Source organism: Medicago sativa, chromosome 8, assembly GCF_051527215.1.
Source record: "Medicago sativa cultivar Bolivia chromosome 8, Bolivia_mono, whole genome shotgun sequence".
NCBI lineage: Eukaryota > Viridiplantae > Streptophyta > Magnoliopsida > Fabales > Fabaceae > Medicago > Medicago sativa.
The window spans coordinates 56,687,501-56,757,065 of NC_140756.1; the positions used below are offsets into that span (position 1 = coordinate 56,687,501).

The window sequence follows — 69,565 nt, forward strand, 5'->3', positions numbered from 1 at the left end:
CTTGCTCTCTAACAGTGATAAACAAATAGATGTCATCCGACGATCATAATTAATGCAGCAGCCTCATTCTCCAAAAGTTTGAAGTCATTTTCTTTACTCAACACTCTAAATTCAGTGTTTCTTCCCTAACCCTGTGTTGTTCATTGTCTTAATTTAGGTGGTCAATTTCTTTTTTGTGATTCATGCAATTTTCAGATTGTCTAAGGATCTGCCTGTCTAGATTTCATTTGATCTTTCTTGATTCTTATTGTTCCATCTTCAACAGATCTGCAGCCTTCATCCTTTTCTTCATTTAATTTCCAGCAGCTCTTTGTCCATCCTCTCAGTTGACTCATTCAGATAAACATTTTCCGTTTATTTAACCTCAAAATTCTTCCTTAACATGCCAAGTTCTTGGTCATAGTCACATAATTCTTGTAATCAAGGGAGAATTGCGAATTGGTACGTGAGTACCGAATTCGGGTACTTCGGCGTATTGGTACGCACAAACCAGCGAACCAAGCGTACCAAAGCATGGTTACCGCTGATTGGTTGAAAAAAAGGTTTAGACTCCAAAGTAAATATAAAATGAATCACCATGAGTTGAGGACTGAGTGAGAAGAACATGAACAAAGAGTGGAGAGTGAGAAACTTGGTAGAAGAAATTAGGTAAAAAAATACTTTTTTTTTATAGCTCACTATATTTATTTAGGTATTATTACTACTACGAACCGGAGCGTACCGAAGTTGTATACCCCTATACGTACCGAATCCTTCTCCTGTCGCGTACCGCAAACCCGTACCCGTACCGCGTACCGGAACGAACCGCGAATTATGTGACTATGTTCTTGGTTAAGGTCATCGTTCAAATGGCTGACATTGCCAAGATGTTCATGAAGTGATCTTTTTTCAAAGACATTCTAAGTAAGAAAGCTCTCTAAAACCAAATTGAGGTTGCTTAGAGCTACTTAGAGCTACTACCTCATGGAACATTATACTGTTCTCATCTTCAGCAGCGGACATTGCATCTTTGAGGTCCGAAACACTTCTAAGAAATGATTTTTTTTTGCTCCTCAAGCATCGTACCATTTTCTTCTTGAAACACTTGATTTGTTCGGCGCAAATCTATCATCTCAGCCTGCTGAGCCGCCAAAGTGGACTTTGATATATTTTCTTTTTCCACTCCATTTACCTCTTCAATCCTCAGTTTCCTGTTCTCCTCTAGAAGTTCAACTTTATCTTTCTGAAAGATTAAGTTTTGCTCCCTCATGCTCTCGAACTCTTGCTCCATGATCTTTTTCTCCGACTTAAGTTCTTCTCCCTCAGCTTGATGCCACTGAAGTGAATCTAGGAGGACGAAGTTCTCTACAAGCAACTGCTGATTCTCCTATTGGCTTTTGCAAAACTATCTCGGTTTGAGCATTTACAGCTCTGTCAAGTTCTTCAGCTCCAACTCTTATTATGATGGAAATAAAACCTTCTAGTGAGTTTTGATCCTAGGGAAATTACAACAACAAATAACCAAGTTTTATTTCATTAGATGGAAATAAAACCTTATTATGTCCAATATATTTGGTAAAAATATTTCCAGAACTAATTTGATGACAGTACTAAACTAATTGAGTTTTGATCTTTTGTGGAAGATTCATTTTTAGTTTTTATTTTTTTAACGGAAAATTTTATTAATAATATTAATACACCAATTTGAATACAGGACGTTATCAAATGGGCTGCTAATACAAGAAACAAATACTGCCATAGCACTAAACTCTCAATAATAATAAATTAACACAACAAGCTCCTAAGTAAAACTTCAACATATACCCCAAAATCAACCACCATAAAACTTCAACACAATGCTACCCACGATGACAATATCAACCACCATGCCGCAGCGAGCCAACACCAAAGAACCTCCCACAAATACCCCAAAACAACACCACATGTCCTTACAAGTTACAACACAATTCTACATATTCGAGTTCAAACTCCAGATTCCAAATTACCTATTCAAACAATCTATGGGATTAAAATATCCCACCCCCACATAACCCTTTTCTTCACCCAAATCACCAACCGCCTTATCCATATACTTAATCCCACAACACCAATAGATCGAAATTAACTGACTTGTTACTATCAACCCTCAACACCACTGCCTCGGCACACACCCTATGGTCCTCGTCGTAACCACTTAAACACCCCAAATCAAACAACTCTCTCACTACTCCTCATCCTTCCTAGTCCTACATTCTTCTACCTTCTCCAACAACCCATAATTAAACTCCACACCCTCGTTCCCAATCAACACACTTTCGTGACCTAGTAAGGGCACCAAACATCAACACACTTTGAGAGAGAGTTCACACAAAACAGCGAAACCACGGTCTACCAGATAGGACACCATTAACAATCCTAAATCTAGAATCTAGAATTTGATTTCTGATCTTGAAGCAAAAATAATCGGCCCACCAAAACCAAAAAAAAAAAATCGCGAAGTCAATCAACACTGTTGGTGCAATGACGGAATGGACAGAAACAAATCACTGAAGTGTGAACGAGTCTAATCCAAATTTAATTCACTGTTTGTTAAAAACAAGCTCAGATGGAAAAGAGTCACCGAAGGCCACTACTGCAATAATGACATTTAGTAACAGTGTCATTGTAACAAGTGAAAAATTGTTACATGATACAATGATATGGTCAGTTTGGTAAGGACTCATAAACTAGCTTATATCGTATAGTGGATAGCTTAAAGTTCGTATGTCAAAAAAAGCTGTTTGGTAATTGTTTTTTCATAAGAGTTTATAGCTGATTTTACTACTTTATAACTTATTTTCTAAACTTTGCAAAAAGCTTCCAAAGATCTGATAGATTTGCGCTATCTGGGATGTTAGTGATGAAAAAAGAAGTTGAAACATTGTCGATGGACCGAACCTGTGGTGTTCCGCCGTCGTTCATCACCTAGACCTCCAACTGAACCCCTATCCCACTGGACCCAATCCCCCCCCCCCCCTTCTGTTTATCTCTCTACACTCTCGTTCTTTCAAAAAAGTAACAATAAACTCTAGTTAAACTTAAATAAAGTCGAATCATTTCATCCAAATGCTCTTTAGCCATCTATATCAAAAGTTAAACTTATCTTCATCTTAACTAATTATGAGAAAGACGTACAAATTCAGTTGGTAAGATGACACTAAGGTAGATGTCTTCATAAACTTGAGTAGAACAACTTTTTATGTTGTTAGTATGGCTCTCTATGCTTTTTCTTTTCTTTTCTACCAGAACAAACATTTCACACTTTAATTATGCTCAGTTCTTTTCGTTATGTGACTTTGTATCCGGAACGAGTATGGCCTTTGTCTTGATTGTTAATCCCAGAATACGTGGTTTTGTGGCGTTCTTCGTAGGAATGATGGCAGTTGGTTATATGGGTTTGCTGAAAAGGTTGGTATTTCCACTGTCATAGATGTAGAGTTGTTAGATATGTATCATGGCTTGAAAGCAACTTGTTAGATAGACTCTGGTTATTCAGTTAGTTTCAACCATGGTGAATACTTTTAACTTGTTTAGGAATCACCTTGTAATGGGGTTACTCGACCTCTTTTTTTCTCTTCTTTTTATTTGTCTTTGTTGTACGTTGTTGCAATTTGACTTTTTTTCATCCTCGTTTTTTCGGCATCCCTTGTGCTTAAACTACCAACACCTCAATTATTTTAATTCATTCCAGCATCTTAAAAGAAAAGAAAAAAAAAAAACAAAGTCAGTCAACCATTTTTGTAGGTTATGAAATTAATAAAAAGTAAATTTGGTCAACGAAAATTAAGTTTATTTCGATATTAATATATTTGGTGATAAGAATGCTTTGGTTTTCCATTAAAAAGACAAATCGTTACAACAACTTCTCGACAAAATTAAACTACTGTTATGAATAAATGAAAATATGACGTGGATGTCCATTGTCCCTAGACTTTCTATATCCCTTAACTACTATGACTAAATGACTTTATTTATTCCTATTGATATTTAGTCTCATGGCTCTTCATATAATTGTAAGTTACAACTTTTGTATCCTATAAATAGGATCTACATTGCCATGTAAAGAACACACTTGTGAAGAGTTCATCTTCTTCTTCTTCTTCTCCTTCTTCTTCTTCTTCTTCTTCTTCTTCTTCTTCTTCTTCTTCTTCTTCTTCTTCTTCTTCTTCTTCTTCTTCTTCTTCTTCTTCTTCTTCTTCTTCTTCTTCTTCTTCTTCTTCGATCTTGTGCTTTTAGTTTATTTTATAACAACTACAACCTTATTGGTGGCTGAAAGCAAAGCACATTAATTTTATTTTTAACTATCATCTTTGGTGGCTTAATCTTTTAACTTGTTTAGGAATCACCTTATAATTGGGTTGCTTGACCTCTTTTTTCCCTTCTTTTTATTTGTCTTTGTTGTATGTTGTTGCAATTTGACATTTTTCATCCTTATTTTTCGGCACCCCTTGTGCTTAAACTACCAAGACCTAAGTTATTTTAATTCATTCTAGGATCGTTAAAAAAAAAACAATCAATCATTTTGGTAGGTTATAAAATTAATAAAAAATAAATTTGGTCAACGAAAATTACGTTTATTTCCATATTAATGTATATTTTTGTTTCTAGTCAAAACCGCGTAATTAAGAGTACCTGGTCTTGTCACTGTATATAAAGTTGAATCTTAGTTTAGAACAATACAATCCATATAAAAATATAGTGAAAAATAAAAACGAGAAAGAAAAATGGATAGTGAGATTGAGATCCCAATTTTGGATTTCAGTATGAGTAGTGGATTGACATTAGAAGCAGGGAGTGAAGGGTCGAAAGAAATGAGCAAGAAAGTAAGAGAAGCCTTGGAGAATCACGGTTGCTTCCTATTAAGGTGCGATGAAATCTCAGATGAATTACGTGAAGAATTTTTCAGAGGAATGAAATCATTATTTGATCTACCAGAAGATACCAAGAAGAAGTTCTTTAGTCCAACGGCTTATAGGGGCTACACCACCAAGAACAATATCTTTCCCCATTCTGAAACCTTTGGGATTGACAACGGTCTTAATCCAGATACATCTACGCAAGACTTCCTTAACCTCATGTGGCCTCAAGGAAATCCAACTTTTAGGTAATTAATAATTTATTTTACTTTGTGTGTGTGTGTGTGTGTGTGTGTGTGTGTGTGTGTGTGTGTGTGTGTGATTGCTTGATAGTACAATTTTTTTACGAATCAAAATTATACTCTTTGTTGAGAAACATGACATCCATGAAAAGTAGAGAGAATGTAATTATAAAAAAACTTTGTATTGATAACTGTCAACAATCTTACAAAATGAGAAAGTTAAAGTAAAAGAGTACATTAAAGCCTATTTGTAGGCATCCACTAACTACTAATTAACACTCCTAATCATTGGCTTTAACTAGCTTCATGCTTAGACTCTTAGCTAACATTTAAACTAACTACTAATTGTTATATTCCTAACAGCCTCCCTCAAACTCAAGGTAAGAGAACTCTTACCTTGAGTTTGAATTACAAAACTAACACCAAATGAAAATATATAAGGTGCAGAAGTAAACAACATTCAGTTTTAGTTCAAAACTGAATCTGTAATCTTAGAACAAACATTAATTCAATCAAGAACCCAACAATTTGGTAATAACAACAGAAGAAAAAATATTCCATTGAATGACTAACACATTCGACTAAGATCGAATTGAAAAATGAAATCTCAAACACTAAAACAGAATTCGAAAAACAAAACGAAGATGATCATATAGTAAAATCGAAACCAAGTTGGAATTGGAATCACAAACCCTAAGATTTGGGGAAAACGAAAAATTTCGACCAATAGACTCGAATCAAGAAATGAGAAAAATTGAAACCGGAACTTTGAATTTTCTCAAACAAAATTGAGAACAGAAAGAGAAATGGAAAGTTGAGAAAGAAAATTAGAATGAGAAAATTGAATTTTCTCTTAGAAAAAGCAGCAAAAATTTGTTCAAGGTGGATACATATTTCCTCCGATACCATGTTGAGAAATATGACATCCATGAAAAATAGAGGGAAAGCTATGAAAAACTTTGTATTGACAACTATTAACAATCATACAAAATGAGAAAGTTAAAGTAAAGAGGAGTGATATTTGTACAACCAATTTTGTACAACTTTTGTGACAACCACTTTTTTTCTATTCTTATTGGACAAAAACAAGAGAGAGAGAGAGAGAGAGAGAGAGAGAGAGAGAGAGAGAGAGAGAGAGAGAGAGAGAGAGAGAGAGAGAGAGAGAGAGAGAATAAAAAAAAAAACATGTGAGTATGAGAGAGGGTTGTTTCAAAAGTTGTCAAAAAGGGGTTGTACAAATATCATTTCTCTAAAGTAAAAGAGTACATTAAAGCTTATTTATAGGTATCTACTAACGACTAATTAACACTTCTAATCACTGACTCTAACTAACTTCATACTTGACTCTTAACTAACAATTAAACTAACTACTAACTATCATTATTCTTAACCTTCTTTGTTTCAATCATGACATGCATATATATCTGCGTTTTAAATTTTGACTTAAATTGAATAAAGCTTACTTTAGTAAATTTTGGTACAAATTATTTTATTAACTAATAATGGAACGAGGAATGATTGGTTATATATGTGCAGTAAGGCACTAAAATTCATTAGCTCAAAATCACGGGAATTAAGCTTGCTTATCGTGAAGATGGTTGTGGAGGGCTTTGGTCTTCCAAAACAATACAGCTTGGATGTTGAAGAGCTAAATAGCTACAACGGTATACGGATGACTAAGTATGGAGTTTTTGAAGACACTAAGAATGATGATGTTGGCTTAATACCTCACACTGACAGAGGCACTATTGCCCTAATATGTGATAATGAAGTCCAAGGTCTGCAATTGTTACTCAAAACAAACAAGTGGGTTGACATAAATATTCCTCCAAATGGTTTTGTTGTGCTTGTTGGTGACATATTACAGGTAATCTATACATGTATAAAAAATATACCAAGTTTTGGTATAATCGTTTTTCTTTCATTTTTTTTATTCATTTATAATGTTTTATTTATGATTTTTTTCATTATTTTACTCAATCAAATAAACTTGACTGTGAATGTATATTTCAATTGTTTTTTTGTTCATCTTTCTTACACTAATATATGGTAAGTTGATACTAATGAATACGGATTAAATTCTCCTAAATTATTGATAATTAAAATGATTAATATAGGCATGGAGCAATGGGAGAATTCAAGCAGCCACACACAGAGTATTGACAAGGGATAAAGAGAGATTGGCATTTGTACATTTCGCAGTGCCAAAGAAAGGTATGGTCATTAAGGGTCCATCTGAACTTGTGGATGATGAAAATCATCCTCGTCGTTACCGGGATTTCGTCTATGATGAGTATATAAAGTATCAGTTTCCCACTGACGTACAAAAAAAAACTGACATGCAAAAGGGTGCACTTGAGAAATTTGCTGGACTTTGAGCCTTATGCAAGGCAATATTCCTTTATGTAATAAATCAGAGTAATTGGACTCACTTTGAAATAAATTATATCACATTAATAACATGTATTGCCTTCATATAATGCAAAATAAGTTTATGTTATTGTGAGTTTCACTCTTGTTTATACTAACATATACTGGGGTGCTAGTGTGCGTGACTATTTTTTTTTTCTTTCTCTTTTATTAACTAAAGGAAAACAAAATTTTAAATAAAATAGTTTAAATTGAACATAAAAGGGTTTTATATATTTTCGATCTTTATAAATATTTAAAATTTTATTTTTAGTCTCTAGTAAATAAAATCATATTTTTTAGTTCTTGTAAAATTTTCTGATTTCTCCAAAAAATCATAAATTTAAACCAAAAAAAAAAAACAATGAAGTAGGATAAACATAACTTACTTGTTGATTTGGTTAAAGTTGGTGAAATTCGCAAAATTTGGGAGAAAAATCTTATTTGGGAAGTTGAAAATATGAATGTGTTATGTTTCCATTGCTATCATATAACACCTAAGTCACGAGTTAACTCATGCAGGGGCGTTATTGTCACTTCAGTTGGGAAAGAGTGAATTTTGATGGGAGAAGAGCAATATTTGAATAATATTTACACTAGATAAGATGGAAGCTGCTTTATTGTAACCGGTGTGTTAACCCGTGCTATTTAGGCTTCATGATACTACACCTAAAAAAAGATGATATTTAGGCTTCATGATACATCAAAAATTAAATTTCACCCATTGTATCACGGGATGTGTTAATATTAGGAACAATAAGAACAGTTAAAACGATTAAACGTCACGCCACGATAATTTGAATAATTTTTAAGAAAGAAAAATAGTAAAAAGGTAAATTCTGCATTGTAGAACAAATATTTGTTCTATTTTACACCCTGTGAGAGAGAGAACCAAAATGAAACGGTTGAGAAAATTAATATTCAATCAATACCGACAAACATAATACTTACATGATGGTTGCAACCACAAAACCCAAAATAACCTATATTATCAATGAGAAGAATTAACGATCCAACCAATATTAGAGCAAACCATAAGAAGAGAAAGAAAGAAAAAAAAACCTCATTATACTTTTTAGAACAAACAAACACAATTTTGAAGGAAAAAAACTCTAATTCAATTCAAAACCCAATAAAAAGAAGAGAATCATGAAGAAGAGAAAGGTAAATATAAGGTTTTGATGGAACAATTCATTTAGGCTTGGCTTTGTTCATAGAAAGGGCTTATCTTATAATAATATCATTTCTCTTCATGCTCGTGACAAAACCAAGTGAAAAATAGTACAACCAAAATGTATTGACATAAAATCATATATGTAGCTCAGGAAAAAAAAACATTTCATATTCATTTGATCCTAGAATTAATATATTTTAGAAACTAAAACAATTGAAATGAGATGAAATCCAACTTGACCAATTGCAACTGATGACTCTTCCTCATTCTATTATTCGTGTCATTGTTATTTTCTCACCAAAGTAAAAAAGTCAATAACAAACCTTTTTATAAGAGCTGCTCCGGACTTCCCAAGATGATGCCAAAATTGTGCTAAAAAAGTAACAAAAGAATGAAGGAGACTATAAGAACTAAACTTAATTGAAAAATTGGCAGTAATCTTAAATTGCTAGATAACTTCACTACCTCAAATTAACCTTTGCAAGATAAATTGGCAGTTTACATACTTCTCAATGGATACAATATTAGGCGAGATACTTTATTAATTATCACACTAGATTGATGACCCATGCGCCGCTCGGGTCTTATGAGCTGGAATAACTATTTAATTATGTAAGTTCAACTCATACAAATAATTGTTTGAACCTATATAATTAAGAACCAAAAATTATAAGTGTAAGAGAAAATTAAAGTGGATGGGAAGTGGGAAAGTTGGGATAAGAAGTCGGCGGCGGTTTTAGAGGTTTGCTAATAAGGTGTAATTAATTAAAAATTAGTGTCGTGAATATATATTTTAAAAGCGAAATTAATTCAACCAAAATTTGTGTGGCATAATGGTAAAAACAGTGGAGAATGACCATGTAACCAGGTTCAACTAAAATTACAGCTATGATAAATATGAAACAGTAAAATAATAATTGACATGAATAAAATTATAGTTATGAATTCAACTCAAAAACAAAACAAAAAGTAATGTGTAATGCTATCATTAAACCTTAAGATATTGGTCAATATTATCTATTTCAAGCATTTTATTCATTCGTTTGCATATTCATTTTTTTTGCAAATTAATAGAAAAGTCAAATGATAACTTCATGAAAAGAATATTATTACCTTCACCAAATAATCTCTAATAGTCAAAGAAAACAAAGCCAATAAAGTTTTACAAACTACGCCTTCAACGACAGTTTTACAAACTATCAAAAAAAAAGAGTCATCTCTCAAGTTAACTAGCATTTCTTTACTAAAGAAAGTAACTTAACATCCCCGTAAAAATAATGTAACTTATATTTGTTATGTTTTCTTCTCTTAATGCAAGTACATATTTCTTTATGGCAAAACAAAATTTATATGCAAGTACATAATTCTTTATGGAAAAACAAAATAATATTAACACACAAAGTTAGGCTAAGTCTCGTACTTAGAATCATATTACATCAAAACCACGATATATGAACCAACTCTGTAATATATAACGAAACAACATTCATTCCTTTGACTCACTCCAGCGTTGCTTTTTCTCCTCATACAACAGCCACCTACAAAGCAAAATATTACTAATATATTCTGCACAATGTAAAACTTAGTTCCATTATATGTTCTTCTATACATTTTCGCGATACAATCAAAAAGCACAACATAAAAGTACAATTTCAATCTCACTTTTCTCCTGTTTTTGCATTCTAACAATGCTCTTTGAAGTGAAGGTATGACACAAAAATTAGGATTTGAGTTCTGTAAAAATAAAAATAAAAAGGTATGAAGTTACAAAGTCAAAAAATTGTCGGAGGAAAATCAATTTGGCGAGTATTTGCCACAAATTTAAAATTAGGTTAGTAATCTGCCATATACATCATTAGCAGCGAGTAAGCTACCAATAACCAAATGCAAAACATCAGTTGCATGAAAAGATAAACCAAATGTTTGCAGGGAAGCTGTCATACACCTCATTAGCCTCTACCAAATCCTCTACTGTCGTCATTTTTTTGTTTAGCATATTATTAGACATAGAAACAGCCATAGTAGAAGAAATTTGGCCAACACCTTGTCTCAATCGAACATCAGCACTAAGCATCCTGTAAGCGTTATTAAACATTGCAACGCTGATACGCTAGTTGGTAATTTTATATCTTAATATATAAAATTTGGGGATAAATTTATCTCTTGAGATAGCCAAAATGGCTATCACTCTTCCTACTCACCTTTCGAAAGCATATGAGGATAGTTCTATTGAAGGCATAGGCTTGGCCATGCTCCAATATGGAAATAGAACTTCTTAGGACTTATTTTCCATTGCTTTTAATGCCCTCCTAGGGTGTGATGTGTTTACTCCTGCCATGGCCCCATTTGCTGTAAGATCTCGAGGGCCAGCCTGGTTCACAAGAGAATTTCCAACAACTTCTGTTGAAAATGAGGCAGAAACTAATGCCATCTGGGAATCCTATTTGACTCCCACACTTCTGTCCAGCAGGATCACGGCTGGTGGTCCTTACGGGTTGTATGGCTATCAGCCAAATCACATCGCCAGACAATTTGGTTTGGTTCAACCCAAGCCTACTTCCTTGTTTAACAGCATAGATGACCTGAGGCAGCCATTGATAGAACACATATGGAGGTCAACTTTACGCAAGGCTGAGAGACAAACGCTTGTTTTCAAGCCCATTTCATTTGCTTTATCTACTTCATGCACTGAGGCATTCTTTCGATGGTGGCGAGACTATTATAAACGCCAGACCAATCGAGTGAATCCCGACCATTTGCTTCCTCAACTAATTCTTGCATTTAACACTGTGCAGAACAAGACTAAGAAGAGCAAAGGTACGCATATTTGAGAAATTCAGGCTTTTCAAAAATATTTTCAAACTACATATGACCATTTACATTTAAAAAGGACAGTCAACTTTGCCGCCCGAACTTTAAGAGATAAAATTTACGACAAACTTCCTTCGATGAAGTTTCCACCTTTCACTCCCAGTAAATATCTTTTTGCACTATGCTTTAAAATGAAATTCCCGCCACTGCCAACCAGTGAACTGGCATTAGCTTTTAGGCCACCATATCCAAAATGGCTACCTTGTGTTTCCTCACTGGGAATGAAACAAAAATTAATAAAGAGAGATAAGGATAAAATGACTGCATCGAAATGCGACCTATACACTTTTAGAGGTCATCTTGGCTTAGACCTACCTCATATTGGAATCACTTCTCTAATAGGAGTAGGTATGAAATTATCAATTTTTTAGAACAAATGAATAATTTAGAGAGAAAACAATTGCCACTTATCTCTTTATCTATTTGCTTGCAGCTATTTCCCTGGATTCAAAAGATGGAGATCAAGGTGATGATGAGGACGAACCGAAACCATCGAAGTCTAAGTCGGGGAAACCATCAAAGAAGAAAAAAGATTTTGATTCAGAGAAGAAACAGATTGCACCCTCTTCTGAACCGTCTCCCGAACCATCTCCCAAGGAAACTGAAGCCCCTGCGCCTGAAGATCATGTAAGTCCCCTTTTAACTTGATCTATCTATGAGCACTTACTTTGCGTGATAGTCTCTTATTGTTGGAGTCTTTTCAGCCGGACTCTACTTCTGAGGCCATTGAAGTTACCACAACTTCGAAAATGCCCAAAACCAAAGAAGGCCGAAGGAAGAGAAAACACAAGGCCCGAGAGATTACTATCGAGACAACGCATACCGAAGGATCTCCGGCCAAATCAAGCTCCAATAAAAGGAAACATGGCCAGAAAGATTCCAATCTTAACAGTGCTCATTATTGCGTAGGTGATAATGTATCAAAGGTAATTTATTGACCTAATGTCTCACTTGGCACATTTCACTTCTTGTTGTTTCGATAGTTCCTTACAGCATTTATTCTATTTCTTCCTGGGCATCGATCATGGCATTGTTGATACATCTCAACACGGCCAGCTTATGCCTACTGACAAGATAACTCCAACTTCTATTACTGAGGAGGAAGAGGGTGTCGAGACCAGCTCTCCTGACATTATGGTTATTTCTCCTAACCAACCATCAAAAACACATGATGAGGGTCTAGACCTTGATAGGGTGATCAAGGAAGAAGGGCCAGTCTTGGAGAAGAGCCGATCTGACCAAGGTGACTATTTATCGAAAATGGTCACATCAATGGCAAACCTTGACTTGACAGATGCCATCATTAGTCAAGAAGAACTTGATCGCCTGGAAAAGGTTAACCCTCTGGATGCCTTTGCTTTCTTGATGAAAAATGACGTGCTCTTCTCGAAGAGCAGTGGGAAATCCTCAAACGTCTCTGCTGATGATTCGTCAGAGACTTCAAAAGAAAACCTTTTGGTGGAATTTTGAGATAAAGTCTTGAAGGTTAACCTGTTGGAGGCTATTGAGCAAGATGAGAGCGTCATCGATGAAATGAAAGGATTGCTTCATAAATTGAGTGAACTTCCTTCTGGCTCAAATTTTCGAGATCTTTCTCAAGTGTTGGAGCCTCTTCTCGATAGCATTAATCAAAGCTTTAAGGAAAAGAAAACTGGTCAGGCCCAACTTGAAGAGCAATCGCAACGCTGCGACCAAATCTTAGCAGATGTTTCTGCTTTTCAAGCAAAATTTGAAGCCTTTCAACAGGAAACCCCAGTCACTCAATGAAGGGTTTAAAAGATTGATGCTGCCATTGCGAAACACAAAGCAGAAATCCAAGCATTGGAGACCCAGAAGACTGATCTTTTGAACAAAGAAGAGCTCATGAAACAAGAAGCTCTCGTTATCCTACAAAAAGCCAAGGACTCGAAACGTTCCCAGCAGCACATACATGCCCTTACTGACAGGGGCAAGGCTCTCGATGGAAAGCTTTTCGAATTTAAAAACCAACTCGACAAGCTCTTGTCTGAATTTGCTATTTAGTACAAATCCTTTTGTAATTTTTTTTCTTTGAAATACTTTGTTCTTTTTTAATTTTGTATTTCATGACAGTATCTTTACCGATTCAATGGCATTTACCCTTCTTCATTTTTAGAAATTACATTTGCCAATTTATTTTCTTTTAAAATATCACAAAATAGTATTTGGAACAAGTTTCAAGGAAAAGGTAATGATGAGGAACTAAAAAGTTTCTTTTGTTTAACCAAACAAGTTAAACTGTCTAGGAAACCGTAAATCTTCTCTTTAATGATGACTTTAGAGGAAAATGAATAAAAATAAATAAATAAACTTTACAACTTCCCTCTTTTTCCAAGGCAAATCTGCAGACGCCAAAATGCCACGTGTACGTATCTGTACTTGATAGGAAACCGTAAAAATGTAACCCCTCTCAACTTCTACCTTCATTATAAATAGCAAACTTCTCTTGAAAGTTCTACCATCTTCTTCCCAATCTCATTTCTCTTTAAGAAAAAGAAACTATCAAGTTATCCTCTCTTCTTTTTTAAAAAAATGAATTTTCTGGGTGATGATCTCCTCATCAACATTGTTAAGAGGATTGCTGCTGTTGATGCACCTTCTTTTTGCAACTTCATGAGAACCAACAAACGACATTTTTCTATCTGCCGAACTACTGAGGTTCTAAGGGTTCTCAATGTTCGCTGTGTCAAGTTGCTCACTGAACTTGACATTACTTATGAAACTTTAAGGTTCTCATGGCGTTTGTGGAACGCTGGCCATCCCATGTTCTGCCTTATCCGCTATACTCAACAGCTTTTTCATGAACGGCCAAAACTTGACATAGTGAGGCACTTGCTCGAGAAAGCCATAGCTGCTGGTTCTAACAGCGCCAGGTATTTCTAGGTCTTACTGAGGGCCACTAGCTACGCTCTCCCTGACTATGAACAGCTCTTCAAGGATTTCAAGGCACTCTTGGAGACCAAGAAGTTGTACCAGTACCGGCATGACATGTTGGGAATGGATACTCCCTATCGATATCATTGTTCGTGGCACAGAAGACGGTTTCCCCTCTCTATGCTTCGACCTGCTTACTGCAACAACTGGTACAACTGCCCTAGTGATGGCAGAAGGGGAGGATATCGTGGGTTTCTCCCTGCTGAGGACGAGGAGTATGACCAAAACAACTTCTGCATTTGCCATCTTCTCGACAGTGAAATCAGGTGGTTTGTTAATGTCTTTGGCTTCGACCACCATGCTTAGAGCACAGATGGCTCTTAGGCTTTTTGTTTAGTTTATATTTCTTGCACTTTTATTTTGTAATGGTTAGACCTATCCATTTTGGGACTTATAATGTAATTTGCCCGTTAGTTGGCACTTATCTTATGAAAATGCCATATTTCGATTCCTTTCGAAAACTACTCTTGTGCAATTTTGATTTCTTGTAACATCGGCTTATACTTTTTCAAATATTTTCCGTTTATGCGCATAACTCTTTGGTCCTCATTTAATTCTTCGATTTCATACGCGTTATTCGAAAAAACTTTCCGACTTTCCCATGGTCCTTCCCAACTGGGAGACCACTTCCCCAAAACTCGACTTTTCTTGTCCATTGGTAGGATGACTTTCCATACTAAGTCTCCTTGGGTGAAATGCTTTGACTTAAATTTTTTGTTGTAAGCCTTTTCCACCCTTTCTTTTTGTTTCGTGAGAACTTCTAGTGCCATTAATCTTTCTTCATCTAGGTCCACTAACTCATCTAAGATCATATTCCAATAATGATTTGTTGGAATTTCGAATTGTCTTTGGACTCTAGTCGATTGAAGCAAGATTTTGACTGGTAACACAACATCATGGCCAAACGCCAGTCTGTAAGGTGTAGTATTTGTCGATTCTTTGGGAGAAATTCGATATGCCCATAAGGCTTCACCAAGGAATTCATGCCAATTTTGGGGTTTGCCCTTGGCTTTCTTTTTAATTTTGGGGTATGTTCTTATTTGCTGCCTCGACTTGACCATTTTCCTGGGCATAGTATGGTGTCGAAGTTAACAATTTGAAACCTGTGTTTTCAGCAAATTTTACCATTTTTCGACCAGTAAACACAGATCCTTGATCCGTGGTGATAGTCTCTGGAATGCCGAATCTATAGACAATATATTTCTGGATGAAATTTATGACTTCATCCTGAGTGACATCTTTTAATGGGATTGCCTCTATCCATTTGGTAAAGTAGTCTATCCCAACTAAAATATATTTGTGGCCTCTCTATGATTTGGGTTTTATTTCCCCAATCACATTTAAAGCCCAACCTCTAAATGGCCAAGTTTTGACTATCGAATGTAGTTCACTCGCGGGTATGCGTTGAATCCCAGCATGTTCTTGGCACCCTTGGCATCCTTTGGCAAATTATATACAATCTTTCAGCATAGTGGGCCTATATACACCTTGTCGAAACAAAACCCATTTCATTTTATGAGCTGCTTGGTGTGTGCCACATGATCCACTGTGAGTATTGGAAACAGCCGAATATGCCTCAGTTCCTCCAAGACATTTCAGAAGAACTCCTTCTGGAGTCTTTTTGAACAATTCGTTCCCCACAATCATGTAGCTCAAGGCCCTATATTTTATTTTTCGACAAGTCGTGCCATCAGGATTTTCTAAATAACTGACTATAGGTTTTCGCCAATCATCATCAGTTATTTTGTTAATAACCAAAATTTCGACTAAGTTTGTACCTTGTACATGTCTGTGAGATGCCTCCATGCCCCCAAATTTTGGTGTTAGCAATTTTATAGGAGGAGATTCTTTCGAACTTCACTTATTTCGGATCTCGATTGGCTCCTGTTCTTGATCTTTCGAAACTTTGTACCCAGAGGCCATTTGAGCAAGATCATTTGCTTCTTGATTCTCCGTTTGAGGAACGTGTTTTATTTCGACATGAATGAAACGTTTGAGCAATGCGTTTGCTGTGGTGAGGTACAAAACTAGACTCTCCTTGACACATTTGTATTCCTTGGTCAATTGTCTCAACACTAATTCCGAGTCACCTTTTATTTCGACATTTTTTGCCCCTAGTTCGAGTAAGATCTCCAAACCGGTGATTAAGGCTTCATACTCAGCCTCGTTATTCGAACAAAATTGGTTGATTCGAAACTTATGCTTAGTTGTAGTGTTATCTGGTGAAATAATCAAAATTCCTATTCCGACACCATTTTTATGACTGGATCCATCGAAATATAACTTCCAGCATTGGTTTTCGATGCCCCCAGGCAACGGTTCTTCCACTGAATGATCAACGATAAAATCAACAACAATTTGGCCTTTAACAGATTTTTAAAGATTGATATGTCAATGAATATTCTGTAAGTGTTAAGGCCCACTTACCCACTCTGCTATCCAAAATAGGCTTTGATAACATATGCTTAATTATATCGAAATGAGAGTACACACAAACATCAAAAGGTTTTATATAATGCTTAAGTTTTGTACATGAAAAATACAAACAAAGACATAATTTTTCACTTGGATGATATCTAGTTTCAACATCATTCAATACCCTACTAAGATAATAAATGGCTCTTTCTACGCCATTTTCATCCTCTTGTGACAGCTGTAACGCCCTCTTTGTTATTTAATTATTTTCTTGAGATAGAGTCGAATTATATGATTTATTTAATTATGTGATATGTTGATATTTTATTGAGTGGCTTTATTTTATTATTTATTAGAATATATTTAGTGGAAAAATATATTTAGTGGAGAAACATAATTATTAGAATAAGTAGATTTGGGGGATGAAATAGAAAGAAGAGAGTTATTGGGCCTAATCAGATTTAAGAAGAGTAATTAATAATATAAATAGATGAGAGATTAGGTTGAAAGATTAATATATGCAAAAAACAAGGATTTAGAGAAAACAAGGTTTAGAGAGAAGAGAAGAGAAGAGTCAGAGAAGGAGAAGTTTGTAGACCTTGTTGCTAATCAATCTAAGGTAAGGGTAGGACTAACCTTCTTTAATCATAAGTATATGGTTCTGAAATAGGGTTTAACATGTTTGTTGTTGTTTTATTTTGATGATTAGAGAAGTTAGGGTTTGAAAAGAAGATAGGGTTTTGAATTGCAATTTAATTGATGAATTATGCTCAGTTGATGATTTATGTTATGTTGTTGTTGATTTGTGGTTGGATTCATGATTATGAGTTATGGTTGTTGTTAATGTCATATTATGAATTGGGTATGAATTATGTTGAGCTGTTGTTGTTGATTGTTGATGACAGTCCGTCATGTCACATTTTTAGAGTCTTTTTAACTAAGTTTTTAGTTTATTTCTATTAATTTAGTGTTTAATTTAGAGTCATTTTAAATAAATTATTGTGTATTATTTATAGAGTAAGTAACTTATTATTTATATAAGTTAGTGGCATAAAACTATAAAAGAATGGAAGAAGGCAACAAAGCAAAAACGTGTAGCACATATGGACTTTAAATTGGAAAATGGAATTGGGCTTTTGACCCAAGATTTTGACCAGATGGAACAAAAAGAAGAGGCTTAGGAGATAGAAGAAAAAGAGCCGCAGAGGAACTAAAAAATGGATGGGGGGATCTCACGTTTTTCTTGGAGGAACAACACCATTTTTGGAGATTTTTTGGGTTCTTAGAGAAAGATGCAATTCCATAGAGAAACACAAAGCAAGGTGTTAGGTGTAGATTCTACCCAAGATTTGTTGAGACATCATGAATCTAGGCATGGTATCTTCATCTCTTTTCTTCATCCTTTGCAAAGCTATCATAGACATATGTAGTTTACATCTACCTTTGTGGGTTTTGAGGTATTCAAACAAGCCATTATATAACTCTTGATCTTTTAACATATGGTTCTAGCTTATTTATTCAATATTGTTGTTATTCTTGTATGTAAAGCTTTATTGAGATTTGAAATTATATTGACAAATACTTTTGAATCTAGGAATAGAATAACAATCTATCTTAAGTTATCACTCTAGACATAGATGTTAATATTTGATAATCACTTTTAATCTAGAACTTAATGCTTTTGGGTCATTTAATCGGTTGGGAAATCGTCGATTAAACGATCCGATCGACTTTGTGATTGTTTTAATGTTTGGGAAATCGACATTTAAATGATCCCTTAGAAATAACGATATCATTTGGACATGAATGATATTGTCGAGTGATTGTGATAATATCGTTTAAAAAGCTAGAATCCGTTATTTGATCGTGAGATTGCAGTTGTTACGCTTGGTTGAGTATCTCTGACCCCAAGCGAATTGGCCCTATCTCTTCTCTATTTATTTTATGTCAAATAGTTTATATAGGTTTACAAAAACAAACATTTTAAATCCATACACTTAGAACAATATTGATTGTTGAATGACTTGAATATCGCGCTAGTCCCTGTGGAGACGATATACACAAAAATACTTACTTTTGATTGATAGAAAAATACTACATCAAAATGGCGCCGTTGCCGGGGACTGGCGTTTAGATATTTTAAGCATCGCAACAATTTGTATTGTTTTGAGTATCTGTATATAATTTGTACATATTTTTCGCTATTGTATAGTTGTTTGCACTAACCCCTCTTTGGTATACAAAGAAAAATTTCTTGTTAGTTATATCCGTTTCAGATTGAAGAAGTGATGATGGTTGCAGAGAAAAAGGAACGGTTATTTAGCAAGGAAGAATTATGTGACCAAAAGGGGAAGAAGATATTTCTATTTGGTAAAAGAAAAAAAGTGAAAACATGGACACAAAAAAAGAAAAATCAAAGTCCACATCAGTTCTTTTTTTTTTCAATAACTCGTATTTGTCAGTTGTGTCAGTTGAACTTTTAATTGTTGTGTTATTTATTTGGATAACTCAGTGTACCCCATGTTATGTAATTGAATTTAAACTTGTTTATTATTGATGAATTTGCTTGTTTATTGACTTTTTCCAGTTTGGTAACAATTGTGTAGTCAAGCGGTATTCCAAAAGTTCATAAGGAGGTAGTGACTTGAAATTCAAAGGCGAAGTGTACTACATATGTGATAGGTAGTCACAACTCCCACAAATCTATCATTGTAAGGTTCATAGCCAAATTTTATTTTTCAATTTACTTATATAGAGTGTTCCGTGCAACTACATTTCTAGAACTTGCATTGTTTCTTTATTGGTGATTGATCTTTGTCATTTACACACTGAGGCAAAAGTGCTTTGTACTGTGAGCCTTTGAAGCCTACCCTTATTTAATTTGAAACTTAACCTTTTTGAAAGCCAATTTGAGCCGGTAAGTTTAGATCTATTTGTTCGGTAACAAATTACATATTTAGCCTAGAGACTTTTAGGATTTAACCCAAAAAGTTATATTTGAGTTAGGCTAAGTAAGGTGTTGCTAAAAAAAAAAAGGTTTGGGGTTGCTTTTGGAATTTGCAACCAACTAAGTTTGGGGTGGGGTACTAGAGAACAAAGAACAAAGCATGAAAAAATACACACAAAAATGGTGTATCAAAAAAAAAATAGAATGAAAAGAAAAAGGGGACAAACAATGAAAAATCTGAGTAATTTCAAACTCGATTGTCCCAATAGTTACAAATAATCTCTAGTACCTTTACAATTGTTGTTTCAAGGGGTGAATGAGGATTGAATCCATGCTTTAATTTTCGTAGGAGTGCCTAACTCAAATTTTGTGTAGCCTACTTATCCAAATAATATCCCACCTTTACCTAAGCCCCATTGTAACCCATAAAGACCTCAAAGTGTGTAATGACATTGATTTTGATTGACGTTTAGAAACTTTTCACGCGTATGGTAATATGTAGACCTGCACGTAGACTGTGTGTGAACCCTTATCATATTGTTGCGTGGAGTTGTGAATGGAGGATGCAAGCAAGTCAAACTGACTCATTTTTAGCTAGTAGGGAGATGAACTTTTGGGTACTATCGCTTGATTAGGTAATTATTATTTTACTGTCGATTGTCAATGTTACAAGTGAATTCCTTGAGGACAAGGAATGGTTCAAGTTTGGGGTTGTGATGACAGTCCGTCATGTCACATTTTTAGAGTCTTTTTAACTAAGTTTTTAGTTTATTTCTATTAATTTAGTGTTTAATTTAGAGTCATTTTAAATAAATTATTGTGTATTATTTATAGAGTAAGTAACTTATTATTTATATAAGTTAGTGGCATAAAACTATAAAAGAATATGGAAGAAGGCAACAAAGCAAAAACGTGTAGCACATATGGACTTTAAATTGGAAAATGGAATAGGGCTTTTGACCCAAGATTTTGACCCGATGGAACAAAAAGAAGAGGCTTAGGAGATAGAAGAAAAAGAGCCGCAGAGGAACTAAGAAATGGATGGGGGGATCTCACGTTTTTCTTGGAGGAACAACACCATTTTTGGAGATTTTTTGGGTTCTTAGAGAAAGATGCAATTCCATAGAGAAACACAAAGCAAGGTGTTAGGAGTAGATTCTACCCAAGATTTGTTGAGACATCGTGAATCTAGGCATGGAATCTTCATCTCTTTTCTTCATCCTTTGCAAAGCTATCATAGACATATGTAGTTACATCTACCCTTGTGGGTTTTGAGGTATTCAAACAAGCCATTATATAACTCTTGATCTTTTAACATATGGTTCTAGCTTATTTATTCAATATTGTTGTTATTCTTGTATGTAAAGCTTTATTGAGATTTGAAATTATATTGACAAATACTTTTGAATCTAGGAATAGAATAACAATTTATCTTAAGTTATCACTCTAGACATAGATGTTAATATTTGATAATCACTTTTAATCTAGAACTTAATGTTTTTGGGTCATTTAATCGGTTGGAAAATCGTCGATTAAACGATCCGATCGACTTTGTGATTGTTTTAATGTTTGGGAAATCGACATTTAAATGATCCCTTAGAAATAACGATATCATTTGGACATGAATGATATTGTCGAGTGATTGTGATAATATCGTTTAAAAAGCTAGAATCCGTTATTTGATCGTGAGATTGCAGTTGTTACGCTTGGTTGAGTATCTCTGACCCCAAGCGAATTGGCCCTATCTCTTCTCTATTTATTTTATGTCAAATAGTTTATATAGGTTTACACAAACAAATATTTTAAATCCATACACTTAGAACAATATTGATTGTTGAATGACTTGAATATCGCGCTAGTCCCTGTGGAGACGATATACACAAAAATACTTACTTTTGATTGATAGAAAAATACTACATCAATTGTGATGATTTTGAAGGAATGTGAAGTTTGAATAATATAAGTTGATTTTTCTGATTATTTTCATCTCTGCCCCGAATTTTGATATGAAAACTCGTATTAATCGATGCGGAATTAGTCCTAGGTGTAAACACAAAATTTGTAGGTATGGATGTTAGCTTTCTAATGCCGTTGGTTTAACGTCAAAACGATTTATAAAACTTGAGTTATGGTCAAATTACTGCACGTAGGTCACAGTGGATTTTTATGAATTTCAGCACAACTTTTCCCGAATTTTGATATGAAAACTGGTATTGATCGGTGCAGACTTGGTCTCAGGTGTAAACACATAAGTTGTAGGTATAGATGTTAGCTTTCTATTGCCGTTGGTCTGAAGTCAAAACGATTTATAGAACTTGAGTTATGGTCAAATTACTGCACATAGGTCACAGCGAAATTGCACAGTGACAGCATTCTCTGTTTCATGTTTTTGCGTTTTGTTCATATGTTTCTGTTTTGAATTGGTCGGTATAAACATGAAAGTTGTTGATAATTACGATATCTTTCCAGTAGCCTTGGTTTGACATGAAAATATGTTATGTATAATTTATTATGTTTTTACAAAGATGCATGATGAATTGTTGATGTTTGAATACGATGTTATATGATGTCTTAGTTGTTGAGTTGTTAAGATGTTAAGATGCCAAGTTGTTGAGTTGTTAAGATGTTAGGATGTTAAGATGTCAAGTTGTTGAGTCTATCCATACAAACGATGAGGGCTTAGGCCCTGGAGCATTTTGCTCAATAGCGACGAGGGCTCAAGCCCTGGGAGCCTTGTGTTCAAAAGTCATGAGGGCTCAAGCCCTCGAAATTAACTGACTTGTTACTATCAACCCTCAACACCACTGCCTCGGCACACACCCTATGGTCCTCGTCGTAACCACTTAAACACCCCAAATCAAACTACTTTCTCACTACTCATCATCCTTCCTAGTCCTACATTCTTCTACCTTCTCCAACAACCCATAATTAAACTCCACACCCTCGTTCACAATCAACACACTTTGAGAGAGAGTTCACACAAAACAGCGAAACCACGGTCTACCAAATAGGACACCATTAACAAGCCTAAATCTAGAATCTAGAATTTGATTTCTGATCTTGAAGCAAAAATAATCGGTCCACCAAAACCAAAAATAAAAAATCGTAAAGACAATCAACATTGTTGGTGCAATGACGGAATGGACAGAAACAAATCACTGAAGTGTGAACGAGTCTAATCCAAATTCAATTCACTATTTATTAAAAAACAAGCTCAGATGGAAAAGAGTCACCAAAGGCCACTACTGCAATAATGACATTTAGTAACAGTGTCATTGTAACAAGTGAAAAATTGTTACATGATACAATGATATGGTCAATTTGGTAAGACTCATAAACTAGCTTATATCTTATAGTGGATAGCTTAAAGTTCGTATGTCAAAAAAAGCTATGTTTGGTAATTGTTTTTTCATAAGAGTTTATAGCTGATTTTACTTGTTTATAACCTATTTCTAAACTTTGCAAAAAGCTTCCAAAGATCTGATAGATTTGCGCTATCTGGGATGTTAGTGACGAAAAAAGAAGTTGAAACATTGTCGACCGAACCTGTGGTGTTTCGCCGTCGTTCATCACCTAGACCTCTAACCGAACCCCTCACATCTGTCCTACTGGACTCAATCCCCCCCCCCCCCCCCCCCCACCATCTCTCTACACTCTCTCATTCTTTCAAAAAAGTAACAATAAACTCTAGTTAAACTTAAATAAGAGCCATACATTAGCCATCTATATCAAAAGTTAAACTTATCTCCATCTTAACTAATTATGAGAAAGACGTACAAATTCAGTTGGTAAGATGACACTAAGGTCGATGTCTTCATAAACTCGAGTAGAACAACTTTTTATGTTGTTAGTATGGCTCTTATGCTTTTTCTTTTCTTTTCTACCAGAACAAACATTTCACACTTTAATTATGCTCAGTTCTTTTCGTTACGTGACTTGGTATCCAGCAGAGAGTATGGTCGTTGTCTTGATTGTTGATGGTAACGGTTTTGGAAATCCCAGAATACGTGGTTTTGTGGCGTTCTTCGTAGGTTATATGGGTTTGCTGAAAAGGTTGGTATTTCCACAGTCATAGATGTAGTGTTGTTAGATATGTATCATGGCTTGAAAGCAACTTGTTAGATCTGTATCGACTTTGGTTATTCAGTTAGTTTAACCATGGTGAATCCTTTTAACTTGTTTAGGAATCACCTTGTAATGGGGTTACTTGACCTCTTTTTTTCTCTTCTTTTTATTTGTCTTTGTTGTACGTGAATGCAATTTGACTTTTTTTCATCCTCATTTTTTCGGCATCCCTTGTGCTTAAACTACCAACACCTCAATTATTTTAATTCATTCTAGCATCTTAAAAAAAATAAAAAAAGTCAGTCAACCATTTTTGTAGGTTATGAAATTAATAAAAGGTAAATTTGGTCAACGAAAATTAAGTTTATTTCCATATTAAATATTTGGTGAGAAATGAATGCTCGGGTTTTCCATTAAAAAAACAAATCATTACAACAACTTCTCGACAAAATTAAACTACTGTTAAGAATAAATGATTGGTGGCTGAAAGCGAAGCACATTAATTTTATTTTTAACAATCATCTTTGGTGGCTTAATCCTTTAACTTGTTTAGGAATCACCTTATAAATGGGTTGCTTGACCTCTTTTTTCCCTTCTTTTTATTTGTCTTTGTTGTATGTTGTTGCAATTTGACTTTTTTCATCCTTATTTTTTCGGCACCCCTTGTGCTTAAACTACCAAGACCTAAGTTATTTTAATTCATTCACTACAAGAAAATAGGGAAATTGCGACACTTCATCTGCGACCCTTAACTTGCAACTGCCTCAGAGTGCATTTTTGCAACGGTTGTTGCGGCTGTTTTGTGAACCGTCGCAAGTTTTCTTTGATAATTAATTACAAGGCGCGTTATAATTTTCACTGCCCGCTTGACCAAAATTTCATTCCCCCCCCTTTCTTTTTTTTTTGACGTTCATTCCCCCCTTTCTCACTTTCCCAAAACCCCCAAATCTTTCTACCAAAAACAAAACACTATCAAATCTTCATCTCACTCTCACTCAATCTCACTCACTCAATCTCAGAATGACGAAAATGACAAAACCAAACCCCCAAAACCTAACATGAGATTCACAAAACCTAACCCCCAAAACCTCCAACAATCGATGCTCAGATTCACAAAACCTAACCCCCAAAACCCCCAAATCCTAACATGATTACGATTATCTATTCAAAGTGGTATTGATTGGTGATTCAGGTGTTGGTAAATCAAATCTTCTTTCTAGATTCACAAAAAACGAATTCAGCCTCGAATCTAAATCCACCATTGGTGTTGAATTCGCTACTAGAAGCATTCACGTTGATGATAAGGTTGTTAAAGCTCAGATTTGGGATACTGCTGGTCAAGAAAGGTATATATAAATCTCTATTTTTTTTTAATTTATTCATTTCTTTCTTATTATTAAACATGAATTTGGAGGAAAGTATTTAACCCTGTATAAGTGCATGTTTTGTAGTAATTTATAGCAAAATGGTTGTAAATTATTTGGTAATTTGGTTAGGGTTGTGCATTAACTGTTGAATAATAGAAGAAATTAGTAATGTCTGTTATTACGAATGTCATTTGGAGTGCCATGAACTTTTCTTAAAATGATGGCTGAAATGAAAGTCAATATAGTAATGCTGTAAACAAACTAGTAAACATAAGGACAAAGATAAACCTAATGATTAAGCATCGGTCGGTTTTGGTTCCGATATGTAGATTTGAAGCAAACCGATGACCTGAAATATGCACCGATTTGTTTAATCCTTGCACCCTACTCGTAAGATAGCACCGATTGTTTTGGTTTGGAATTAGTTTTGTTTTGGTTTGCAATACTAAATTTTTATACTATTAAAATTAGTGCGTAAAACCTATTCCAAATACACACACTTAGAAATTGAATGTATGAACAGTCAGAATATTTATGATCTTGAGTTTATCCAATCCTACTGTCAAACCATGAGACGAAAACAACAAATGTAGGGTTTGAATCAGAATGTAACCCTGTAGTCAGAATCCTTCTCCAATAGACTTTTTTTTTTCCCTCTCTAATGAGTGATTCATTTGACTAATATAAAACTAATTGCAAATTTACTGTTTTATGTGGTGAGTTGGAGAACCCAGCTTACCTGGTTGAATACAAAAAATTCCTTATTGCCATAACGTTGGTTCATTTTCTTTCATTGAATGCTTTTGAATGCAGCTGCACAAGATTTAGAAAGAGGCGTAGTCAGAAATGGATCCTTATCGTATGATGCATTGTGGAGAGTGGAATGAGATAAGTTCCTGTACTGAGTGCTTTTATGCTCCTTTTAATTATTTGAAAGTCTGGAATGACGGTACTTTTCCATCTTTGCTTCTAATTAGTTTCTTTACTCTTTTTTCATGTTTGCTTGTTTAGGTGTTTGAAGCATTTGGTCAAGTTGAGCTGGTCCAGACGCCTCTTGATGACATTGGGCATTGCAAAGGTTTTGGCTTTGTGCAGGTGGATCTTATAGTTACCTATTTGACCAAATTATTTGTATCAATTTTTTATTTATTTATAAATATCCTTATATTGATTATTTGTCAATATCTTGTGGTACCTGCTTTTAATTTTTCAATGAATTAAAATGAGGAAGAACTTTAATTTGGACCCAACCGAGTAGTGGGGTGTTAACTACTATGAAGCACGGACACTCCTTGGATAAGGCGTGTCCCGGTGTCGTACACGTGTGGCATCCGACACCGACACGACACGACACCGACACTTATAATTACACTGAATTATGTTATTTTCTCAAATTATAAGAAGTGTCTGTGTGTTGTCTGGTGTCCTTGTCCGTATCCGTGCTTCATAGGTTAACGATGCCATTATATTCTATCGTGAATGTAGTACATATAGAAATAAAATATAATTTGGCATTCATGAAGATTACGTAAGGTTAATGTGCTCATTGCATTTAATTTTCTGAAAAGGTGAGATAACTTTGGAAGAAAACTGTTTGTTATTTAAATTTCAACTTTTAGGAAACACTTGTTCATAAGGACTTGGTAGACAAAAGTTCGCTTAATAGTATTAGTGTCAACTTGCGGGCAAAAGGTATAAATTTCAGAAAATTGTTATATAGTTAGAGAATCATTTGCTGCCATCTTTTGTATGATTGGAAAATGATTTCTTGAAGTCAAATGAGCTATTACACCAATTACAAATTTATAGGTTTTAGGCTTTTAATTTTTCATAATATGATGTTACTTGTTGCATTCTTGTAGCTAAAAGACCTTCTAGAAATTCACATGAAGCTTTTATGATGAAGATGCGTGCTTGTTGGATTGTTAAATAATAAGTTTTTGTTTACAAAGATAATAAACTTAAAAACATGGTATACTGTATATAATGACCCAAAGATTACCTTAAAATTGAAATAACTAATCCTCTTTGTGAAAGCTATCATCTCCTCCTCTTATCTTAAGATATGATGCCTGCTCACATGGTATGTGGTAAAGGTGTAGTGATCCTATGAAATCATTGGCGTGAGAGTATGTGATATTAGTACTTAATAGTTGTCTTTCATAGTATAGAAAGCCTTGTTATTTTTATTGCTTATCTGTTTGGTCTCAGGTGTATTATAGGCTTCATATGAATGTTTATCATATAATAATTTCTTATCTATATCCTATTTTATATAATAAAAGATAAAAAGCTTAGTATGGTCTTGTTTTTATGACTCTGTTTTCCAGCACTTAGTCATTTTCAGCCACTGTTTGTAAATTAGGTTTGTGAAATTGTCAGCACGTCGTCTTACCAGATATGAAATTTCAAACAAATGAACATTCACTGCTTTTGTTCTTCAGCAATTATAATTGAGAAAGGTATCAGGGCTGAGTTTTTGTATACATAACTGTGACTGTCTCACTGGTATGTTTTCGTAGTTGTTGTGGTTTCATATACATGTGGTTTTAGTAATCAGTTGAGGTGATGTGTTTGTGTGTGTGTGTGTGTGTGTGTGGGTGTGGGTGTGGGTGTGGGTGTGTGTGATGTCTGATTTTTATTCTTGTCTTTGAATAACAACAATACATTATGTATGTTCTGTTTTGGATATCAATGTCTTTTGCACTTTAGGATGTTCTGATATGTCGTTAAGAAGTTGAAGATAACAAGGGTAGACACATTTAGGTATTTGAAATGTATATTAAGGGTCCACCTCTTCAATGATCACAATTACCTTGTCAAAGAAAGAGCTAAGTGAACTTTGCAGCAACTAAGTAGGAGATACCATTAAAAAATATGTTCCTTTTTCAATGTTAATTACTTTTGCAGCAACTAAGTGAATTATTCACGAACTCTATAATTTCTTATTCATGAATTTGGTGGTTTCTAACTTTCTAGACAAATGCACCAATTATTGCATATTGTGTTTTGGAACAAGTTTAACCCTTGTGATACGTCCATGTTACAGGTTAAGAATGTACCTATTCCAAATGGTGAACCTCAGAAACTAGTAGGCAGGTAGCCAAGTCTCTAACAATAAGGCTCTAGGTACGTCACTTGAACCTTTTGTATTTCTAGATTTTGAAGGTCTTCAAGATCAACTTCATCGAATTAACTTGTGTTGAACTTTGTTTTCAGGTTTCTAAGGAATAAAAACTGCAAGCAAACACTTTTTATCTCACTGTATATCTCATAGATTGGTTTCTCTCCAAAAATTACACCGGAAGACAGAAACTTCAACTGCTAGGCATCACTTGCAAGTTCCATGCTAATTGCCTCGTAAGTTCTCCAATTAACACTAACGAACTATGGTTTATTAAATCTCTTTCCGTCTATAATAGCTGCATCTGTTGTGTTTTTTTTCGCAAGATTGACATTGGATCAGTCAAGCCACTTATGGGTTATTGTTTATCTTCCAAATTTTCCTTTCATATGAAGTTACATTACTGAAAGGAAACATCATGACTTTCATTTGTATGAATGCTTGTGGTGACAAATTCAATTATTTTTGTGTTGTCCAACATAGGCTGTCCACACACTATATACATGTTATAGAGCTTTCCCATTGACTGAACACAAGTGTCTATGAGGTGATTCAACCATGATTTACCTCACCTAAAGCAGTAAAGTCTAGTTTGTTTGTGTGGTCACAAGTTATTTTAGTGATAGCCTATGAAAATATGAACATGGCTCTCCCTCTTCTGTTACTCCAGTTTACGGTGTTAGCTTATAGTTTGCTCATTTTTGTAAGTTGTCTCACACTATAGCTCATGAGTCCTCATAATGTCTTGTTTCCCTGTTATATATATATATAGTAAAACTTTAACTGAGCAATTGCATGCACATACTTTCTTTAGGTAAGCTCTAAACGACCCATATCCACATAGTAACTTCTTCAAGGTGGTCCCTTCATTGACAAAAAATGAATATAAGGTAGTTCTTTTGTATACAATGTGATTAAGTTATTGTCATTTGGCAAGCCCTAATGAATGTGTTGTATATATCTCACTGTTTATTTTTTCCATTTAGACATTTTGTAACATTTATCAACTTCATACTCATCCACATAGTAACTTCTTCCAATCTGCACAAGTGAGTAGCAGAGTAATACTATAACATTGGTTGCAATATGTTGTTAGCAGCTTTCAATACGCTGTCGGTATCTATTTGGTTGCAGGTCTGTTTTTTTTTGGCTGGTTCGGGTGGTTTTGGCTGTTTTGGTGCGGTTGTTAGCCGTGTGTATGCTGCTGTCAGCAGCTGTTTCTGTGCTGGCAGGTTGCTGTGATCTGCTGTTTTCGGGTGTGGACGGCCTGTCTTTGCTGTTTTTTGGGTGAGCAGTTTAGTGAGAAGTCTGGGTGATTCATATTATTCTTTGAAATTGGGAAGCAAACACGCGCACACACACACACACACACTTGGTTATTTGTAGAGATGAGAACAATTAATCTTAACTGATAGATTTAGATTAATGGCTATCATGTGACTGAACCTTTTTCCTTTATGTTGAATGTGTATTCAATTGATATAACATGTAAACTCTTAAGTTTTTCATGCAAGGAATGAACATTTGCGTGTGTTATTGAGTGCAAAACCATTTTGTAGCGTTATGGTATACTAACAAAGAATAACATTTCATGAGCTGATATGAGTTGTTTTTTAAGGTTCCTGTCAGATAAAAACTGCCCCATTCAATTTTATTTTTTTTAAAAAACTTAACATTTGCGACTGTTTGTGAAAGGTCGCAAGCCCCTTTTTTTTAAAAAAAAACTTAACATTTGCGACTGTTGGTGAAGGGTCGCAAGCCCCTTTTTTAAAAAAAAACATAACATTTGCGACTGTTGATGAAGGGTCGCAACACCTTCTGCGGCAGTTGGTGTGACTGTTCTATGAAGGGTCGCAAAAGGCAGTTGCGACCCCAACAAATGTGACTGTTAGGGAACAGTCGCAAATGTACATTTGCGACCCTTCTAACAGTCGCAAAATGCAATTTTAAAAGTCGCAAAATGCAGTTTTTCTTGTAGTGATTCTAGCATCGTTAAAAAAAAAAAACAATCAATCATTTTGGTAGGTTATAAAATTAATAAAAAATAAATTTGGTCAACGAAAATTACATTTATTTCCATATTAATATATATTTTTGTTTCTAGTCAAAACCGCGTAATTAAGAGTACCTGATCTTGTCACTCTATATAAAGTTGAATCTTAGGTTTAGAACAATACAATCCATATAAAAAATATAGTGAAAAATAAAAACGAGAAAGAAAAATGGATAGTGAGATTGCGATCCCAATTTTGAATTTCAGTATGAGTAGTGGATTGACATTAGAAGCAGGGAGTGAAGGGTCGAAAGAAATGAGCAAGAAAGTAAGAGAAGCCTTGGAGAATCACGATTGCTTCCTATTAAGGTGCGATGAAATCTCAGATGAATTACGTGAAGAATTTTTCAGAGGAATGAAATCATTATTTGATCTACCAGAAGATACCAAGAAGAAGTTCTTTAGTCCAACGGCTTATAGGGGCTACACCACCAAGAACAATATCTTTCCCCATTCTGAAACCTTTGGGATTGACAACGGTCTTAATCCAGATACATCTACGCAAGACTTCCTTAACCTCATGTGGCCGCAAGACTTCAGCACTAGAGTTCTATTTATAGAACTTCTAGTATGCTCTGCAAGTCAGAAGTCACTATTGGGCTTCAGTAAGCCCAACAATGAGTTTAGTAATTTTGCTAACTAATTAGCGCTATTTACTAAACGCACCCCTTATATAAGTCTTACTTATATATTTCTCTTTTGACTGTTCTTTGTGTGTGACCCTATAGGTTCTAGTCACGTTGGCAATAATATTAAATCTAATATTTAATATTATAAACAATGAGCGGTATCTAGCAACACATCATTGCTACCCAAGTGACAAGAATGTCAAGTGATCTGACGAAACATTTCCATGATAATACTTATGTGTACAATTACTCCTTTGTCTCGATATCTTTATTGATCCCAAGGCATAGATATTGTCACCCTTGTATAGATCAATGTTTATATTTCTTGATTCCGAAATATACTGAATAACGAATAAGTCCAATATCTTATATTGACTTAGTTCGGCATGGCCATGCAGTTTTACAGTCATATTTCATCAAGAGGCCTAAAGATATATCTCCTGTTTATGAGGAGGGACAAATCCCATCTAGGACACTCATGTCCCTCAGCATGCTTCATCAAGTACCCATCAACCAACATTATGGTTATCCTTTTACAGACAACGTTAGAATGGCAACAAAGCACTTGAGTCCACGTCTAGGGATCATAGTGGTTTCAGGTCTAAGAGCGATATACACTATTATCATTGTGAGAATATCTTATGACAATTGCATAACTTACTATGTAGTATTCTCACGGCGAGTCAATCCAATATAAATATTACTCCTAATATTTATATCTATGTGAAGACTTGATAACTCTTTATCCATGATCTGTGAGATGTGATCATCAGTCTACCCACATAATAGTCTCTATGCTTTAATGATATCCCACTTCTCAATAAAGCTTGACTACGAATACTTTTAGAATAGTTTCCTTATGTTTAACGGGTCTCACAATTAAGTTATACTTAATGTTCCATTAAACGGACTAACTATTCTAGGGACTTTATTATTTTGAAACAAAACAAAATCAATAAAGAAACGCCTTATAATTTATATTTTCACAATATATATATTTATATCAATATCATGATACAAAGCCAAACCCAATCAATATAGATTGGCTATTAGGGCTCACTCCAACACTTTTAGGTAATTAATAATTTATTTTACTCTGTGTGTGTGTATGTGATTGCTTGATAGTAAAAAAAATTTACGAATCAAAATTATACTCTTTGTTGAGAAACATGGCATCCATGAAAAGTAGAGAGAATGTTATAAAAAAACTTTGTATTGATAACTGTTCACAATCTTACAAAATGAGAAAGGTAAAGTAAAAGAGTACATTAAAGCCGATTTGTAGGCATCCACTAACTACTAATTAACACTTCTAATCATTGGCTCTAACTGGCTTCATGCTTAGACTCTTAGCTAACAATTAAACTAACTACTAATTGTTATATTCTTAACCGCCTCCCTCAAACTCAAGGTAAGAGAACTCTTACCTTGAGTTTGAATTACAAAACTAACACCAAAGGAAAAAATATAAGGTGCAGAAGTAAACAACATTCAGTTTCAGTTCAAAACTGAATCTGTAATCTCAGAACAAACATCAATAATTCAATCAAGAACCCTACAATTTGGTAATAACAACGGAAGAAAAAATATTTCATTGAATGACTAACACATTCGACTAAGATCGAATTGAAAAATGAAATCTCAAACACTAAAACAGAATTCGAAACACAAAACGAAGATGATCAGATAGTAAAATCGAAACCAAGTTGGAATTGGAATCACAAACCCTAAGATTTGGGGAAAACGAAAAATTTCAACCAATAGACTCGAATCAAATATGAAACTAAATCAGAATTGGGATTTCAATCAAGAAATGGGAGAAATTGAAACCGGAACTTTGAATTTTTTCAAAAAAATTGAGAACAGAAAGAGAAATGGAAAGTTGAGAAAGAAAATTAGAATGAGAAAATTGAATTTTCTCTTAGAAAAAGCAGCAAGAATAATTTGTTCAAGGTGGATACATATTTCCTCTGATACCATGTTGAGAAATATGACATCCATGAAAAATAGAGAGAAAGCTATGAAAAACTTTGTATTGACAACTGTTAACAATCATACAAAATGAGAAAGTTAAAGTAAAGAGGAGTGATATTTGTACAACCAATTCTGTACAACTTTTGTGACAACCACTTTTTTTCTATTCTTATTGGACAAAACCAACAGAGAGAGAGAGAGAGAGAGTAAAAAAACATGTGAGTATGAGAGAGAGGGTTGTTTCAAAAGTTGTCAAAAAGTGGTTGTACAAATATCATTTCTCTAAAGTAAAAGAGTACATTAAAGCTTATTTATAGGTATCTACTAACGACTAATTAACACTCCTAATCACTGGCTCTAACTAACTTCATACTTGACTCTTAACTAACAATTAAACTAACTACTAACTATCATTATTCTTAACCCTCTTTGTTTCAATCATGACATGCATATATATGCGTTTTAAATTTTGACATAAATTGAATAAAGCTTACTTTAGTAAATTTTGGTACAAATTATTTTATTAACTAATAATGGAACGAGGAATGATTGGTTATATATGTGCAGTAAGGCACTAAAATTCATTACCTCAAAATCACGGGAATTAAGCTTGCTTATCGTGAAGATGGTTGTGGAGGGCTTTGGTCTTCCAAAACAATACAGCTTGGATGTTGAAGAGCTAAATAGCTACAACGGTATACGGATGACTAAGTATGGAGTTTTTGAAGACACTAAGAATGATGATGTTGGCTTAATACCTCACACTGACAGAGGTACTATTGCTCTAATATGTGACAATGAAGTCCAAGGTCTGCAATTGTTACTCAAAACAAACAAGTGGGTTGACATAAATATTCCTCCAAATGGGTTTGTTGTGCTTGTTGGTGACATATTACAGGTAATCTATACATGTATAAAAAATATACCAAGTTTTGGTATAATCGTTTTTCTTTCATTTTTTTTTATTCGTTTATAATGTTTTATTTATGATTTTTTTCATTATTTTACTCAATCAAATAAACTTGACTGTGAATGTATATTTCAATTGTTTTTTTGTTCATCTTTCTTACACTAATATATGGTAAGTTGATACTAATGAATACGGATTAAATTCTCCTAAATTATTGATAATTAAAATGATTAATATAGGCATGGAGCAATGGGAGAATTCAAGCAGCCACACACAGAGTATTGTCAAGGGATAAAGAGAGATTGGCATTTGTACATTTCGCAGTGCCAAAGAAAGATATGGTCATTAAGGGTCCATCTGAACTTGTGGATGATGAAAATCACCCTCGTCGTTACCGGGATTTCGTCTATGATGAGTATATAAAGTATCAGTTTCCAACTGACGTGCAAAAAAAAACTGACATGCAAAAGGGTGCACTTGAGAAATTTGCTGGACTTTGAGTCTTATTATAAGATGCAAGGCAATATTCCTTTATGTAATAAATCAGAGTAATTGGGCTCACTTTTGAAATAAATTATATCACATTAATAACATGTATTGCCTTCATATAATGCAAAATAAGTTTATGTTATTGTGAGTTTCACTGTTGTTTATACTAACATATACTGGGGTGCTAGTGTGCGTGACTATTTTTTTTTCTTTCTCTTTTATTAACTAAAGGAAAACAAAGTTTAATATAAAATAGTTTAAATTGAACATAAAAGGGTTTTATATATTTTCGGTCTCTATAAATACTTAAAATTTTATTTTTAGTCTCTATTAAATAAAATCATATTTTTTAGTTCTTGTAAAATTTTCTGATTTCTCCAAAAAATCATAAATTTAAAACAAAAAAAAAAGCAATGAAGTAGGATAAACATAACTTACTTGTTGATTTGGTTAAAGTTGGTGAAATTCGCAAAGTTTGGGAGAAAAATCTTATTTGGGAAGTTGAAAATATGAATGTGTTATGTTTCCGTTGCTATCATATAAAACCCAAGTCACAAGTTAACTTATGCAGGGGCGTTATTGTCACTTCAGTTGGGAAAGAGTGAATTTTGATGGGAGAAGAGCAATATTCGAATGATATTTACACTAGATGGAAGCTGCTTTATTGTAATGTAGTGTTGGTATCCATGAATGGCAAGATGCATGCAAAAATAGAAACATGACTTTATAGCATTAAATGAAGAACACTTTTGCTTGAAACTGCAATGTGAAGCATTTCTCTCCGTCAATGACACAAACACAATTGAAGACAACTGTCCTCAGCTCTCAATCCCTTTCTATATAACTCAGGTAAACATTAGGTTTCTGAATCTGAACCCTAGTTTACTTCGCACACTCCACTCTTCACCAATGGATCCAGAGAAAAAGAAGAAGAAGGAGGATGAGAAGAAGAAGAAGAAGAAGAAGAAGAAGAAGAAGAAGAAGAAGAAGAAGAAGAAGAAGAAGAGGAGGAGGAGGAGGAGGAGGAGGAGGAGGAGGAGGAGGAGGAGGAGGAGGAGGAGGAGGAGGAGGAGGAGGAGGAGGAGGAGGAGGAGGAGGAAAGGCTGAGATGTTAGCCAAGTTTAATAACACGAAAGTAGCTCAGGTCACTAATCTTCCATTTATTCATTCATTCATTTCTTCATCTTCTAAATAATATCAATTTTTTTTATTGTTTTTGGTTTTAGGACCAAGCGCAACAAGCATCCAATGCTTCTAAGAAGAGCGAAAAGAAAACTGCAAAACGTGGTGCAGTGGTTGAGAATCCTGAAGATTATATTGATCCCGAGACTTCGTTTGGTGATAAGAAACAAATGTCTAGGCAATTGGCACGGAAGTATAATCCAACAGCTGTCGAGAAATCGTGAGTGCTAGCTAATTCAGTCGTTGTGGTTGTTAGTTCGTTAGTTAGTTACATTTCAATTATACGAAATGCTTATCTTTTAATGTTTGATACCATTTAGGTGGTACGAGTGGTGGGAAAAGTCCAAGTATTTTGTGACAGATGCTAGCAGCAAGAAACTGCCTTTTGTGATTGTGAGTATCTTTTCCAGCTTATTCTCATGTTGTGTCAAGATAATGTTGTTTCAATTTTTGTGTCTGAATTGAGATTTATACGTATCTATAATCCAACTGTGCTATAATTTTAGGTTTTCCTCCACCCAATGTGACAGGTGCCTTCCATATAGGCCATGCTCTCACAGCTGCCATTCAGGTATCTTTGATTTCCCATTTTCACATCACAGCTCTGTTTTGCTGTTTTAAACAGTTAATGCCAATGTCATATATTGCTTGCAGGATACCATGATTCGTTGGTGACGAATGTCTGGATACAATACTTTGTGGGTGCCCGGGATGGATCATGCCGGAATTGCTACACAGGTTTGATTTCCAACTTGAGATTGAGAAGATGATGCTGTTCTTATCTCTCTTGTAATTATTTATCATTTATTGTGGATTTTGTGTCGGGTGGTTGGTGAAGGACCACTTGTTTGGCTTAGGCTTGCATTCTAGGCTCATTGGGATAAACTTATGAATTAAGGAACTTACATATATATATTGTTTAGTGTAGATTCAACTATAGATGATTTTTGTTACATGCTGGAGATGCAATCTGCATTTTGAAGGATTTCTTATGTAATCAATGTTTTGTATTGAACTTGATTCATAAATATTTATTGGACGAGCTCCAATTTTTAAATTTGGCCCATGCTATGAAATAAGTCTAGCTCCCCCTGATTTTTATGTCCAGGTAGTTGTGGAGAAAAAGATAATGCGTGAGAAGAAACTCACAAGACATGATCTGGGTCGTGAAAAATTTATCTCAGAGGCATGTTTAGTTAATAATCTTTGCAGTCAAAGTTCTTAATAATTTGATGTTTGATATTTTCTCTGTTTGTTCTAACTCTTGTGAATATTTGTAAAAGCAGGTTTGGGAATGGAAAAACACGTATGGCGGCAAAATTTTGCAACAATTATGCCGATTAGGAGCATCTCTGGATTGGTCTCCTGAGGTAAATATGTAACCTAGTTAGTGTTTATACCACTGGTATCTCTCTCTATTTTTTTTTTGGATTTGTGGGGGGTTGAGAATCTGGTAAGATGGAAACAAAATGAACTCAAAAGAATTAAATAACAATCAATTGTGCTGCATGTTTATCCTAGTTACACCCTTATAAAACACTTGAGTAGAAATCGACATGAAGTTAAGATAAATGGCTATTTCTCATGCAATTTCACTGTCGTAGTATGGAAATTGACTTTCATATGTATCTGCATTCTAAGTCTCAATCTCTCTTTTCAGTGCTTCACAATGGATGACAAGAGATCTAAGGCTGTAACAGAGGCTTTTGTAAGGCTTTACAAGTTAGACCGTATCTATAGGTGAGGTGGATAAGGCAGTATGTATTATCAATATGTATTGTTTTCCATATTTTTCTGAGGTGCATAATAGTCATGGATGTTGATTCCAATTTTAAATTTATAGTTATGCTCATACACGATTTTATAGATATTCTTGATTGTATCCGAACAAGGTTTAATCAATGCATTATTGGAAACAATATAGTAGTGTACCTAATAAGTATAAGTATTGACTAATAATATTTACTTAAAGCCAAAGCAAATGTAATTGTGTCTGTAAGCGTGACTGTCTCAGATCTTTTTACTATATATGCCCTCTCTCTCTCTCTCTCTCTCTCTCTCTCAAGCTTCAGTGTAGATTAAAATATATTTAGTATAGTTGCAAACCGGTTGAACATAAAATAGTAAATCCCATCATATGTTTATTTAGATTAAGTCAAATTAAAATGTCATGCTGACGTGATACTGTTGATTGAGCTGAGTGCTCTGTCAATATTCTTAACTTCTTATATGACTCGAAATGACTCTTTTGCCGATATTCTACTCTTTCCTTTCATTTTTCTGTTTCTGTTGTATTTAGTTTTGGCTGTTCCGTCAACTTCTCAATTTCTTATACCACAACTGACACTTAACATTTTTATTTTATGTGCCTGTCATATGACTCTAAAATGTCTCTTATTTGGATATATTGCTCTTGTTTCTCATTGTTGCAAAGACGTACGGTTAGTGCATTGGGATTGTGTGTTACGTACGGTGGTATCTGATATTGTGGTATGTGATGGATGTACTTAGCCGTTTCATCTGATGGGTTGCATATGTAATTTATTAATGCAACTGTTTATTGCATGTAGGTGGATTATATTAAGATAGAAGAAAGGACCCTACTAGAGGTTCCAGGATACGACAAACTTGTTGAATTTGGAGTTCTACAAAAATTTGCATATCCTTTGGAAGGGAACCTAGGTGAAATTGTTGTTGCCACAACTAGGATTGAAACAATGCTTGGTGATACTGCTATTGCTGTTCATCCTACTGATGACCGGTACAAACAATTTCATGGAAAATATGCTGTTCACCCATTGAATGGCAGAAAGATTCCTGTAATATATGTGATGCTATCATTGTTGATCCAGAGTTCGGGACAGGTGCTGTGAAGGTATTCTCCATATTATTTAAGATTAAAAGTTCCATCTAAGTTCTCTTTCAACTGATGTTTGTACATGTTATGATGTTTTCTTTACTGCTTGCAGATTACACCGGCCCATGATCCCAATGATTTTGAGGTTGGAAAACGTCACGACCTTGAATTTATCAATGTTTTCACTGACGATGGGAAAGTAAATTCCAATGGTGGCTCAGAATTTTTGGACATGCCTCGATTTAAGGCCCGGGAAGCAATAACAGAAGCATTACAAAAGAAGGTATTGACTATTGTTACAAAAATCTCTTTCATATGAAACTTCTGGTGCTTAGACAACAGTCAACAAATATGTTACGTGGAAAACTTTTATTGGAAAGTATGGATGTAAGGGGGGATTGTGATTTTAATTATTTTTTAAAATGCTGCTTTCAATATTCTTTCGGGCCTTCTTCAAAACAAAAACATGGAAAATAAAAGGACTTGAACTGCCTCAACAGCAGGTGCACAAGGCAGCAAGTAAAAACAAGTGAGGGGTGTTCTAGCCGTTGTATTAGTATTTATCTCTATCTTAACTTAGAAGTTTTCTGTGTAATGACACACACAATAATTGGGCATTCATTTCATTGTTTCATTTGCTTCCTTTCATGTAGGGTCTTTATAGAGGTTCTGAAAACAATGAGATGAGCCTTGGTGTATGCTCAAGAAGCCAAGATGTTATAGAGCCCAGAATAAAGCCTCAGTGGTATGTCAATTACAATGATATTGCAAAGGAGGCTCTTCATGCTGTCATGGATGAGGAAAACAGAAGGGTAGAGATTATTCCGAAACAATATGTGGCTAATTGGAAGAGGTGCTTATATATTTCTTTTATAAATTCTTATAGCGAACAGCTACTGTACTTATTTTTTAGAGCATTCCTCTGAAATGTGGTCTATGATTTAAACCATAATGTTTGAGCCCACCCCTTATATAAGTTTTAACATCTCTAGATTCTGTTCAATTATAGTTTCATTATCTTTTTAATTTTTAGTGAGAAATGTTGAGTTTGAGTTTGAATGGTAGAGCTGAAGACTGAAACTGATCAGGCTGATGAAGAAGTATTGATATAGTCAATTCAATTAATTGTCACCGCTTCCTTTTGTGAAAAGATATAGAAAATATCTCGAAACATATTATTATATTGAAGATATTTTAGACTATCTTAGTTCATCTCTTAGGAGTGGTGTACATTTAATTGCTTCTAGTGATTTCTTTCCTTATAGTTTGGAGTCTATTTATTAGCAAAATAGAGGTTAGTGAATTGTATTTTGTAATATTGTTAATTATACAAAATATATCAATATTACATTTTATTATAGATTGAAAATACTTCTCTCTTTTCCTTCTTCCTATTCTATTAATGTCAACATCACTGGATTTTTACACTCAACCAAATATATTCGTCAAACACAGAAGGCTGTTATTGGAGTAGAGTCAACCTCTTTTTTTTGGTAAACGGAGTGGAGTCAATTTTATTTTAATCAAGGTGTATTACAGATGGCTGGAAAACATATGTGATTGGTGCATTTCACGGCAGCTATGGTGGGGTCACCAAATTCCTGCATGGTATGTTACTTTAGAGGATGATATACTGCAGGAATTGGGTGCGTACAACGACCATTGGGTAGTGGCAAAAAATGAAGAAAGAGGCCAGAGATGAGGATCTGGATAACCAAAGGTATAATGGAAAGAAGTTTCATTTAATCCGGGACCCTGATGTTCTGGATACATGGTTTTCTTCTGGTCTGTTCCCTTTGACTGTACTGGGATGGCCTGATGACACAGACGACTTGAGGGCATTTTATCCAACTTCCGTATTGGAAACCGGCCGTGATATCCTCTTTTTCTGGGTTGCTCGCATGGTTATGTTAGGAATGAAGTTGGGAGGTGATGTGCCTTTTAGCAAAGGTGAGGTTACTATCTTTCTGATACTCAGGTGGTATGCTCACATAGTAAACATTAACCGTGATTTTTAGTCATTGATGCCTAGGTTTTTTTTTTTTCTTTTTCTTTTCTGTATTTTAAATTAGCAAATTCATTAAGGCAGAAAAGAAGATTCAGAAAGTAGGTGGACTAGAGAGATCCTCTGTCATGAAAACATAAAAAGAAAACAAAGAGTACATCAATGAAGACCAATCTCTTTTTTTATCAATGGTCTTCTGACAGAAGTACTAGAATTAATGCTAACAAGATTACTTTGCATATTCAATTCACACGTGACATGTACATGAATTCCCATATGTTACAAACAAAATCACATACCTCTACCATATCTTGCAATTCAATTCACGTCTTGAATTCCCATGTACTTGCAATTCAATTCATGTATGTCACGGTGTTACCAAAAACCTTCAATCTTGTGCCGCACCTCCTTTAATCTTGTTTTAACGGATGTTTAGAAAAGAAGAAGAAGGAGGAAGTAACATGACTGATGTTTTTTTCTTTCGTGGAATTTTATTAATTAGGACAGATAATTAAAAGAGAAAAAATTCATTACAAAAGGCAATAGTTTTTATCTCTTCGAGTTTTAGAATCACAGACATAGTCCATAGGACATAATAAGGTTAGTTTTTTCTTTTAAAAAAAAGTTATTTTTTTCTGTATTGATTTTTTTCTTCAAGCAATTAATGGACTAGACCATCAGTATTGATACGCAAAATCAGAAGTAACATTTTGTGCTTTTAACCATCAATAGGAAAGCCGCTTAATTTTATCTAAAATTTGGTGAACCGAGTCTTCCTTATTGTTCTGGACCGAGCAAAGGTTCATGGACCCATTTCCATAGGCCCAATAACAACATGTCCAAATCTAGCGTTTGGTCCATTTTTATTCCCAACACACCCCTCCCCGCAAGGGGGTGTTCGGAGCAAACGGAGACTCATTCAAACCAAACGATAACGTCTCCCCACTTGACTCCCGTGAATCTCGCTCGGCGGTTATGATTCCCACAAATTTGTAATCGCGCACCGAGCCTAATGTGTACCTTACAACGGCTTATGCGCCTCCACACTATATAAAGGGGACTCTCAGCAGTCGTCAAGATCATATTCTCTCTAGTTGCATAAACGAACGTCGTAATTTAGAATTTTATGTTGATTGATCAAACTGAACAAAATAGTCTGAAACATGAAATGGATCCACGGAAGAGTAACCAATCCATTGACGAACAAGATACCATAAAGTGTCGAAGAAAGAACAACCAAAAAACAAATGATATGTCGATTTAGTTGCACCACAACCAGTCACACAAAGTTGTGAGTCATAATGGATAATGTAATGCCCGTCTTAATTATTTAATTAATTTAACGAAGTTTAATATATATATTTATATGTTTATATGATTTATAGATGAATTATGTGATTTGCAAGATTGATGTGAGGTATATGATGTTGTGAATTATTATGTTGAGTGACTTATTTTATTACTAAATAAGATAAGATATGAAAAAGAAAATAAAAATATTAGAATTTGGGTTGTGATGTGAAAAGAGTATTTTTAAAGGTGTAAAGAGAAATTAGAAGTGAGGTTATAAATAGAAGGAGTTAGGTTGAGAAAAGTTTTTTAGGCAGAACGTACGTTTTTGGAGAAAAGGGAGAAAAAGTCAGAAAGAGAGAAGAACAAGAGGAAGCTGTCGATTTTCATCTATAACCAGGTAAGGGTGAGACCAACTTTCAATATTATTACGGGTATAATTCTGTAGAATGAATTTAACATGATTAGGTTGAGTTTTGGTGAGAATTGGGATTAGGGTTAAAAGACCGATTTGATGATTAAACCATGAAAAGATGTTAGATTGATGCAAAATTAGTGTACAGACCTTAGATATACATTAGGGTGTTAATTAGATGCTGTTTTGGTGTTAGAATCATGAAGAGAGATGAAAAGTTGAAGTTTTTAGGTTTCTGCCCGAGCCTGAACTGTCATCGCTCGCAACTGCGAGCTAACCCAGACCGCTCGCCACTGCGAGCAAGACCTGAACTCGCAACTGCGAGCTGGACCTCCGAGCTCGCCACTGCGAGCTAAGTTACTCGCCATTGCGAGATAGACTGTTAGTTGCCCAACTTGTTTTCCATGCGATCCCTTCGCACGTGTATTCATGAGTTGATCTTAGAAGTAATAAGAGGGTTGTTTGGGATACTTTCAGAAATTCCAGGAGTCTGTTTAAGTGACTGAGATTAGTAGTGATGATGTATAAGAATTATTTATGATGCTTTATGATGATAAGTTGTTATGATTCATTTCCTTTAATGTTGATATGTTATTTTAAACACTGCTATATGCTGTAATTGTTGTTGGTTGCTGCTGTTGATTGTTAAAGTCTTGAAGTTGCATGAGTCGGTCTAAGTTGCAAGAATTTAAGAAGTCGTCCATGATTATGGAGTTGTATAAGATGTTCACGTTGTTGTCTAAATTGTAGGAGAGATTGAGTCCATTGCATACTCATTAAAGTTGGGGGCTTTAGGCCCGGCAGCCTTGTGCTCATTAAAGTTGGGGGCTTTAGGCCCGGCAGCCTTTGTGCTCAAACTACGTTGGGGGCTTTAAGCCCGGCAGCTTTATGCTCACATGTTGAAGAGCCTAATTACGCTCATTTATGTTGTTGAATGGTACCACATGCATTTGCATATCAAGAAGTTTCACGATGGTTTAAGTTGTTAAGTTGTTAAGTTGATAAGAGTTGCATTGTCAAGTTGAGTCGTGTTGTCGAGTCAAGTGTTAAGTTGAACATGATATATAATGATGATGATGTTTGATGATGGTATTTGATTATGAAATGATAATATGCTAAGTGATAAATGTTTGATATGTTAATAATGTTTTTTGTTGCCAAATGCATTTTAATGAATTATATGATTAATTTATTGACTGTGAAATCTCACCCCTTCTGCTTGAAAATGTTGCCCTTCGTATGGGTAACTTGCAGGTAATAAAGACTAGAAATGTTCGTGAGTGGACTCCTCACTTGTGTCTAGGTGCTCTGATACGTAACGGGATGGGGCTTGCTTTCATATCTATTCCTTACGTGTCTTTTATGAACTTTTTATGAATAAGTATTGAACCAAATTATGAGATTTTCTGATAAGGCCTGCGTGCAAAGAGTTTATTCATGTTGAACTATTTCCGCTGCGTATTTTCAGACTTTTATGATGTTGAACCTGGAAGGATATTTATTAATATCTATTATAAGAATTTTCAAGTAGCATGTGACATTCCGTTTAAGATTTAAATACTCTGATTTAATATGAAATTTTCATGTTGGGAAAACGGGGTGTTACAGATAATACCTCTGTTGAACAAGTTATCCTAAATAGGAAGCCTACCTTGAAGAAGACGTCAAGCAAATAAGGACACCTTCAAAGAAACAGCCTTATGCCAAAGAAAATCTGGATAAATGGAACGATCATGATGTTCAAAATTAGCCAAAAATTGATATGCACCGCTAATTGTATAGCTTGTTGCTCATGTCCACTGCTCCAATATGGCATCCTGCAAAGTAACATTAAGAAGTAATCTTCGACACTCCCCTACCAACTCTTCCTCCCACGCAAACAACCTCCTTCTCCACTTTTATGCCTCTCCCCCATCCGCCTAAACCTAACCCTAAAAGAAATCTCACCTAACCATGGGTCGGTCCACAAAAATGTATTGACCACATTGCCTAATACCGATGAGCATTGATGACGGAGCATCATATGATATTTTAGGCTATATTTTTAGTAGTTTTCTTTGCATATAAAGGAAAATAAGTTGTAATTTAGAGGATTTGTCAGTGGTTTGAGGGAAAAAATTGCATTTTTTCATTCGAGTCGTTGTAAATAACTTTTATCCTAAATCATGCAACTTCATAGGTGTATTGAGTCTTTTTAGTGAGAAATCATGTAAATAAGCAAAACAAGGCACCACATGGAGGATCATATATATGAAATTAATATCATTTACTAAAACACATTTATTAATTGGAGTTAATGGAGTAGTTAAATTTGGTGAAATTCAATAAGTAAGCGTAATATAGTGGAAAAAATAAATAAATATTGCATTGATATTATAAAGTGATAATTAAAATGAGATACAGATAGTAGTAAACATATCTATTTTTTTTTAAGGAAAACATGTCTATTTTTTTACATGAGCTTATAAATGATTGTCATTTATTGTTTTTACACACATAATAAGAAATGCAAGAAATAGAATGTAACATCCCAGACTGCTTACAGGATTGCCGACTAACCCCACAAACCAACACGAGTCTTTTCAGCATGCTTTGTCCTCACTCACATGCTTACCGGGAAACTTCCCGGTAGGTCACCCATCCTAGTACTACTCCAAGCCAAGCACGCTTAACTGTGGAGTTCCTATGGATTGAGCTCCCGAAAAGAAGATGCATCTTGTTGATATGGGTAGTACCTAACAATTCTTATAAGCCTTCCTTCAACCATGTAGTCCCATACCTACACGGCCTCCGGATCCCTCTCATTCCGATGTGATTCGGTTCCTCCTATCAACGTGGGGTCATCCTGTAACAGCCCGGTGGTCCGACTCATCCCGCTTAAGTCCGGGGCCGGCCTGGCTCCGCCACTGTTACTGGGCCACGTTGTGGGTGTTACATGCCCACCAGCTTCCGCCTGGTTCGTCCCCGAACCACACCGTACCGGGAGAGGTCTGCTCTGATACCAAGTGTAACATCCCAGACTGCTTACAGGATTGCCGACTAACCCCACAAACCACCACGAGTCTTTTCAGCATGCTTTGTCCTCACTCACATGCTTACCGGGAAACTTCCCGGTAGGTCACCCATCCTAGTACTACTCCAAGCCAAGCACGCTTAACTGTGGAGTTCTTATGGATTGAGCTCCCGAAAAGAAGATGCATCTTGTTGATATGGGTAGTACCTAACAATTCTTATAAGCCTTCCTTCAACCATGTAGTCCCATACCTACACGGCCTCCGGATCCCTCTCATTCCGATGTGATTCGGTTCCTCCTATCAACGTGGGGTCATCCTGTAACAGCCCGATGGTCCGACTCATCCCGCTTAAGTCCGGGGCCGGCCTGGCTCCGCTACTGTTACTGGGCCACGTTGTGGGTGTTACATAGAAGAAAAAAATAATTACATTATCAAATTTTTATTATTAACCGTCATAAATTCAAAGTTGAATATAATAATTTGAGAATAATATTTATATTATTAATTAAATGATTAAATTAAAAAATAATAATTAATTTTACTATTAAATAAATGATACAGTGAAAAATAATAATGAATTTTACGTCGAAATTGGAGAATGACATTTATTTTGAAACAATTTTGTTATTTGAAATGGTCAACAAATTATAAAAAATATAATAAGATATAATTTTTTTATGTAAGTAGACGAAATGACGATAACAATTGGAAATTCACACACAAGTGAAGGAGTCAGGGTTCGAACCCGGTCACAATGATCACCCTAGCAATTTCGGCATTTTTACCAGTTAAGCTAGAACATGTGGATAAATATAATATTATTTATGATTAATAAAACAAACGGTCCCAATAAATATCCATAATTTTGCTTTTAGTTCCTACAAAATAAAATTGCACTTTTTAGTCCTTGTAAAATTTTATGCCAGTATTTCAAATCTCTGTAAAATTCTCCATCAACATTTTTAGTCCCTATAACATTCTCCGTCAAAACGTTTAGTCCATAAAAATGTTAAAGGAAAATGTTACGGCGACTAAAAAGTACGATTTTTTTTCTATGGACTAAACACGAAATTTTGGATATTTATAGCGACCATTTAGTTAATTAACACAATTATTTACAACAAAAGCTAAAAAAAATTATATATACATATAATTTTTGTGTTAACTCTCCGGTTTCTAAAGGAAAAGGGTCCTCATAATCCCGAATTCAGCTGGAAGGTACATATAATTTGTTTGATTAATGTCAAACGCAACATATGCTAACGTAAGGTTATCTAGTTTTTTATGATTGTACATAAAATCAAATAAAAGATAAAATATAGTAAGTAATTATTAATTTCTTTGTCACACCCTATCTTTATTCATCCAAGAGCACATGGATGAGATCGTTTCCGATTTATTTCTTACCAAAAAATTATATATTTATCTGATCCTCTTACATTTTTGTGTCTATCTTATACATTTTTTAAAAGAATTCTAACTAAATGCTTGAAACATAGACTAAAATTACTGATAATAATATTATAAGAATAATTTTTTTCATAAAAAAAGTCGAAGAATAAATTATTGTGCCTAAAAATAACATTTTAAAATTTCAAACTATTTTTTTAACCTTTAATTATTTGAGCTCAGTTTTAAATTCAAGTTCATTTATTTTTACAAAATAAACGATTAACAAATCAAACCCATGATTTTGGTTTGGTAAAAAAGTAGTGAATAACCGATAACGATAACAAAGGAACTCATATAGAGTAGTGGATATGCTAACTGATAGATGGTAAGAAGATATATTGTATTTATAGTATTTGGTAAAATTAATGGTTAAAATATATATGTAACGAGTTAAATATATACTTTTAAGTAATATTTATTTTACAAAAAAAAAAGTAATATTTCTTTTGATTAAAAAATATTATTTATTTATTTTAATTGAAATAATAAGGGTAAAATTGACATAAAATATAATAATATATAAGCTCCAACGTTACTTGAACTAACTTTACAAAAAGCTTGCTCAAAAAAAAAAAAAAAACTTTACAAAAAGCACTATAAGCTACAAAAAAATATTTATTATAAGCTTGCGAGAAAACATTGTTATTAAACATGTATGTTATGGTTATATTAACTTATAAATAAATGTCATTTAATGTTTTCACACAATAATAAATGTAATAAGTAGTACTCTATTCGGTAATTATTATAAACAAAAAATCACTTTTTAAACTTATAAAACAATTTATACATCGTGTCTGTCTTATAGATCGAATACACTAATTGTTCAATGGATCAAAAAATTGAATTTTCGCTAATAATAGTAACCGAATTGAATAAGAAGATAATAAGTATTTTATCAAATTATCGTTATTACCTCTCATAAATGCAAACTCTAATATAATGCTTTGTGGGTAATATACAAAATTATTGATACAATTAAAAATAATAATATCTAGAGACAAATCGTTCGGAAGAACAATTCTTGATTGTATTTTATTTATCTATCGACCAAACTTTAGATTATTGAGATCCCATTTTTCAAGGAATTGGAGGATCAACACAAAAAATTATTTTATGATGCCACTTTATAAAGAATGGCATCAAAATCATACTCAGAATTTAGCTGCTCTAATCAACGACATTCAACAAAGTATAGCATCTCCCGATTCTAAAGGCGAGGACCTTACTATGGACACTGAAGAGGTTGAGAAACTTCATACTTTGTCGGCAAATATATTTTGGTTATCTAAGCTCAACACCGGTATTCAATGGCAGAAATCTAGAATCAATTGGTTGAAAGAGGGTGATGTTAATTCCATATTTTTTTTCACGGTTTCATGTGCTCTAGAAGAAGAGTGAATTCCATTGTCTCCCTATCAATCAATGGCTCTCAAATTGAGGGTGATACCGGTATCAGAAATGTAATTTTCAACCATTTTGCTCATTTCAGTGATTCTAATTAGGATAGGTCTTCTATAGAGAACTACTCTTTCAAAACTCCAACTAGGGAGCAAGGTGGAATCTTAAAAAAGCCTTTCAACATCGAAGAAGTGAAACAGACAGTGTGGGATTGTGATAGCTATAAAAGTTCGGGGCTTTATGGGATTAATTTTGGTTTCATAAAGGATTTCTGGGAGGAGCTCAAAGATGATTATATGTGCTTCATTTCAGAATTTCATCGTAATGGGATGCTTTCCATAGGCATTAACAATACATTTCATTGCTCTTATTCCAAAGGTTGAAAGTCCTCAACGGTTGTCAGAATTTAGGCATATCTCCTTGATTAGTAGTATGTATAAATTGTTGGTTAAGGTTTATCTAATAGATTGTGTTGCATCATTGGAAGCGTCATCTTGGAGCCCCAACCTACCTTTGTTCATGGTAGGCAAATTTTGGATGGAATATTAATTGCTAATGAGATTGTTGATGAGGCTCGCCGTTTGAAAAAACAATTGATTCTTTTTAAAGTAGATTTCGAAATGGCTCTTGATTCAGTAGATTGGCGGTACCTAAATGTCGTTATGACCAAAATGATTTTTCCTACTTTGTTGTGTAACTGGATTATGGAATGTGTTACTACAACAAATGCATCTGTGTCAGTAAATGGATGCCCAACAGATGAGTTACGTTTTGAGCGTGACCTTCGTCAAAGTGATCCTCTCTCGTCGTTCCTTTTCTTAATTGCAGCGGAAGGCCTTAATACCATGATGAATGCTCTAGTTAGTACTTATCTTTTCTATGGTTACAAGGTGGACGCTCTGACACTATTTGTACTTCTCACTTGCAATTCGTTGATGACACACCGTTGGTAGGTACTAAAAGCTGGTTAAATATTTGATCTCTAATGGCTCTGCTCATGCTTTTTGAGGTGACTTCAGGTCGTAAGGTCAATTTTCGTAAAAGCATGCTTGTTGGTGGTAATGTGTCTGACTCCTGCTGAATGAGGCTTCTACGTTTCTGAACTGGAAAATTGGTGATGTTATCCTTTTATACCTGGGTATTCCCATTGGTGGTGACTCCATGAAATTGAATTTTTGGAAACCTTTAACTGAGCGGGCTAATTATAGATTGTATGGATGGAAAAGTCGTAATTTATCTATGGATGGTCGATTAGTTCTTTTGAAAGTTGGTTATATCTTCTCTCTCGGTCTATTTCCTTTCCTTCCTCAAGGCTTATGCATGTGTCATTACTTCCTTGAATATATATATATATATATATATATATATATATATATATATATATATATATATATATATATATATATTGGGGGCAGTGAAGAATTTAGGAAAATATCTTGGATAAATCGGGACATCATCTGTCTCAGATGAGGATGGAGGTTTGGGCGTTAGGAGGATTAGGAAATTCAATCTTTTGTTGCTTGGAAAATGGTGTTGGAGGTAAAAGATGGCTTGTGGTATAGAGTCTTAGCTACAAGGTATGGCGAGGAATGATGAATTATAGGCAATGGAGGGAGATTAGCATCGGTGTGGTAAAATAATTTGCTTGGTATTCAGAGGGGCGCTGGATTTGGGGTTGGAGGTTGGTTTACTGATCACTTACAGTGTGAGGTGGGGGATGTCGTGGGAACTTTATTTTGGTGGGATCCTTGGTTAGAAATGAGGAATTTTGAAGGATAGATTTAGACGTCTTTTTTATCTTTCATATTACAAATTGGCAATTGTGGCATGCATGTTTTCTTTAGGCTATGGGAGGGCGGCGAGGCTTGAAAATGGCGGCGTAGGTTAATGGTCCGGGAGGAAGAATTGGGGAGCGAATGTTGTGCGCTTTTATTACCAATTGTTTTGTAGGATAATGTGAATGACATGTTGACTTGGCAACCTCATGCCCCTTGAAGTTACAATGTTGCTAGTGTTTACAACCTCCCATCATCAAGCTATCAAACTTTCAACAATGATCATACATCAATCATTTGATACAAGGAGGTTCCTCTAAAAGTCATCATTTTCACCTGGCGTTTATTGCGTAACTTGTTAGAACAAAATATGTTTAACTATGAACCTTAAAGAGTTTTGATGATAACAAGGTACTAAAAATTGTAAATTGGACTAGCTAATATTTGTTCAAGTGTACAGGACCATAGTTAAATTTTTACATCATTTATTGGTACTGAAGAACAAATAAAGAGCAAAAGGAATCAACAAAATTGAAGCTTAGACGCTCCTGAAGGCAATATGCTCATGAAGATAAAAAAACGCTCATGAAGGCAATATGCTCCTGAAGATAAAAAGCGCTCCTGAAGTCAAGCTGCTCCTGAAGAGAGTAAAAGCGCTCCTGAAGAATAGTGCTCCTGAAGACTAGTGCTCCTGAAGACTGAAAGTCCTGAAGCGCCACGTCATCATCAGAAGCTACAACATCAGAAGCTGCCTCATCAGAAGCCATTTTCACCAGAAGCTGAAGATCAACTGAATTTGCGAAATTCAAGGATTCAAGAGTTGTTTCATGGATCGAAATTCATCAAAGGACAACAGAAGATTAGTGGAACTTTGCAACGGTCATTTCAAAGGTGTTTGAAGGCATGTGCTTGCAATTTGGACGAAAGCGTTGACATTGTACTATTGTACGAACTGTACAACCACCTTCTCCACTACTATGTTTTGTGTCCACGCTACAAGACAAGGAAACAACTCCAGAATACGGCTTCGCCTGCAAAGATGTTCCTTTGGATAAGGAATGGATTTCAAATTTGTTCTTCATAGGACAACAACCAAATCAGGCAAAAGATCATTGGTGAAAGATCAAGTTTCAACAACGACTCTTTGATGTGCTGGCAATTTCACAACGTCTCTTTCACACCTCTATATCAAGGAGTGAAGACTTAGAAATTTGGCAATGCTGAACGAAAGACTCTCAACATTTTTACAAGTGTCAAACCTCTGCTGAAATTGTTCTGCATTCACTTAGAATTTCTGTGTCTCAAGTTTTATCTTAGAAATTCTTAAGTCTTAGAGTCTGTCTCTGTTTTGTATTGTGAGCACCTCTGATTGTATATCAAGTGTTCAACCTTAAACAATTTTCTGTGTAATTTTGTTTAGAAGTCTCTTGCAGTTGTGCTTGAGCATAGAAGTCTCTTGCAGTTGTGCTTGAGCATAGAAGTCTCTTGATTGTGTTCTTGAGCATAAGAAGACTCTTGTAAAGTGTGCTTGAGCAAAGGAAGTCTCTTGCTGTGTGCTTGAGCAATTGTAATCTGATATTACATTTAGTGAAATCTCCTTGGAAGTGCAAGGGGGACTGGACTACTTCCGGATTGTGGAAGGAACCAGTATAATTGCTTTGTGTCTTTCTTCTTCTCTCTCTCTGTTTTATTCCGCTACATTCAGATTCTGATTATCACTTCAGAAGCGGTATCACTTAGCTTCTGATCAGTGTGTTCAGTTTTTAGGAGAAACGAAGAATTTTCCAAAAACACAATTCAACCCCCCTTCTTGTGTTTTTCTCACCTTCATAACTGACTTCCAACAACACACAACTTAATTAGGAGAAGGGTACTATAATCAAATATATCTCTTAGTTCAGGTGGTTGTGGGTTTGAAGAGAACATTGATCATATTTTTTTGCATTGTGATTTTTTTGGACAAATTTGGTACAATATTTATACTTGGCTAGGATTGGCTTCAGTCAAGCCAGCTACTGTTCATGAACATATTCTTCAATTCCGTTCGCTAGGTGGCTTCTCAAAAATCATTTCTTATACTTTTTACTTGATTTGCCTCTCTTGTGTTTGGATTGTTTGACGTGACAGGAACTTTAGAGTCTTCCAACAAAAGGGAAATTCTATTCATCATCTTATAGACAAAATTAAGCTACAATCCTTCTGGTGGTTGAAGACATATCATCTTAATTTTGTTTTTAATTACCACACATGGTGGCTTAATCCTCTTTTGTGTTTGGGAGTTGCTACTTAACTTCTTTTTGTTTCAGTTTTTGGTGTTCTTAGTTTAGCTTGTTGTGGCTTTAGCACTAGTTTTCTTTGTTTTTGGGAAACTTGATGTAACATATATTTTCTTTTCTTAGTTCTCCTCCAACACTTCTTGTACTTTAGAGACTAAGTTTTTCGGTAATTTAAGCCATTTTAACTTCTTAAAAAAAAGAACTATTTATCATGATTTAACTGGATGCACGTGTACAAAAATTTACATCATTAGAACGTAAAAATTAATTTATTTAAAAATAATAATTAATATTACATTGAAATATTAAATGATATTTATTTTAAAAAAAACTTTTTTTTAAGTGACACTCATCCTAAAACATAAGGTGTGTGTTTGATTTCAAAACATTTTTTTTTATCATGCTTGATTTAGAGACTATACATGGCAATGAACAAAACATATATCAATGGACTAGAGAAAACATGAATTGTTGTCCGTCACTAAACCATGCGACAACTTTTTGTTGAGAGTACAAATTATCATTTTTATTTTTCAGCATAAAAAATACTTCCTCCGGTCCTACTTATAAGAGAAATTTGGGTCAACAAAAGTTAATGTATACGGTTAAAAAATTGGACCAGATATGTCAACTTTTGTTGACCCAAATTTCTCTTATAAATAGGATCGGAGGGACTATACATCTCTATATCTCTATATAGTAGAGTTTTGTATTAACGTGTAGTATTATCTCATGTCATGTATTGTTTTATCAATTACTTACTGTTTTGTGAATTGATCACACCCAATATACACTATTTACTATGAACTCAAACATCTTTCTTGCAAAAGAGCTAATAACTCAACTTATTGACATTCTAATTTCCAATATCAACAATTATTTCAATCTTAAATTTAGGGAACGCTAATGAATGCTCTTGGGGCACTCTTTAAGCACCTTAAATAATAGGTATTTATAAATGTTTGTATTTTTTTGTGGGGATGAAAAAATTGTAAATCAACGCATTCGAAATTCAAGTATTTGTTTTTTGGGATATATATATTTATTTTAGGGAATATATATATATATATATATATATATATATATATATATATATATATATGTTTTTGGTCCTTATAAGTATACAAAGTTTTATTTTTAGTCCCTTTAAAAGTTTTCTTTGATTTTTAATCCCCAACAATCTTAAATCATCACTTTCGGTCATAGTTTAAGGGTTAAATATGTTTTTGGTCCCTATAAATATATCAAGTTTTCGTTTTAGTCCCTCTAAAATTTTCCTTCAACTTTTAGTCCCTATAAAATTTTCAATTATTACTTTTGGTCCCTCCTCTAAAATAAACTCATATATAGAATTCACATTTTTAAATAAAATTTTGCAGAAAAATATATAATATTATAAGGATTTCTCCCAAAAAAATTTAGAATTTTTTACCAAAACTGAATTAAATATGAATTTTTATATTTTAGGCGGCAAACAATTCATATTTAATTCAAGTTTTGTTAAAAAATTCTAAACTTTTTTGGGAGTGATTTTTACAATATTCTATATATTTCTGCACAATTTCATTAAAAAAAAATACTAATATTTACTTAAAAATAGGGACCAAAAGTAGTGATTGAAAATTTTATAGGGACTAAAAGTTGAAGGAAAATTTTAGAGGGACTAAAACGAAAAGTTAACATATTTATAGGGACCAAAAACATAATTAACCCTAATTTTAAACTGACACATGTGTAACATTCATATTTTTAAACTATATTTTATAATTAGATAAATGCATGTTGGTTAAGGTTGGATGGATTACCCAAACCCATAAATACCTCTACTAAATTGTCTAAAAAAAGAGAACTTTTCTCAATGAGATCACATCTTTGAACAAACCCTAATTCCCAAAAACCAATCCGTGGTCTGTAACAAGCAGACGTGCCATATAATCTATCCTGTGGGCCACGCGACTAGAATTCTGCTCTTTACCCAAATGCTTTTCCTCACTTCCAAAGTAAAAGTCCAAAATGTCCCTATGCATGTTAACTCACGTAGCGTGAGTTAACTTACGCTAGTTATAAGATGAACGTGACTTAAGTCACGTTGCGTGACTTAAGTCACGTTGCGTGCTATTATTAGCCAGGCAGGACCACATTCTGCCTCATTTTCAAACAACAACACACACAAATCTCAATTTTCTCTCAAATTACCCAACTCCAAAATTCCTTCAACTTCAAATCAAACAACACTACAACAACAAGAACAAGTAAGCTTTCACTTAAATTATGTTGGTATGATAGATTTTTTGTTGTTAATCTGGAATTTGTTAGGTTTATTGTTTTGTTAAAATTTTAATTTTTTTTGCAAGAAATGATAGAATGCTACATGCAAATGACTTATAGTGCTTAATTGTTATGATGTTTAGATGTTTGCATGATTATGTTAGATTTTTTACACTTAGATTAGATTTTTTTAGATTTAGGGTTTGTTTAAATTTTGGTTATTTTGTTTTTTACAATATATGATACAATGTTACATGCAAATGAGTAATATTGCTTAATTATTTAGATCTTTGCATGTTTATGTTGTAGTTATCATTTTTAGGGTTTATGTATAATTTGCACTCCAAATGTTTGATGAAATGTTTGAATGAGTTTTTCATTGATTGTGTTTAATTTGTAATTGTGTAGATTTGAAGCAATGGCCGGGTGGATCGACGTTCATGCACAATTCAACGGCGGAGAACCTCAGAGGTTGAAGGTTCGGTGCCTTGATGTAACGTTAAGAGGTCTCAAGGATCAACTGAATGAATTCAACCAAGCAATCAACCCCAGAGACACAAGAAGGGTGCAAAACGTTCGGTATAAACGTCCAAAGCTCGACGAGGGGAGAATATCATTCACTTGGGTGGAGTTAAAGAACGATGAAAACGTGACGAGCATGTTTTGGGAGCACAGCATGTTCCAGTGGATCGATATGCGGGTGACGTTGCTGAGATCAACTGAAGATATCATCAACATCTTGATTTCGCCAGATGATCGTCATTAGTTAGGGTAAGGTGCATTCCAACTACAACAATTGTCTTACCTCTGAAATGGGGTAATTCAAACTTGCCAAACGGCGAGGACTCAAGCATTTCGCTCGGTATTCATGTTTTTCCTTTGAAAAGATTAAATTTTTGTTTGGCTGGTTTAGATGAAGGTATTAAGTGTCAAGGAATGAACCTCATTTCGTTGGCACTTGAATACCATAATCTAAATCAAGCCTAACAAAAATTTATTCTTTTCAAAGGAAAGCATAAATGCCGAGCGAAATGCTTGAGTCCTGTTGTTTGGCCTGTTTGAATTTACCCCATTTCAGAGGTAAGACAATTATTGTAGTTTGGAATGCACATTCCAACTGCAACAATTGTCTTACACTGGATGGGGCAATTCAAACTTGTTAATCGGCATGACTCCAATATTCGATGAGCATCTTGAACGATGGTCTTCAAGTGTCAAGGAATGGACCTCATTTCGTTGGCGCTTGAATATCATCATTCAAGATGCTGATCGTATGCTGGAGTCCTGCTGCTTAGCAAGTTTGAATTTGCCCCATTCAGTGGTAAGATAATTGTTGCAGTTGTAAGGTGCATGTAATGTAATGTAATTGTTGACATACATGTCGTTTATGTAATATAACGAAACCTTAATTAGAATTTTTATTTGAATTCACGCTGTCGCAATTTTTATTTGAATTCACGTTATCGCAATTTTTATTCAAATTCACACAATCGCAATTTTTATTTGAATTCACGCTGTCGCAATTTTTATTGGAATTCCCGCTATCGCAATTTTTATTCAAATTCACGCCATCGCCATTTTTATTTGAATTCACGTTGTCGCAATTTTTATTTGAATTCACGCTGTCGCAATTTTTATTCGAATTCACGCTGAATTTGTTCTAATTCATTTATTTAGTCTTATTCGAATAAAAATAAAGAAACAATTAACAATCGTAATCGTAATAAATGCAACAATTAACAAAAATAAAGAAACAAAAATAACAGATATAAAATATCATTTTATTAATATAATTCTTCTTATTACATTTACAATGGGTTAAACTAAATCTGCGAAAAAATAAAAACTACCAGAAAACCGACCTATCTGGGGTAAAACTAAAAGTAAACCACCAGAAAACCGACCTTCCTATTCCAGGGGTAAAACTAAATCTGCACATTTAGTTTTACCCAATTTGGTTTTTTGCCCAAGAAAGCTGCTCACTACTTATATTTTCCCCAGCATTCCTGTCATACCCCAATTTTTGACCTAACGTCCCACTGACACATGTCTTTTGACTAGGAATATTCCTTGTTTTTTTTCAGACCTCCTCTCACTTTTTTTTTTAATTTTTATTATTATTTATTAGTCTTTTTTTTTTAATTTCCATCTTTTAATTTTTCTTTTAATTTTAATTTCCATTTTTTTAATTTCAATTTTAATTTTAAATTTTATTTAGATTAATTTAGTCATTTAGTCTTATTTATTTTGTTACTTCCTATTTTAGTTTTTTTTACGTGTTGTCCAAAGTGTCCAAAAACAAAAGTGTCAAATAGGTCCAAAATAATAACATGTCCATGTCCAAAATATTTGCTCTTCTCCACGCCTCATTACAGACACAATCTCAGGGTCAGCTCTTTTTCATCCCATTTTTTATCAGGAACGCATTTCATCATCAATACCTCTTCTCACTTTTTTTATTTATTAGTCTTTTTTTAAAAATTTTAGTTTTTTATTTTTATCTTTCATTTTTATTCAGTCTTGATTTTTATTTTTATTTTTATTTTCCATTTTACCATTTTATTTTTATTTTTTCGTTTAATTACTTCTTTAGGTTTTTATTAACTTTTTTAATGAGTCCAAAAATTGTCAAAAAATATAGTGTCAAGGTCCAATTTTTTTTTCTTTCTCAAGTGTGCCACCAATCATGCCATTCTTACATGTCAACTCTCCCATTTGAAAAATCATTCAAATCACATTCCAAAACCATCAATCTCATTCAAATCCCCATCAAAGTGCATTAAACCAATTTTCCATTTTTCATCAACCTTAGAACCTATAAATAGAGCTCCATCCTTCACAATTTCACACACCAAAAGTTCTCTTGAGTTGTCAAAGAACTTTTCTCTCTTCTCCCTCATTTAGCTTGTGTTGACGAGCTATTCTTTTCTTCTCTCTCTTTTTTCTGTCCCTTCGGAATAAGTCCCTTCGGAATTTTGTCCCTTCGGTTGTCCCTTCCTTTTATTTTCTTGCGTTTTATTTCTTTTTAGCATTTTATTTTATTTCTATTTAGCATTTTAATTATTGTCATTTATTTTCCAGCAATTAGAATGTATTTAGGTCCAATGTAAATATAAATGAGAAAAGTGTGTGTGTGTGTGTGTGTGTGTGTGTGTGTGTGTCTTTTATTTCTTTACCGCTTTATATATATCAAAAAAATACAAAAAAAAAATTGATTAGGGATTTTGTGGTGATCCAACGTCACTACAAAAATCCATGCACTTTTAATTTTATTGCTCCGTTAGCTTAATTTTCATTAATTATTCAAAAATAACAAAAACATGCAAATAACCAAAAATTCAAAAATATTTTCATAATAAACCTTGATTTTCAATCAAGTGATCGTTCTTTTTACTTTCTTTCTTAATCAAATATCAAATCAATTTTAATCATACTTTGAGTCTATTTTCTTTCATTATAAAAAATACAAACCAATTCTCATTTGCCACTTGACTTTTATTTTAAAACCTTTTTCAAAAACTAATAAAAAACATACAACCAATCAAACGTCAATTTCAATCCCGAACTACGTGATTTTGATCCTTCACGGGTACGTAGGCAAAGGACACTCGTCCTCTCAAATCAATAAAATGTAGATAATTAGGTCTTCCTTTTTTAATCATTTCAAAATTCCCTTTCTAAAAAAAGGCAAGCAAGTTTATAGCACAAAAAGTTAAATAAAATCAAGAGGTTCTCGTAGAGTACTATGAATATTTAGGGTGCTAATACCTTCCCTAAATATAACCAACCCCCGAATCCTAAATCTTTTCAATATGGGATATTTTTGAACTTTATTTCCCCTTTCCTTAAAAAATTAAAATGTTCAGTCGTGAAATAAAAATAGTGAGTCAAACGCTAATCAAATAGCTTTGATCTCCGAAAAATGACGCGATAGAAATGGCGACTTCACTGGGGATACCTTAAGTGGGTTAAGCCTAACTTGGCTTTATTTAAAATTTTGTGCTTTAAACTTGCTTAAAAAAAATCAAAAAATAAAAGATGGAAATTACGTGTATATTTGTTCTTCCTTCTTCTTTCTCCTTTCTTAAAACGTGAGTGGTGAGATAAGTCCTACACCCGGACTTGAGAGAAATTTAAGATAGGACGGTGGTATAATCATAGTGCCTTGCCAAGAGTGAATTTTGGTTTGTGACACATGTGATAACCCCACTCAACTAAGGGATCTTGGAAATATACTATGTTGGCATGAGTATTCGTGTTTGGCATGTTATTTTCAAGTGACCGTCGAAGTTGAGGACCTTTAGTTACCTATAAACCCCTTTTGGCCTTTTAGGACGTAGTGCGATGGCTAATCATGAGTAATCTTGGTTTAGTCGATACGCGATACTATACTCAGACAAGACTTTCTAACGAACATGTTGGATCGGAAGTATTTCCGTAACCCAATGGTGTTCGGAAGTGGTTGATAACTCTGGGAACTTGGTAGAACCCGTGATACAGGTACATTTGAAAACCATAGTCCTTACCAAATGGCGTGTTACCTTGACTCCAACATATGGACTTAAACCTCACCATGTTTTCACCGTTCTTGTTGCATAATGCATACATGCATACATTCATAAACTTTTTCTCATTAAATACCGAAGGACTTCGATAAGTTTTTATAAACATCAGAAGTATGAACCTTGTAAAAGGAACATCGAGAAATACATTTTCAAAAGTCTTATCCAGACCTTAGCTTTTGTTGGGGTCTCTTTCCTTGACTTTGCTTTTGCTCTTAAGGAAACGGTTTGTAACACTGCAAATTATCAAATGAAGCAATGTTCCTTATGATGTCTACAATTACTTTGACAAGTCCTTCGATAAAAAAAATGTGTCTATTTTTGCATAAACATATCATGCATAATCTTGCATTTCATAGTTTCAAACAAAATCTTCTTTTCACAAAAGGTTAAGCCGTCTCAACAGTGGCTCGACGCATTCGTTACAGTCAACTATCTTGTACGGCACTCGGGCAAATATTAAGAAGAAAATGGAACGTTTTGAGCAAGAAAGTCAGGCACTCCGGGAAGAGATGACAACCGTGAACACCAAGCTGGATGAGTTGGCAGATATGAAGACAAAGATGGAAGAGTTAACTAATCTGGTGAAGTTGTTGGCAGTTACACATATTCCACCACCCCCTCCTCCGCCTGTCAGCTTTGAGGTCGAAGCATTAGTTTCTACTGGACCTGAATGGACATTTTATGTCGACACTCCAAAGTACTCTGCACCACAACGCTCCATGCCCTGGGGCATGGCATCTTCTGCCGGTGAAATACCCCACCCTACTACTTGTGAAAGTCCAATGCCTACTTTTCAATGTACAACTCCTGTTCCTCAGCAAGTTACGTCGATTCCTCCAGCTGCCGTAACCTATTCAGCACCTGCAGTCCATACTATCCCACAAGAAGAGGAACCCATCTTCCATTCTGGGAGTGTGGGGGCCTATGACAGGGTTGATGACCTACAAGAGAAGAATGATGAGTTGCAGCGGGAAATGAGAGCTCTCAGTGGGAAAGAAACTTTCGGGAAGACCGCTTATGACCTCTGCTTGGTACCAAACGTCCGGATACCCCACAAATTCAAGGTGCCAGATTTTGAAAAGTATAAAGGGAGCTCATGCCCTAAAGACCACCTGACAATGTATGTAAGGAAGATGTCCGCATATGCTAAAGATGATGAGGTCCTTATCTACTTCTTTCAAGAAAGCTTGGCTAATCCCGTCTTGAAGTGGTATATGAACCTGGACAAGACTAGCATCCAAACTTTCCAGGATTTGTGTGATGCTTTTGTGCAACAATATAACTACAATGTAGACATGGCTCCAGACCGGAGTGATCTTCAGGCTATGACTCAGGGAGACAAAGAAACATTCAAGGAATATGCTCAGCGGTGGAGAAATGTCGCTGCCCAAGTCAGCCCACGTATAGAAGAGAAGGAAATGACCAAACTTTTCTTAAAGACCCTCAATCAGTTCTACTACGTGAAGATGGTCGGAAGTGCGCCCAAGGACTTTGCAGAGATGGTCGGGATAGGTGTACAGTTAGAAGAAGGAGTCTGAGAAGGACGATTGGTCAAAGAAAGTGTCCCCGCTAGTAGTTCGAAAAAGAAAGAGGAGGAGGTTAGTATGGTGAAAGGGCGTCCTCAGCAAAAATATATGGCCTATCAACAAGTGGCTGCTATTACACCCGCTACCAATGCCATTCAACAACCGCTTTATCAGCCTCAACAACCGTATCAGCAGCAACAGCCTCGACAACAGGCTTCGAGGACATGATTTGATCTGATTCCCATGAAGTACGTTGAGTTGCTCCCATCTTTACTTAAAGGGAATTATGTCCAGACCAGGCCGCCTCCTCCGATGCCCAAGAAATTGCCAGCAGGGTTTAGAGCCGACCTCTCATGTGTCTTCCATCAAGGGGCGTCAGGTCACGATGTTGAGCGCTGTTATGCTTTGAGGAATGCAGTTTAAGATTTAGTCGAAGCCAAGATCTTGTCCTTCACAGACTTGAATCCAAATGTGCAAGCTAATCTGATATCGAATCCCGGTACCTAGTATTGTGTCACATAGAGTGATTAGCCATAATTGGGTCGATGTTGACGTTCCTTCCGCTGCTTTTCGTTCAATTAATGTTTGTTTGTTGCTTTTCGCTTTTCAAAAATATCCTTTCGTCCTGCTCGAGACGAAAGTGAACTTGTGTAGGGCTTTTTGCTTTAAGTATTGTCATCATTAATAAAAAGGTCGTTTTGATCCCAACTTTGTTTTATTTTGTGCTTTTTTTGGAAAAATGGTAATACAAAGAACCTTAAATGAATAATCTTTTCCAAATGTCTGCATACAATCATTCACTTTCTAAAATCAAACATAAATGCAGATTAAACATTGATAAGCCCGTTGAACACATTAACTGTGTACTCTCTCCCGACTTTGAATTCCCTGTGTATGAGGCGGAAGAAGAAGAGAATGAAGAGACTCCCGACAAGATCTCTCGCATACTGGGGCATCTTAGCCGTCGAAGTTGCAAACAAAAATCAAGAAGATTGTCCAGAAGATGACAGTCGCTTACAAAGACTGGCCCGAGATGCTATCGTCTACACTTCATGAGTATTGTACTTCAGTACACATTTCAACAGGGGCAACCCCCCCTACTTCCCCAATATACAACATGGAGGTCGTGTTTCCCGTGGAGGTCGAAGTCCCGTCAATAAAAGTTCCGCTAAAGTCCAAGCTTGATCGAATTTAAAAGCAAGACAACCTTGTGCAAACATATCAAAAGAGGTTTGAAACAAGCTTCTAACAAAAAGGTTCGTCCTCATGAATCTCAATAAGGGAACTTTATACTACTTTTCAACCAGACTTCGAGGGCAAGTGACGCCTAGCTATGAATGCCCATGTGCAATAACTCTTGAAACTACGGATGGTGACAAACACACATATCCTATGAATGTCGGTGCAGTCAAGAAATATTTTGTCAAAAAAATAAGAGCTCGGTAAGTCGCAAACCTGAAAAGGCGGCTTAGGCAAAAATGAGCGTCTCGGTGGACTGAAAACCCGAAAGGGCAGTCCAGGCAAAAATTAGAGACAAAAAAAATGATGATTATCCTGATAGGTTGAAACCCGAGAAGGGCGATCTATGCAAAAGTTAAGGATCATGACAAAGTAACTGCATCCGGTCAAGCACAATCCACTTGGCGCATATCTGCTATCGAAGAACCTCCTATTCGATGCATGGGGCACACCTGCTATCAAAGACCTCTGATTCGAAGCATCTGCAGTTCAAAGATTTGGAACAGAGGCATTCAAAGTTCTTAGGGAGAATAACAGTTATTGTGCTCAATGTACCTTCCCATATATTTACCATTTTCCAAATTTTTCAAAGATCTGTGGGGCCACGCTATTGGCATGCCACCACTCAATTCATCAAATTTGAGCCTGTGCCCATTTATTTGGAACTCTCATTTATTCTATTTGCAAAATTTCTTCTATTTTTGATGGCAATACTTGAAGCAAAAATTTTCACAATACAAAACCTTTTTTACATCTTTTGAAAAGTGTGAACAACAGACACACTCTCTTTGAACTTATGAGTAGGTGAAGCGTACATCAGCATCCGCCTCGAGAACAGTTACATTCCGGAAGAGAAACATGGCTAAGCACTATGGAGAGGACTTCTTCCTTGAGCAAAGATGCTGTCACAGTCCAAAAAAAAGTTACAAAAAAAAATACAAAAATAAAAGCTCGCTAAGTTGAAAACCCGAAAGGGCGGCTTAGGCAATAGAGAGCGTCCCGGTGGACCGAAGACCCGAAAGGGCGGTCCAGGCAAAAATTAGGGGCACAAAAAAGGAATATATTCTCGGTGGACTGAAAACCCGAAAGGGCGGTCCAGGCAAAAGTTAGGGATTTTAAAAAAAAAACAATAAAACAAAAAACATGACTGTTGAAGCATTCCAGAGGAAGTACACTCTGCGCCGGTTTACAAATGGCGACTTCATCCAGACTTTTGGTCAACAATGGGCTTTATCCCCAGGAGCATCAACTGCTACCTTGTGCCTGACTTTACCCCGTCAACGGCTCAATTGGTTCACAATAGCATCATCTCCAAGGAAGTTTGCTGAGTGTTTGTACTGCAACGTCAATCCCCTCCCCATCTTACCTATCCTTGTCTCGTCTCACGGAGTCCACCTGTCACATGCAGTTTATATAGTCGTACAAGCTACATTCACACATTCATATGTTCATACATTCATACATCAATACTTTCACATATTCATACACAACATATACACCACATCATTCATACATGGTTGCATTAGTCACTCAAAGTCTTATTTGGCTGTATCCTCTCAGGTCGGTCCTCACTCAACCTTTATCTTATCAAGTGTATCATTCCCCGCTTTGTCGGATTACGGAATGTCAAGTGTTTCAATTCCCCGCTTTGTCGGATTACGAAATCTCAAATGTGTCATTCCCCGGTTTATCGGATTACGGAATATCAAATGTGTCATTCCCCGGTTTATTGGATTACGGAATATCAAATGTGTCTTTCCCCGGTTTGTCAGATTACAGAATATCAAATGTGTCTTTCCCCGCATTGTCGGATTACGGAATCTCAAATGTGTCATTCCCCGGTTTATCGGATTACGGAATATCAAATGTGTCATTCCCTGGTTTATCGGATTACGAAATATCAAATGTGTCATTCCCCAGTTTATCGGATTACGGAATATCAAATGTGTCTTTCCTCGGTTTGTCGGATTACGGAATATCAAATGTGTCTTTCCCCGCGTTGTCGGATTACGGAATATCAAATGTGTCTTTCCCCGCGTTGTCGGATTACGGAATATCAAGTGTGTCATTCCCCGGTTTATCGGATTACGGAATATCAAATGTGTCCTTCCCCGGTTTATCAGATCAAATGTGTCCTTCCCCGGTTTATCAGATTACGGAATATCAAATGTGTCATTCCCCGGTTTATCGGATTACGGAATATCAAATGTGTCTTTCCCCGCGTTGTTTGATTACAGAATGTCAACAGTCTCATTCCCCGGTTTATCGGATCACGGAATATAAAAAGTGTTTCATTCCCCGGCTTATCGGATTACGGAATATCAAGTGTTTCATTCTCTGGATTGTCGGATTACGGAATATCAAGTGTTTCATTCCCCGTTTTGTCGGATGACAGAATGTCAATAGTGTCATCTCCCGGTATGTCAGATGATGAGACGTCACTCAATTTCTATTTTCTCAAGTGTCATTCCCCGGTTTATCGGATTACGGAATATCAAAAGTGTTTTTCCCCGTTTTGTCGGATTACGAAAGGTCAAAAGTGTCATCCCCAATGTGTCTGGACTAGTGATGTCACTGATCAATTTCAATTTTAAAAGCTTCATCCCAACCATTAGATGTTCTAGTGATGCCGCTGAAAATTTTGTCTTCATTAAGCTATCGTCCCAAACCAATACGGTAGTAGACAATCTTTTCCCCAATGACACTACATTCCCCAGCGGTGTCGGATCCCTTTCTTTAACGAACTTGGGTATCCTGTTGTTGTTTGTCATCTCAGTCAAATCATCTTTGCCGTCTTGCATTCATACCTGCATCATGAGCATTCATAGCATCTTAGGTCCAAAATTGGTGTATTTTGTATTTAAGTCTCTTCGGCCCGTCAAATCAAAGATTCCATCTTCAAATCTCCGGACGAAGAAACTTAAATAGGGGCATCTGTCATACCCCAATTTTTGACCTAACGTCCCACTGACACATGTCTTTGGACTAGGAATATTCCTTGTTTTTTTCAGACCTTCTCTCACTTTTTTTTAATTTTTATTATTATTTATTAGTCTTTTTTTTTAATTTCCATCTTTTAATTTTTCTTTTAATTTTAATTTCCATTTTTTTAATTTCAATTTTAATTTTAAATTTTATTTAGATTAATTTAGTCATTTAGTCTTATTTATTTTGTTACTTCCTATTTTAGTTTTTTTTTTACGTGTTGTCCAAAGTGTCCAAAAACAAAAGTGTCAAATAGGTCCAAAATAATAACATGTCCATGTCCAAAAAAATTTCTCTTCTCCACGCCTCATTACAGGCACAATCTCAGGGTCAGCTCTTTTTCATCCCATTTTTCATCAGGAAAGCGTTTCATCATCAATACCTCTTCTCACTTTTTTTATTTATTAGTCTTTTTTTTAAAATTTTAGTTTTTTATTTTCAACTTTCATTTTTATTCAGTCATGATTTTTATATTTTTTTTTATTTTCCATTTTACCATTTTATTTTTATTTTTTCGTTTAATTACTTCTTTAGGTTTTTATTAACTTTTTTAATGAGTCCAAAAATTGTCAAAAAATATAGTGTCAAGGTCCAATTTTTTTTTTTCTTTCTCAAGTGTGCCACCAATCATGCCATTCTTACATGTCAACTCTCCCATTTGAAAAATCAATCAAATCACATTCCAAAACCATCAATCTCATTCAAATCCCCATCAAAGTGCATTAAACCAATTTTCCATTTTTCATCAACCTTAGAACCTATAAATAGAGCTCTCATCCTTCACAATTTCACACACCAAAAGTTCTCTTGAGTTGTCAAAGAAATTTTCTCTCTTCTCCCTCATTTAGCTTGTGTTGACGAGTTATTCTTTTCTTCTCTCTCTTTTTTCTGTCCCTTCGGAATAAGTCCCTTCGGAATTTTGTCCCTTCGGTTGTCCCTTCCTTTTATTTTCTTGCATTTTATTTCTTTTTAGCATTTTATTTTATTTCTATTTAGCATTTTAATTATTATCATTTATTTTCCAGCAATTAGAATGTATTTAGGTCCAATGTAAATATAAATGAAAAAAGTGTGTGTGTGTGTGTGTGTGTGTGTGTCTTTTATTTCTTTACCGCTTTATATATATCAAAAAAATACAAAAAAATTAGATTAGGGATTTTGTAGTGATCCAACGTCACTACAAAAATCCACGCGCTTTTAATTTTATTGCTCCGTTAGCTTAATTTTCACTAATTATTCAAAAATAACAAAAACATGCAAATAACCAAAAATTCAAAAATATTTTCATAATAAACCTTGATTTTCAATCAAGTGATCGTTCTTTTTACTTTCTTTCTTAATCAAATATCAAATCAATTTTAATCATACTTTGAGTCTATTTTCTTTCAATATAAAAAATACAAATCAATTCTCATTTGCCACTTGACTTTTATTTTAAAACCTTTTTCAAAAACTAATAAAAAACATACAACCAATCAAACGTCAATTTCAATCCCGAACTACGTGATTTTGATCATTCACGAGTACGTAGGCAAAGGACACTCGTCCTCTCAAATCAATAAAATGTAGATAATTAGGTCTTCCTTTTTTAATCATTTCAAAATTCCATTTCTAAAAAAAGGCAAGCAAGTTTATAGCACAAAAAGTTAAATAAAATCAAGAGGTTCTCGTAGAGTACTACGAATATTTAGGGTGCTAATACCTTCCCTAGATATAACCAACCCCCGAATCCTAAATCTTTTCAATATGGGGTATTTTTGAACTTTATTTCCCCTTTCCTTAAAAAATTAAAATGTTCAGTTGTGAAATAAAAATAGTGAGTCAAACACTAATCAAATAGCTTTGATCTCCGAAAAATGACGCGACAATTCCCACTACTTATCATTCTTTCTCTTTCTACACCAAAATAAAGAAGGAAAAAAAAGAAGGAAAGGAAGAAGATTCATAGGGGGGAGAGTGAGGAGGAGAGTGAGTTTGTGAGATGGTGTGAGGAAATTGGGAAGTTTAGAGGTGTATTTATAGGGGGGAGATTGTAACATAGGTTATATCTACCATAAATAGGGTCAAAAAACGTGTAAAAACTTAACAAAAACGTGTAAAATCAATTAAATTGCATTGAACAAAGTCAAAAAAACATGTTCTTGAGCCCAGGATTAAAACTAGCGTGAGTTAACTCACGCCCAGGATTTACACTAGCGTGAGTTAACTCACGCCCAGGTTAACACTAACTTGAGTTAACTCACGCTAGTTAGGCCGGTGGTCACAACTCAAGAACATGTTTGTTGGACTTTGGTCAGTTATTCAACCATGGTTTTATTGTGTTTTACACGTTTTTTGACTTAATTTAGTGCATATAAAACCTATGCACTAAATAATTTTCAATTAGGCCTTTATTTATTTTTTGGTTACATTTAAGGCCTTTATTCTAAATTAATTTATTAACTTTATTCTAAATTATTTTGTTTACATTAATCTAAATTATTTTCTTAACTTTATTCTAAATTATTTTATTAACATTATTCTGAAATATTTTGTTAACTTTATTCTAAATTAGTTTGTTTACATTAATCTAAATTATTTTCTTAACTTTATTCTAAATTATTTTGTTTACATTAATCTAAATTATTTTTTTAACTTTATTCTAAATTATTTTATTAACATTATTCTGAAATTATTTTGTTAACATTATTCTAAATTATTGATTCGATATTATTCTTTAAATAAATACAAATATAAATAAAAGTAAATGGACTAAATTAATATTTATTCATTAAATACAACATTAGAAAATAAAAGCAAATATAAAATAAAAAGGTATGAACAAAATTGAGGCATATAACAATATCTCATTTCATTAATAATTCATACATTACAATTATTCATTACAATTATTCATACAATAATTTTGAACTAATTCACTAAATCTACTTATTTTATCCTTTTTGGGGTAAAAAGTAATCAATCTTCGTGGGGTAAAATAGTGAGCAGCCTTCTTGGGGAAAATACATCATCAACCCTTGGGCTAAATTTAAATCTGGCTTTTTTTTTACTACAAGATGTAATATCCCGCTTATCAGTATCGGAATATTATCAGTCAAGCGTGCTAGAGGAAGAAAGTTTATGAAAAGTAAGTTGACGGAAATATTTATTATGTGATGTCAACTTAATACAAGTTAAGCATCAGTGTCGGATTTAACACGCCTGAGGCAAGGGTATTCTGGTAATTGCACGAAAAAGGATATTTATTGGATTTTGGCACCAAAATATCACATTTTCCATCTTCCTTCTCTCTCTAGGTTTTTGGGTAAAGAATTCTCTCCTCCTTCTCTCTAGATATGCGCCCCTCCTTCCCTCTCCAATCCATCCAAGGCTTTCCAAATCATGCAATTGGTAACCAAACAAGAATCATAGAAGCTTCAAGGACAAGAAACAACAAAGAGAAAGGATTGAGCAAGGATTCTTGGCTTAGGGTTTGAACTTGGGAAAGCTTGGAACTTGAGGAATCACAAGGAATATGTTAGGTGAGTTCTTAGATAGAACCCACCATTGGGATTATGTGTTTAATTGCAAGCAAATCATGATTTTAGTTAAGTTTAGAGTGTTATACCCTAATTTTGGACCTAAAAATACTTGATCAAAATCTCTTTCCATCTCTGATATGTGTCTTTGACTCTTGAGAGGTTGCCAATTTGATATTGTTTACCCTGATATTTTACTATGTTTTAGTTGCACGCTTTACTGTCTTTGTTTTGAAAATTTTCAATTGTGACTTTGTCAATGTTTTCTTGCATTTTAGGCCATCCAAAGGGTCTTTCTTGCATTCCAAGTTATTTGAAATTGTCTCTGATCAATTGCATGTTTCTCTGCATTTTATGTCAAGGTTATTTGCAAAAATTCATGAAAAAGGGTATTTTAGTCATTTCCCCCATTCAAACTCATTTTAGTCCTTGAGAATGGTCTCAGAGTCTTTTCAATTTGCTTGTATAAACTCTTGTTTTAATCCATGTCAAAATCCATTCCAAAAATTGCATTTTGTGTCATTTTGAGTCAGTTTAGCCCCTAGGGGGCATTTTAGTCATTTCCTGTATTAAATTCATTTTTAGTCTCTGAAAATTGTCTCTGAGTCTTTTCAATTTGTTGTAAGAATCCTTGTCTCAATTTCATGTCAAAATCCATTTCAAAAATTGCATCTGAGACATTTTGAGTCAGTTTAGTCCCTAGGGGCATTTTGGTCATTTCACCTGAAATTTTGACAGAGAGAGGTTACTTTGAAGTACCTCATTTATGTAGTTGGTTCATTTTAGTCCATTTTGTGTTTTTTATTGGTTTCACTTTACGTTGTTTCCAATTTACATTTTTTACCCAATTTTATTTTTTTAATTGCATTTTAGTCATTAAAGTCTTTAAAATTTGCATTCTAGTCCCTTTTTCATTTCAGTCCTCTGAGCCTTTAAAATTTGCATTTCAGTCCTTTAACAGTTTTTACATTTTAGCCCTCAAATGTTTGTAATTTCGTTTTTAAGTCTTTTTTTTATTTATTGCATTTTGGTCCTTGTTTTTAATTAATTACAGAACAGTCCCTCAATTTCCAGAAATTGCAAAAAAGTCCTCAAGTCTAAGAACTCAGCAAGGCCGAATTCCTCAAAGTCCAAGTCCACATGTCACAAGCTCATTGGTCCAGTGGTACACATGTCAGCTATATAAAGGATCCAATCATCACAGTGCCACACAGAATTGAACAACTCAGCAAAAATCACAGAAACAGAATCACACATTCTCTCTCCTAACAGTTACGATCAAAAATACAACAATTTTCCAGA

General features: G+C 34.6%; 5 protein-coding genes, 1 long non-coding RNA gene and 2 pseudogenes across 10 annotated transcripts; 6 read left to right on the forward strand and 2 right to left on the reverse strand.

Annotated features, from left to right (window-relative positions):
• Positions 1 to 2,068, reverse strand: part of LOC146899771 (protein NETWORKED 1A-like) — a 3,315-nt pseudogene extending 1,247 nt beyond the window's left edge.
• Positions 2,069 to 4,714: 2,646 nt separating this feature from the next.
• Positions 4,715 to 7,616, forward strand: LOC146899772 (putative 2-oxoglutarate-dependent dioxygenase AOP1). The gene is made up of 3 exons (XM_085732985.1): positions 4,715 to 5,122; positions 6,653 to 6,983; positions 7,234 to 7,616. Exons 1-3 carry the CDS (start codon positions 4,743 to 4,745, stop codon positions 7,492 to 7,494), a joined length of 972 nt encoding a protein of 323 aa, XP_085589111.1. The 5' UTR covers positions 4,715 to 4,742; the 3' UTR covers positions 7,495 to 7,616.
• Positions 7,617 to 14,983: 7,367 nt separating this feature from the next.
• Positions 14,984 to 15,583, reverse strand: LOC146899773 (uncharacterized). Its single transcript, XM_085736853.1, has one exon. The coding sequence runs from the start codon at positions 15,581 to 15,583 to the stop codon at positions 14,984 to 14,986; it is 600 nt and encodes a 199-aa protein (XP_085592979.1).
• A 9,259-nt stretch (positions 15,584 to 24,842) lies between these two features.
• Positions 24,843 to 29,988, forward strand: LOC146899774 (uncharacterized). 4 transcript variants are annotated; one of them, XR_015022706.1, is made up of 6 exons: positions 24,843 to 25,295; positions 26,130 to 26,411; positions 28,366 to 28,445; positions 28,536 to 28,676; positions 29,255 to 29,330; positions 29,427 to 29,988. It is a non-coding gene; the product is annotated as an uncharacterized LOC146899774 (long non-coding RNA). The 4 variants fall into 4 exon arrangements; XR_015022708.1 differs by having other exon boundaries at positions 29,575 to 29,988; XR_015022705.1 differs by having other exon boundaries at positions 24,845 to 25,295; positions 29,255 to 29,988.
• Positions 29,989 to 33,667: 3,679 nt separating this feature from the next.
• Positions 33,668 to 34,616, forward strand: LOC146899775 (putative inactive 2-oxoglutarate-dependent dioxygenase AOP2). The gene is made up of 2 exons (XM_085732986.1): positions 33,668 to 33,994; positions 34,246 to 34,616. The coding sequence occupies exons 1-2, from the start codon at positions 33,722 to 33,724 to the stop codon at positions 34,504 to 34,506; spliced, it is 534 nt and encodes a 177-aa protein (XP_085589112.1). The 5' UTR covers positions 33,668 to 33,721; the 3' UTR covers positions 34,507 to 34,616.
• A 987-nt stretch (positions 34,617 to 35,603) lies between these two features.
• On the forward strand, positions 35,604 to 43,794 carry LOC146899776 (valine--tRNA ligase, mitochondrial 1-like; annotated as a pseudogene). The gene is made up of 13 exons (XR_015023216.1): positions 35,604 to 35,639; positions 35,722 to 35,897; positions 35,998 to 36,074; positions 36,184 to 36,248; positions 36,332 to 36,415; positions 36,786 to 36,863; positions 36,964 to 37,047; positions 37,338 to 37,422; positions 38,112 to 38,167; positions 38,248 to 38,552; positions 38,647 to 38,817; positions 39,188 to 40,484; positions 43,499 to 43,794. The product of XR_015023216.1 is annotated as a valine--tRNA ligase, mitochondrial 1-like (transcript).
• Positions 43,795 to 48,731: 4,937 nt separating this feature from the next.
• Positions 48,732 to 49,192, forward strand: LOC146899777 (uncharacterized). Its single transcript, XM_085736854.1, has 2 exons — positions 48,732 to 49,022; positions 49,121 to 49,192. Exons 1-2 carry the CDS (start codon positions 48,732 to 48,734, stop codon positions 49,190 to 49,192), a joined length of 363 nt encoding a protein of 120 aa, XP_085592980.1.
• A 10,270-nt stretch (positions 49,193 to 59,462) lies between these two features.
• Positions 59,463 to 60,533, forward strand: LOC146899778 (uncharacterized). Its single transcript, XM_085736855.1, has one exon. The coding sequence runs from the start codon at positions 59,463 to 59,465 to the stop codon at positions 60,531 to 60,533; it is 1,071 nt and encodes a 356-aa protein (XP_085592981.1).
• The last annotated feature ends 9,032 nt before the right edge of the window (positions 60,534 to 69,565 follow it).

Excerpts from the sequence above, each read along its gene's own strand:
- LOC146899772 (XM_085732985.1), top strand. The coding sequence starts at position 4,743 with ATGGATAGTGAGATTGAGATCCCAATTTTGGATTTCAGTATGAGTAGT. Across the intron at positions 5,123-6,652 it reads CAAGGAAATCCAACTTTTAG|TAAGGCACTAAAATTCATTA; the intron begins GTAATTAATAAT and ends ATATATGTGCAG. Across the intron at positions 6,984-7,233 it reads TTGTTGGTGACATATTACAG|GCATGGAGCAATGGGAGAAT; the intron begins GTAATCTATACA and ends TGATTAATATAG.
- LOC146899773 (XM_085736853.1), bottom strand. The coding sequence starts at position 15,583 with ATGGTCAAGTCGAGGCAGCAAATAAGAACATACCCCAAAATTAAAAAG.
- LOC146899775 (XM_085732986.1), top strand. The coding sequence starts at position 33,722 with ATGGTTGTGGAGGGCTTTGGTCTTCCAAAACAATACAGCTTGGATGTT. Across the intron at positions 33,995-34,245 it reads TTGTTGGTGACATATTACAG|GCATGGAGCAATGGGAGAAT; the intron begins GTAATCTATACA and ends TGATTAATATAG.
- LOC146899777 (XM_085736854.1), top strand. The coding sequence starts at position 48,732 with ATGGCTCTTGATTCAGTAGATTGGCGGTACCTAAATGTCGTTATGACC. Across the intron at positions 49,023-49,120 it reads TGGACGCTCTGACACTATTT|GTGACTTCAGGTCGTAAGGT; the intron begins GTACTTCTCACT and ends ATGCTTTTTGAG.
- LOC146899778 (XM_085736855.1), top strand. The coding sequence starts at position 59,463 with ATGGAACGTTTTGAGCAAGAAAGTCAGGCACTCCGGGAAGAGATGACA.